Source organism: Macrobrachium nipponense, chromosome 49, assembly GCF_015104395.2.
Source record: "Macrobrachium nipponense isolate FS-2020 chromosome 49, ASM1510439v2, whole genome shotgun sequence".
NCBI classification, from domain to species: domain Eukaryota; kingdom Metazoa; phylum Arthropoda; class Malacostraca; order Decapoda; family Palaemonidae; genus Macrobrachium; species Macrobrachium nipponense.
In genome coordinates this window covers 12,563,658-12,635,746 of record NC_087224.1, presented here as the reverse complement: position 1 = coordinate 12,635,746, position 72,089 = coordinate 12,563,658, and the positions used below count along the sequence as shown (strand labels likewise).

Sequence of the window (72,089 nt, the reverse complement as noted above, 5' to 3'; positions counted from 1 at the left end):
GAGAGAGAGAGAGAGAGAGAGAGAGATTGTATGTAAATGTGGCTTAGAAAATTAATGAAACGTCACAATTAGTCCTACAGCCTAGGGATCAGAATAACATCAATTGTGAAGTGATTTCAATCCATGAGGTCACTCCTTCCTGCTGTGATGTGATGTATTATATATATATATATATATATATATATATATATATATATATATATATATAAACTACATCATACACAAGCAGGCCCCCATCTCTGTAGCTACACTCGGTTCTAAGAACATCGACTGCAGGAAGACGCTAAAACAACTAACGCTATTACCAAACTCACTATATATATATATATATATATATATATATATATATATATATATATATATATATATATATACAAGCTATATGTATACCACACACAAAAGCACCCGCAAATGTAGTAAAAGAGAGGCCCATCACCACTGCAAAAGCAAAATCCATGAGAGCTAGGCAGCCGCTTGCCTTTCAGTCTTTTAAAGCCATGTTTACCGTTACTCCGGGACTGTGCAGCGCTCGCTCGCCCTAGCTCTCTCTCTCTCTCTCTCTCTCTCTCTGGGCGGGGAAAGAGGCAGGAGGAGGAGGAGGAGGTTGTGGCGATAAAGGAAGAAGGTGGGAAGGGGGAGAGGGAAGCTAAAACTCTCTCTCTCTCTATCTTGTCTGTTCAACCAAGGTAACAATAACAGCCGAACAGCACACCACTCCTCTGAATAAGAACACGTACTCCAGCTCTCTCTCTCTCACTCTCTCTCTCCGGTACCAACGCACAAGCTTAGGAAATACAGGTCTCCCAGCGATTGACGTACGTGCATATACTATAAAGCTCCTCCTCCTCCCGTGCACGAAATATGCACGCATTATAGCACGACTTCATAGCCCCAACTATTGGCACATACATTCTCTCTCTCTCTCTCTCTCTTCTCTCTCTCTCTCTCTCTCTCTTCATTTCTGTCTCGACGCAATAACCATGTCTACTGTTGCCATGGAGAGAACACAGAGCCAACACACACACACACCAGGATTAGCTAAAGCTTTGCCTTCGACCAAAACAACGTCATGTAAAAATGTGTAAATATACACCTTTGGGCATCACCACTCTTTAGCTAATTCTCGGCAGTTTCTGCTACGAAAACCAGAGCATCGATAAACACTGCCGTCACCTCCATGCCACCTATAATATATAAGCTTGGCATTCGATCATCTTCCATACAATGCTGAGATTGGGACTATAAGAGTGCACAGTTCACAGCGACTCTGTGCGTGAGAGATGGGTCTTAAATAAGCTTTAATGAGACGTGAATGCCAGTGTATTTATAAACACTGAGTGAGGAGGCTGAATGAAAAACGTAAGGTTGTATATGGGGAGTCGAATGCAGATATACTAGTGTTCTATCGCACTACACGGGTAATAAAATGCGACTGATAAACTGGCAAATGCAATTCAACAATTATTCTATAATCGTTGGATGGATTTCTTTAATCAGTACAATAAGTTCGAGCTATAGACAAACAGTACAAGGTACCACAATGTAGAAATGATATTCTATAGGAAAAAATTAACAAACTTGCCAGCATGGGCTCTATAACAACATGGACAACATTCTTCAAAAAAAAATAAAATATATGCACAATTTGATAATACTTTCTGAAATTATTAAAAAGGGTCCAAATCTCTTCTTGTTTTTTCCCAGTGCATCCTTGAAAGGAATCCGATAAATGTCCTTAGGTCACAGGAAGTACAACAACATACGGTGGGTATTTTGTTTATCAGCAATAATCCCTACACAAACAACCCTTGGAACATAGTAGTACAATCAACTCTATTGTAGATATACAGAAGAAAACAAACCAAATTTCCGTGTGTGTGTTTTAAAATACAAGTTACTAAGAAACGCTAATACACAAAGAACTGACGGCAGATTGAAGCCCTTAATCCATCTGAGATATCCCAAACAATTTCTTGACAGGGAGAAAGACCCGGCTAAGCCCAAAATGACCTGTCCACTATGACCTCAGGGTCAATTCTGGGGGGATTAACCTCTTCGTCCTTTCTGGAGGTCACCTTACGGTATTTAAAATGAAGGCAGGTCGCGACAAAACAAGTAGGGTTATTCCAAATGCCAGTACATTATATGCAGCAGTATACATGCACAACGCTAATGTACATATATACATATGGTGCATATATGAATAACTTGATCACGAAATATAATAAAGGTGATGCCATGTATAAAGGTTATTTTAATTTTCCTCTGCGGCATTACCTTCATTTAAGCCTAACGAGTTATTTCGTAAATGGAGGAAAGCCTATGACCACACGGCAAGCACTGACATACGTAAAAGTACGTGTACACACACACACACTCACCCACACCCCAACATTCCTATAATAATATATTATATAATCATATATACTATAATATCAAAATATAATAATCTATATATCTAGTATATGTACGAATGCGTATGTATGTATGTATGTATATATATATATATATATATATATAGTATATGTGTGAATGAGTATATATATATCATATATATATATATATATATATATATCTTATATATATACCATTACACAACACAAAACGTTCCTACAATGGTCACAGAAATAAGGGACAAACTACCTTGTACCTAAACCAAACCTAACACGTCACAATGGGACTATGGATCTTGGAGACTTGAGGAAAACAATACAATGAGAAAACTGAAGGCCACATCAATGTAAGAATGTAACTGGAAACAAAGTAGGGAATACAGAGGGCTACGAATCAAAACAAATATACAAACATGGTTATAATGTCGAGAGCCCCTATAAAAAGGTACTCCTAGGGGAAAAAAACTAATCCCACACTCTATGGCATAATGAAAGACGAACCATAACGCTACATTACGAGAGAGAGAGAGAGAGAGAGAGAGAGAGAGAGAGAGAGAGAGAGAGAGAGAGACGCACGAAAAGAAGTCATGGAAAGGAAGGAAGAGGAGGGACACAAAATAGGGAGCCCAGCAAAAAGCTCACGGCAGGAAAGACCCCAGAACCCAACTCCACTTCAAAGACCACAATCTATATAACACACCCCCTCCTCCCCCAACCCCCAACCCCATCCTACCGTCCCCAAAACACCAGGGACACCACCACTTCTCTCTGGGAAGTGGGAGATAAACAGCGGAAGGAACAGGATGTTTGTCTGTCCGGTTACGTTCCGAAGACATGCCACGCAACATTGGATTGCTATATAATCCTTCAAAGGTTCATCTAGTGTGTGTGTCGCCTGACGTCATGCCACGAGAACTTCCTGAAGATCTGACAGAACCTCAGCAAACGAGTACAAACCCCAAATATGGTTATATGCCTGTACGTCAACTCTTAGCTTGGGTATAACACGTTTTAGTGCTGATTTCAGAACGATGGGGCTACTGAAAATAAACATTCATCTGAGCCCGAGTTATATAAGCCTTCGTTTCAGTAGCTTTTCCACAGAGTCGGCGACCAAAACAATGCTTTGTATTTACAGAATGGAAGAAGCAAATGTCACCTACGGTGTTTTCCCAGGCAAGGGAACAGTTCAAATATCCAGGGTGGATGGGACGTCGTATATGACTCACGACCACTTCAGTAACAAAAGGGAATGGTGGAATGACGGGGGATGTTAGGGGAAGGGGGGGGGGGGGTTAGAGGAAGAAGGAAGGAAAAGGGGGGGAGGGGGTTTTTTGACCAAGCTCCAAAATGGTACTAAGCCTTGGGATTAAGTCCTTCCGTCCTCTTAGTTATGACTCTCTTAAACGTACCATGTTCCACAAATTTTTTTTTTTCTGAGTCTACCCACGGATAATTAAAAAACATGATAGATCCTTCGCCCAATGATTTCGTCTTTTCCCTAAAATTCAAGTTTTTTTTATCAATTAGAAAATAAAAAAAATACATAGTTTATTTCCTCACATTTGTCAACACAAATTTGTGGCTAACAACAAGTTCGCCTCAACAAAAACCAAACCAAAAAAAAAAAAAAAAGCCAGTTTTTATCAATACAAAAACGTGGAACACCTATCTATCTATCTCTCTCTCTCTCTCTCTATATATATATATATATATATATATATATTACGTAAAACTCAACAGAAAAATACAATACAACTGATTTATTTAACGGAATACTGACCACATGAGATGTTATTTTGGAAAAATATTTGTCTCCAGTCTAAATACAGTCTGCAGTTCAACTTTAGTTTCAATATAAAGATGTAATTTATGCATATTATAAATACATACATACATACATCCATAATATATATATATATGTACATATATATATATATATATATATATATATATATATATATATATATATAGTATATTATATATATAGGCAAAACCACAAATTAAAGTCAAACTATCGAGTACCGCTGCAAGACCTTTCGACTTTCGTCCATCACTATGCAGACAGATGTAAAGATGAACAAAGTAAGTTTACAAAGAAATCTCATCGCTTCATATAGCTTTCTTCGTAATCTTACTCTCGTATTCATATCAATCCGCTTAGTCAAGGACGAGAGTCGAAAGGCCTTTCCTTCGTGGCCTTTTAAACCTTTCAAGTACCAAAATACACTTCGAAAATTGAGCACACCTTAAGCCCTCGTGGATGGTCACTCCATTACCCTTCCAATGCAAACCAGTAGAAACAAAACATTTCAATCACTAAGTCCATAGTTACCAAGCACTAGTCCGGTAAACAATCGCACCGATACAGTAAACATATACACAATCAATTCACAGATGCAAGTTCTGTTTAACACTTCGAGGAATGGCGAACGCTTGGATAAGCGACTTTGTCTATCCCTTTAAAATACTTTAAGAAGTATTTTCTCTGTAATTGTCAATTGTTAAACTACAGTATACTGAATTGAACATAGAGTTTTGGCCAAGATGAAAGCACTGGGACCTGTGGGGTCATTAAGAGCTAAAAGAGTAATTGACAGTGAAAGGTTTGAAAGGTGTAGTAACAGGAGGAAAACCTCGCAGTTGCACTATGAGTCGATTGTTAGAAGAGGGTGGAAAGAAAGGGAATATGAAAGGAGGTACAGTAAATGGAACGAAAGGAGTTGCAGCCAGGGAACGAAGACACTGCAAAGAACCTTAAATAATGCCTACAGTGCACTGCATGAGGTTCACTGACGACACTACCCATCTACGGGAATCTACAGTACAAGGCTGCTTAATATATGTGTAAAAATGTGTCTAAAAACAGTTACTTGAAAAACCCAACATACATGTCCAAAATAAAAGTAACCACTCCCCACACATGCTCTTCAATAAACAAGGATGACTGTGACAATCAACTATCTGGCATCTTCAAGCACAATAATTTACCGTCAATGAAAGGTGCCATTTATGTTCAAGTCCCTGTTAAATTTTCGTTTTAAGTTTGAGCCAACTTCGCAGGAAGGTTCCTGTAGAAAACCTAAGGCATGCTGGCAGTATGCAGCTAGGAATGTGAGTGTTTGATTCTGAAAAGGTATATGGCAAGAATTTCTTTACAGTCCAATACACTATGTAAAGAATTCTGGGAAATAAACTATACTATGAGACGTAGATAACAACATATATGATATTTACACAAAACCTAACATACTTAAATAGCCCCACTGAAAAATGGCTGTTCTTGGGAGGCATCCATATAAAATCTGAGTACTGAAAGCCTATGAATGAAGGTAGCATTGTCAAGGTTACAAATAAACAAATAATGGCAGTTCTGAATATACTACTGAACACAATCGAGTACCGTCTCAAGATAGTCTTAATCATACACATCTTCTGAAGATGACGGCAGAGGAACCCCGGACTCCTTATGGAAATAAGTGCATTTTTAACTTGCTAAGTAACCTCAATGTTATGCGCTTTGGGAAAACCGACGCATACTTATTTCCAAGTGCAAGTAGTACATTACCCTGTACATGATAAAATGAGGAAAAAAACATCAAATGTTTCAGGTTCCTAGTTCCTTGCACCTTGTTACCATAAGTGCAAGTCTCTGGCCACATTATGTATAATGAAACTTAGTATTTGTCTATTAGCACCCAAATCTATCATTCTTACTTTGTCTGCTCTACTGTACAGTATTTCCTATTTGTATGTTCATGTACAAAAGTCTGCCACAAGGCAGGCAATCCATCTTTACACCTGGTCCAATAATTGCCAATCATTACCGTCATTGAAACTGCTCCTCATATTAGCATAAAGTGAGTCAGTGCTACCAATACAAGACCAAATTCTCACCTGCACAGATTACTTTTTAAAATAAATCATATATTTCCACGATGTCAACAAATTCTAAATTCTGAAATGGTCTAAAATTTGAAATGATCCTGGTCCCCTAACTGCCAAGAGAAATTAATTTTTTTTTTTTAAATGCAATGCATTAAAAATAAAAAAAATATAAAAAACTTTGCCTTATGGTATAATGGACCAAATAATTAAAGAAATACCTTTTGTAACAGATAATCCAAAATACAGTGCAACCTTTTCAAAAACAGGCATTTATGTACTCTTAAGTAATGAGAGGCCGTTTAAGGATGAACCGCGGGTTATTGTCGAAAATGATCTTCAAGACAATAAACTAAGGGTGTTTGATACCGAACGTGAAGCACGTATTATAGAACCCTCCATTGTACAGCAGAGTAATTCTGCATCTTTATGACGTCAAAGATACAACGCTATAAGTACATCATTTTTGTTAGTGCGTGAACAATGTACTACCTTAATGATTATGACTCATACCTAATGTGAAAATATCTTTGCCAAGTACCCATGCACTTCTGCTGCATACGTGTTCAATACAGTACATACATTTCCAATTCCATCCGTGCATCATACACTATAAACATACTTTCAATCTTTGCATATATGCACCACACACTACAGATGTACTCTCCATTCTAAATGTACAACACATTCCAAAGACGAACACAAAACAAAACAGTGCATTTCCCACCACAATAACAACCTTGTGTACTTGAGACCTAAGTATACGTACCTCATACCAAAGAATTAACTTTTGTATGAACTGATAAATACATATCTGAAAGAGTAATTGTGCTGAAAATATCGTGACTATAACAACAGGTAAAAATCTTTACATGAAAAACCCAGTGTGCGTGAATACAACCAGATTAAAATCTGTATATATATGAGGTTACGTAAAATGGAAATCTGGGAAAACAAAAGGTTTCATCTCTCGGATAAAGGCTACCTCCATCTGGTCTCCTTTGTACTTTAGTGCGGAGACGACCAATAGGCAGTTTCCCTTTATCGGGTGGCTCAGTCATGAACTGCATCAGGAAGTTACGGCGATATTCAACATATATATAACTTATTAATCTCCCACCCCCCCTTACCTGTTTCAGAAATATATAAAATTTACACACACTATATATATATATATATATATATATATATATATATATATATATATATATATATATATATATATGCATGTGTATATTCAAATAAAATGCTTTATCAGGTACACGAATACAGATAGATAGATAGATCGATATATATATATATATTATATATATATATATATATATATATATATATATATATTATATTATTATATATACACATACATACAAGTCTGCTAGTGTGAATGATTATGTGTATATATATATATATATATATATATATATATATATATATACACACGTCTGCTAGTGTGAATGATTATGTGTATATATATATATATATATATATATATATATATATATATATATATATATATATATAGAGTGTGTGTGTTCGAATCTACTGGTCATTTTGGGTCTCGAGGCTTTGTAGTGACAATCATATAAAAGAGCAATATATATATATATTATAATATATATATATATATATATATATAATATATATTATCCATACCTGTCGTATAAATTTCAAAGTAATTAGCTATACACCAACTGTGTAACATCAGTACTTTTACATCCAACATTTAGTTTGCGCCGTTATGACCTTTGTGTGCATACGTAGACGTTAACCTATAAATAGAATTAACCTGGGTGCAATTCCTCATCGCAACTAATCCACGTAACATAACAAGGTTAAGAAATATTACGAAAAAACAAATACAGTTCGAGACTTCCAGGTATATGGGTGGTGGGGGAGTGAGAGGGGGAGGGGGTGGGAGTATGAGGGGGGGGGCAGTAGTGCATTTCGGTAAAAGAACCTTGAACTGCTGAAATGGTGGGCGTATTCCACCACCGTATGTATCGAAGGGTGGCCCCCCCTGAGGGCCCCCGACGAAGGGGCATTTTCACTGAAACTGGAAAGAGGGCGGCCATAGACCAGCATGAACTGAAAACACAGTCCTTACACCACAAGGGACACTACAGATCAACTGCGCCGTTGATGATCTCAACTCCTCCTCCTCCTCCTCCGGGAGTACAACTACCTCCTGCCCCTGCCCCTCCTCGGCCACCACTACCACCACCACCCCTCTCCGACACTCTCCTTCCCGCCACCACCACCACCACGCACGTCCCCCTCCCTCCCCCCAACACTCCACCAATCTCCAGCTGCTGGTCTCTCTCTCGTCGACACCACCAGCACACACACACACATACCGTTTGAAATGTTCCTTGATCCTTTCTTCAGTGATGTTCTCGGGTAAATTTCCTACCCAGAGATGCCGAGTCTCTCTCACCATCTTGCTCTAACGTGCACATGGGGACATATCCAGTTATCTCACTCCATATTGCAGTACTCATGTAAATCCGCTTAGAGAGAATATGTATAGACCACACGTCACAGCGTTCAGAGCCAAACTGATGAAGAGTCTCCTCTGATGACGTCGATCTCGGCCCCGCATAAGCTCCAACGCTAGCTCGCCCAAAGCTATTTCGCTGTTTGGGTGAAACACGGTCTCGGGAGCGAGTCTGCCTAGTGGGTAGGCTCGGTAACGAGCAAATCATTACAGCTTACCTGATTTAACCTTAGAAATAGATGACTGGTTTATCTATATATATCAAATCACTGCCATCTCTAAATAATCTGCATACATGTTCCAAATATGAACTCGTATGAAAAAATAAAGAGAATCATAACGATAAAAATAATCTAGCAAGTTTAAAATTTCGCCACTGGACATACCGTTTAGAAAACGAGTCTACCAACCACCACCTAAAAGAGACCAACTTTCACCGACCAATTCGGTGGGGCTCTCTCATCAGAAGAGGAACTCTCCGTGGGAGAGAGGGACTCTTGCTTGGCTTCGACATATTATCTTCAGGGTGCTGAGCTGTTAACTGGTTCGCGTCAGGAGCAATAGAAATCAATGGTGGCCAAGGAGAGACAGCCGCGGATTCTGTCAAAATGGGATTTTTAATTTTTAATTTATGAATAGATAAATTGTATACTACACAATGTTGGGTATGACTGTGGGAAAGTAAAATCGTAATCTTAATTATTTTACTACGCTCGTTAAAACTCAGTATATTTGTATCAATCCTCTCTGCAGTAAGGATAATCATACATTATATATATCTATTATATATATATATATATATATTATATATTAATATTAGTATATATATATATAATATATATATAATATATATATTTACGATTTAGTCCTAGTTACATCATATTTGCGTTCATTGATATGCAATTTAATCTCGAATATTTCATATTATGTTACATTCTTACACGGTCCAAATATATATTAAGTATTTTTTTGTCTGCACACAATGGTAGGTTAATACTTCTGACAGACAGCAGGTAACGGGTTACCAATGTAACCCTTATCATTCAAAGGACGACCTTAATGAAGAATAACTCTTACAGAGGGTGACACATGCGACGGATTACCCATTTGACGGGTAATCCTCGTGAAGGACAACCCTTTTAGCGGGTATAGGCGGTATAACTTCCTGTCCTTTCGAGGTACGAAGAAAAGAGATAAGGTTTCTAGTACCACTTCCCAAGGTAGTAGGGAAGAAATAATAATATTATCATAATAATGGTGCTATTATCATCACTGATACGGGATTGGGTAAAATGGCCGGTTTTTTTTTTTCTTAACCGACAAATGTTTGCAAGGTATTGAATAAAATGCTTCGTTTTACATTCTCTTAGGCCTATATAGTACAGCTTCTTTGCAAGTGTTCTCTCTCTCTCTCTCTCTCTCTCGTCCTCTCTCTCTCTCTCTCATCTATATATATTAATCTATATATAATATATATATACTAACATATATTAAAGATATATAATTATATTATATATTTTCGTGGTTGGGTTGGGGAGGAGGCATCCACACCAGGATTTATTATCGTTTAAAAGATAACAGCGCATAAGTAAAAATCTATTTCGTAACTTAAAGAATTGCTTGCAACTTACACCATGACTATGTCTTCTTTAGAACAGTATGAGAGAGAGAGAGACAGACAGTGAGAGAGAGAGGGAGAGAATAATATAGCACAACCTTCAAACGAGACATTGCCAGTTCATGCGTTATCCGGGCAACTAGCAACAGAGTTAGGTCCATTAAAAGGAAATGATTAGTCTAATAACAATTATCTTTAACAGTCGATTCATGAACCCAAATTTTTTTACAGCGGGGTTGAATGAGGGACGCATCGAACTTGATTTCCAATGCCATCGGCCTCTTCCACGGCAAGAGTGTAGGATTTATTTAACGGTTTCAGTAAAGCCAAATGCGAGGCGGAGGACGTCCGACTCCGGAAGTCTAACAAGTGTCGGTCGTAGATGTGGCAGAAGATGAAGAAGAACGATTCCATCTTCTTGAATTCTTACTCGAGAATAATGGGAAAGATTGGGAACGTTATAAAGACATTCCTTTTGTTTCTGACTTAATTGCTTAATTAGTCAATTACTGAAGGAAGTGGTCTTTTTATTTATTTATAACGGGCTGAAAAATACTCTGATTGTATGACTTATTATTAGCATTTTAACCCACAATGAAGACGTGCTTTTCCCTTACCCCCAACATTATTCAGTCTTTTGGAATATCTGAGATCTTTCCTTCCATGCTAAAACAAACCATTTCCATTTCATTCGTGTGGGAATGTTTCGTCATTTATTATCGAAAACGTTAATTGTTTTTCACCTTGAATGACAAGTTTGGTGGAAGATGATATTTTGTAATGCAATTCGAAGACGTTGTACGTCATTGCCATATTTTTTTTCAGGTGGTTGATGATGTTTACGTGAATACTCGTTCGTTTTATTATAAACTTTCGTGAATTATTATTGCTATATATCTTTCTTTTTCTCACCAACTCTGATATTTTCATTATAACACATAGAAGGTGCTATTACATATCCCTTGCAAGCATTAAACAACTGACCTAAACTGAAGTTTGCCAACTGCAAAGGTGAGACTACCTGGAGTGGAGAGTAGTAACTACTATAGACTCTAACCTGGTTGATCAAGAAATGCATATAAACCGCGAATGTAGAGAGACGAGGCGAAGTGAGAGTATGACTTATGGAAGACCTTTGCAAAAGAAATGAAAGAAATTAAATATCTGAAAATAAAGGAGGAATCCACCAAGGCTTACCTCCAGTACATAGAACCTAAAGTAAGCCTACAGGACAGAAAATGGGATCTAACCCAACTGGAGGAATTAATTAGTAGAGCGTAAGCGAACACCCTAGAGAAGACAATAAAAAGAAGGCTGATGCAATGAAAGCAAGATGAGATAGACCCAGTACGAGTCACCAGAGAAATAAAGAAAGAAATAAGCCAAAGTTGAAGAGTGAGACCTCAAAAGCTGAAGAAAAGAGATACTACGATGAAGCATATTATAGACAGAAGAAACCCGAAGTACAGACACTGTTAAAGAAAGCACACGAAGAATGTTAAGAAAGGGTTAGGAAAGACGTAATGAATGACTGAGAAAAAGATGTAGGAAAACCAGGGAATACATAAACATGCTGAGAGGCAAGACAACCTCAGAAAAAGAATGCATGAGGATATGCGATGAGAATAAGTAAGAGATTAAAGTAAAAAAAAATCTACAGCAAAAGATACTGTAAAATTCTGGGAGACAAATCATCAAAAGGAAGAAAACAAAATGACAGAAATATGGAGTGAGTGATGTGGAGAGGGGATAATGCCAACGAAAACAAATGAAGTACCAGGACCAGATGGAACGAAACCTGTTCTATTCAAACTCTTCTTAAAGAGCCCCGCCCTTAAAAGTGAACTAGCAGAATGTTTAGATAACACACTGAAAGACAGAACCACGCACAACAACTGGTTTAAGTAAAAAAAAACAACACACACCCGTTAAATAACACCTCTGTCAAAGAGCTTAGGCCTATGGCAACAACTAATGTGTCGTGTAAAATTTACAAATGGCTCTTGAAAACCAAAAGAGAAAACCGTAATAGATACATTGGGAAAACGAATGAGCTGAAATCAGGCCTTACTTTACAAAGAAGAAGAATTGATAACGCTTGCATTCTGGGATATTAAATACAAGAAACACGATTTCCAAAAAGCAAATGTCATGAAGATATGTAGACTACATGCAGGTGTAGCTCGTGCAGTAGTGAAGATATGTTACGACTTACAAATGACGCAAGCAAGTCTGTTCCTCATTGATCATCGAGAAGCAGGAAAGTACCACGAAAGGATTCAGGAATGAAATGATGAGGATCTTAGTACTATTACCTGCAGACGATGAAGTAATCCTAGGCATATCACTGGAAGAAATGACAAAAGCCATATGAAGTCTTATGGAAACAGCAAGTAAATGCTGCCTGAATGAAAATAAAGACAGAAACCATATATAAACATTCAACGATTGGTATAGTATTGATGACAGAAAATATGCATAATACAGATGGAATAAAAATGGCTAAACACGTAAGATATCTAGGTGTGACAATCAAGAGCAGGTGACGAATGAAAAAAAGGACACACATGAAAACAAAGTAGACGAAAAACCTGGCTAATACAATCGTCAGTAAAAGCTCTAGCAGAGAAGGTGAAGTGGAAGGGATTATACCGATGCCAGCATTCACGTATGCAAGCAAGATATAAATGAAAGTAAAAAAAAAAAAAAAATAGATAGCTAAGTGTACAGGACGATTCTGAAGGCAGCAAGGTGTACAGAAATTTGTACTTTAAGATCTGAACTACTCAAGGGATAAGAACAAACTATTCTATCTGAAACATACACTTGAGAGTGGTGGAAATAGGCTCCTGTACGAGATAGCCGTAGACCAATATGAAAATAAGAAAACCACTTGGATTCTACAAATCAAAGAGTATATATATTTGCAAGAGTTAAACATGAATATAAGTAAAATTGAATAGATTAAGGACAAGAAATTAAAACATTGATAAATGACTGGGACAAAAAAAAAGCATGGCTGAAAGATATGAATGCCAAGACAACCTTAAGAATGTACAGATAATATAGAGAAAACATAAGAGAAGAAAAATTGGTATGACACCACTGCAAAAAACAATGCTGATCAGTAGGGCTATGTTAGGCAACAGAATTAAACAATAGCAGCGGGTTAAAATGGGAAGATAGGACATTTTTGTTATGAAGAAATAACTGAAAACTTAGAACATTTCTTACTCTACTGCCCAGCCTAAAGTGACATTAGAAGTAGATATAGATATCTGGAACCGCCATTTCATCAAGAAAATAAAGATGAATCGATGACCAATATCCTTCTACATGCAGATCTGTCGAAAGAAGAAACTATGAACAGAAAATTGATAAGATTCATGGCACTACAGAGACAATAAACTTAAAATAAGCACAAACAAAGGAAGAATAGAGCGAGGAAGGGAGCCGTTGTAAAGGTAAACCCCGTCAATTAATACTACTTTTATTAATGCATGATTGAGTGAATTCAGGTGCTGCGGATATATTTAACGTTAATTCTGTGGATTAGAGGATATAAAAAGTACCTAAATACGTGATAAATTCGTTTATCTGGCGAAAATTCTACCCTGAGGACAAAGGACTGTCATTAGGATACCCAGGATAAGGATAAAATAAGGCATAGACGTCCTCCGCAGGGGAAGGACTCCACAGGACGATGCCTAAGTTGCCCCAGAAGAAGTATTACCGCCAAAGGGCCCATTCCAATCCCATTGCCGACCATAATTTTGATTAGTGAGTTCAAGCAAATTCAGATAGGCTTACTAGGGTGTAGGCTAATTGAATTTACAGTTTAAGAATAGGCTAGGTAGTAGGTAGGGTAAACAACCGACTGGACTAGCCGAGCCACTGACTGCCGCGTTTCTGGCCACCCTCCGAAAAAGTACTTTAACACGTCCTGACACCGGAGATGGTCATCAGTCATGAGTTGTTGGTGGTGAGAGGAGGAGCTCAAGACCTCTACTCTCCTTTTGAAGTAAAGTATTTTCGCCAAAGTTAGAAATTGAGGGCATAGGGTAAAAAACCGCAGGGTACAGGAGTGGATCATGTACAATCAACGTGAACAATCCCAAAAAAAGTACATTATAACGCGTCCTGACATCGGAGATGATCATCAGTCATGAGTTGTTGGTGGTGAGAGGAGGAGCTCAAGACCTCTACTCTCCTTTCGAAGCAAAGTATTTTCGCCAAAGTTAGAAATTGAGGGCATAGGCTATTTTAAGATTAAATAGAGGGTAATGAAAAGTCTGGCCCTACACAGTGTACACTACCTCCATGACACTGTCGAAATTTTTACTTACAACTTGGAATATTTAGAAGATGGACACCATCTAGACGTTTGCGGAGTTGCTTGTGTCAACAAACTTCCCATTTCCTGTTCTAAATCCGCATACCACTTGCACCCATAGATGCTGGGGCACTTTCATCTCAACAATCATAAACACCGACTTCCAACCACTACTTTTTTAAGGAAATAACGATTTTTGGTAGAAGAAGAAGAAGAAGCCGTGCACTCGATAATTATTTAGATAAATAGTTAAATGGCAGGATAAGGTCATGAATTGCATAAATCCAGACTCAACTATCAACAGTTTTTGCTTGTGAACGGTACCTATGGCGTTCTTTGTGCTCCTTAATTGTTTATCACTGTTGCCAATTGGTATGTGTTTACCCTCCAAACAGGGTATAAGACTTACACAAAACTGGGGAAATAGGCTAAGTGAAATTAGCATATCTATTTGTAGTATGTATACATATTACAGCAATTTTTATCATTACTGCATTACTATGACAACTAGAACTCATGGAAACAATTTGTAAATGCATCGGCGTATGTGTGAAGCTCCACTAGATTGGCAACGATGAGTCATTTTACCATTGTCTGCTCATATGTACTTCAGAAATCTGTAATTTTTGGGTGTTAATTTGGTTGCAAAAAAGGGATAATAGCTATGAATTAAATAAACCTTTTGAAGTAACAAAGTTAAGTTAAACTAAATAACGAATAAAGTAAACAATTAAGGGAATATAAAGCTTTGCACCTCATAAGCCGTGTACTTGTGTGCTGCCCGTAGCTGTGTTTGTAAAGTGAGCACTTAGGAACCAGGAACCACAACATAGTTCAAGTGCAATTTGGAGTGAATTAAGACCAAAATGTGTATAATCAAACAAGCTCTGTGGAGTTTCAGTTGTGATGGCAGTGAGGATAAAACCACCGATTACATGGTAAAAATGAATTTCAGTTCAAACCATGATGCCGGGAATAAGAAGTTTCATACTTTCACTAATATAGGCAACAAAATGTAGTTTTATTGTGCTGATTACCACTGCAATCTTGAGTAAGATCAATAAACGTTACATACATAAGCTAACATTGTTCAAATAAGTGCTGGGAAGGCTGGGAAAGATGGTGGCTTGGCTGTGGTTACAAACGGCATGTCACGCGGGTGCCGCCATATTGGATTTCAAAATGCTTGAAAACATACTTTACGAAGACCTCACATGCTTATTTCAGTTCGTATGGTGCTTTCATATATCACATTATGTTGACGAAACCTCAATCTTTTGAGTGGTATGCTTAAAGATGTAGTTGTAACTTGTTTCACCAATTAAATATTGAGTGAATAAGGCTGAGCCACGCGATGATGATGGCTCCACTGCTGTGTTTCCCGCTATAGCTAGCCTACTGTAGTAGGCATGTCGCTCACTCGTTTATCTCTTTAGTTTATGTTTATGATATTTACTCTCTCTAAAGTTTTGGGAGCAGTATTCAGCATCACTTGGGGCATGTCCAGAATGGCCTACAATCCCCCCCTCCCCACATGGGCCAGGTCATGGCACAACACCCTTAGTCAGGTTTGGAAGGTAACAGCTGGTTAGGTCAGGGCACGACTCTCTAGGAAATGGTTAGGTTAATGTAATTTCAGTTATATACTTGCCAGTGCCAGACCTCGTCCCACAGACCTGTTTTGTTTCCTATATTCAGCCCCCCCCCCACAACCCAGTCAGGATAAAGCATATATTTTTGTATATTATATAAAAATTATTCAGTAGGAAATTAACATTTTCACAAAGATATTTTATATTAAAGCTGCTCTCGTATTTCAGCCCTGTAAGCCCAAATGCAGTCGACTGGAGTCTTCACTATCCCAAGCACTTTCCTGGTGATAAGAAAGTAGAGTTTGCAGATATTGGATGTGGCTATGGTGGTTTATTAGGTAAGTGCACTGGAAGCCTGGTATATAATTGTATTGTTAAATCTGCTACGGTAGTCACATGCCCATACAACATACAGAACTCATACTTTACATGTATTCATAGTGAAGTTCTGTAATTGCTGTAAGCACTTGGTTTTTGTACATGAACTTTCCTGTCAGATATATACTTAGCTATAGTCTCTGACGTTCCCGACAGAATTTCAAATCTCGCGGCACACACGACAGGTAGGTCAGGTGGTCTACCTTACCCGCCGCTGGGTGGCGGGTGTATGAACCAATCCCCCTTGCTTGTCAGATTTTCTCTGTCGCTTGGAACGATAACAACTGTTGTCGGTTCCTTTGGATAGATTTTTCGATTCTCGCTTGCCTGGAGTTGATTTGGACTTATTTTTGGTGACGTATTCGCTCTGTTTGGCTTGGCATACGCTATTTGTGGACCGTTTTGACTTTGAACTTGAATTTTTCTTTAACATTTCTGACCTGGATTCAGTAGCTAAAACTTCTGTTTTGTTTAGGGTTTGTGTGATTGAAGGGTGTAAGGTGAGGTTGCCGAAAGCTTCGGTTGACCCTCACACTGTATGCATGAAATGCAGGGGGAATGAATGTTCTTTTAGTAACCCTTGTAAGGAATGCGAGGTATTGAATGAAGACGAATACAAGGCTCTCTCTTCTTATGTTAGGAAGTTGGAACGTGATAGAGTACGAAAGGCTTCCTCTAGAAGTTCTAGTAGGTCTAGAATGAGTGAGTTGGATGTAGATCCTAATACTAATGTAGAAGTAGAACCTTCTTCCCAAGTTGCAGCCCCTGCTCCCTGCACCGAAGCCGAAGATTCGTCTTCGGAGGCGGCGGCTTTAAGAGCCACGATTCTTTCTATGGATCAGAAGATTCGTCAGTTAGAAGGTAAGGAGAGTGTTAGTGATCAGTGCAGTGTCCCCAGTGTTGTGGAGGGTGCGTCTGACTGGCTCCTTAGTGCCTCTAGGCCTAGACCTCTTCCAGACTCCCAGTTCCAGGGGAGTAGGAAAGTCGAAAGCTGCAAGAGGGCTAGGGAGAGCCCCCACCGGTCAGGCGTCCCCTCGGCAGATCCTGAAGTACGCTCCCAGGCTGCCTCGGATCGCTACAAGAAGGAGATCCTACGTCAATGCTTCTCCTCTTCGTCGTCTCCCTCTCCGAAGAGAGGTTGGAACTCCCCGGATGCGTCGCGCCCGTTGAAGAAAGGCTTGGAAGGCTTCCTGCAGTCCTTTGGCTTCCAGCCCGGAAGTTTTCCCAGAAGAAACGTCTTTGGAAGCAAAGAAGCCCAAGAGATCTTGTGATCGCTCATCTTCTCGCGCCCCTCAATCTGCGCCTGGTTCGGAGGAAGACCAGTCGGATTCTCCTACTAGAATCCTTGCGGGACTTCAGGCTCAGATCTCGGCTTTGGCGGACTCTCTGGCCTTAAGATCGCGTAGGAAGAAGGACGTTTCTCTTCCGATCAAGAGATCTAGGCGCCGTTCTTCAGAGGATCGTTCTCCTCTTCGTAGGCGTTCTCCTTCGTATGGGGAGTTTTCGTATGAAGGTAGGAGCTCACGCGAGCGGCCCCGCTCTCCTGGCTCTCTTTCAGCTTCAAGGCGCCAGACATCGGTCAGACGCTCTGTGGAGAAAGAAGTTTTTTCTCCAGATTGGATCCCCGCTTCTGGTAAGCGTTCTTCGCCTGCTCATCACGCTGTTTCGAGGGTACGGCCGAAAGGAGATAGATACTTGGAGCAGAACAGACCTCTTTTTTTGACTCCCTCTCGTGGAACTTCTCCTCAGCAACTTCGAGAAACTAGAAGGCGCCCTTCTACAAGTAGGCGCTCGTCTTCCGGATGTCACTCTCCTCGAGTTTCGGATCTGGCGTCGAGTAGACGTTTTTCTCCTGTTCGTAACTCCTCCCCCTTCAGACGTCAAGAGTCTGGTAGGAGCCATGCGCCTGATAAGCGTCCTTCTGGTAGCCGCTCCCCGCAAGATAGGCGCCAAGAGCCTACTGTACGTCGATCTCCTGGTAGGCGCTCGTCGTTTTCGAGGCGTCCTACTCCTGACTGTTCTCCTCGTGGCAGACACCAAGAGCCTTTCAAGCGCCCTTCTCCGTGTAGGCGCTCTCCTTCTTCTAGATGCCCTACTCCTGACCGTTCGTCTCTTGGTAGGCACCAAGAGCCACGCAAGCGCCCTTCTCCCGATAGGCGCTTGTTAGCTTTGAGGCGCCCTTCTCCTGAATGTTATCCGCAAGAGTCTCGCAAGCAGCCTTCTCCTGGTAGGTGCTTTTCTCCTTCCAGTCGACCTTCTGTTGATTGTGCACAACTGGACAAGAATCAAGAGCCGCGCAAGCGCCCTGCTCCTGATAGGCGCTCGGCGCCTAGCAGCCGCTCTCCTCAGGATAGGCGCACAGATTCTAGTAGGCGCTCTCCTCCTCGTAAGCGCCCTGTTGATGTATCTAGACCTTCTCAGGGTAGGAGCCCTGCCTCTCCTTCAGCCGAGATTTCGTCTATCTCGAAGAGGGAGTCTCATTGCAGACGATCCAGATCGGACGGGCACTCTTCCTTTTCGTCTCATCGTTCTCCTGCTTATTTGAGCTCTACTACGAGAAGGCGCTCTCCAACCTCTCACTCGGCTCCTGCTAGGACCTCTTCGTCGCCTAAGGATCCTCCGCACTCTCCTCGACAAGAAATCCTAGAGGGTTCGGATGAGGAACCGAACACTTCTGCAGCGGTGTCTTCTTACAAGAAGCTCACAGAGCTTCTCCTGCAAGAATTTGGGGATTCCCTTACTCCTACGGCTCCTCCTTCTCCTCACTCGTTATTTTCTATGGCGAAGACAGCGAAGGGTTCTTCTTGTGTGAGGATGAAGCCGACCCTTTCGATGAAAAAGGCACTGAGGAGTTTTGGTTCGTGGATGACTTCCAAAGAGGAAGCGGGGAAAACGATGTTCGCTTTCCCTCCTTCGAAGTTATCAGGACGCGCTGGTTTCTGGTATGAAACAGGAGAGTCCTTGGGATTGGGTCTACCGTCCTCGGCCGATTCTGACTTTTCGGCTTTGGTAGATACTACAAGGAGAGCTGCTCTTAACTCTGCAAAGACAACTTGGGCAATGAACGAAGTAGACCACATTCTGAAAGGCATGTTCAGAGTGCTGGAGGTCTTTAACTTCCTTGATTGGTCGCTGGGAGTCCTGGCTAAGAAGATAGAGGTGCCAGAGTCTTTTTCTCCAGAGGATCTCATGTGCGTTTTATCATGCATGGACAAGTCCGTAAGAGACGGAGCGAGTGAAATCGCCTCCCTGTATGGGGCGGGGATCGTGAAGAAGAGATCTGTATATTGCTCCTTCTTGACAAAGTCCGTCTCCCACGCTCAGAGGTCTTCTTTGCTGTTTGCTCCTCTTTCCGCTCAGTTATTTCCTAAGCATTTAGTCCAGGACATCTCAAGATCGCTTTTGGTTAAGGCCACCCAGGACCTTTTGGCCCAGTCGGCAAGGAAACCTCGTCCTTCCTTCCCTACCAAGACTAAGAAGGAGAAGTCTAGTACTCGGGAACCCTTTCGAGGGGCTTCTTCCTCCAGAACCTCTGCGTTTAGGGGTCGTAGACCCAACAGAAGAGGTAGGACTTTCGCCAAGTCAGTCAAGGCCCCCAAATAACTTGCAAGTCCTTCAGACAATGGTGGGCGCCAGACTCTTAGGATTTGTGGAAGTCTGGGCCCAGAAAGGGGCGGATCCTTGGACCCTTTCAATTTTGAGGAGGGGTTACCTCATCCCTTTCACCTCAAGACCTCCCTTGACGACCACCCCAAGGGAGTTGACGGCCAGGTACAGAGACCCCATCATGAATCAAGCTCTCCATCTAGCAGTAGAACAGATGCTGGAGAAGGAGGCTATCGAACTAGTGACAGACCATCGTTCATCAGGCTTCTACAACCGCCTTTTCCTAGTTCCGAAATCCTCAGGGGGATGGAGACCGGTGTTGGATGTAAGCGCCCTGAACTTCTTCGTAGAAAAGAAGAAGTTCACGATGGAAACACCTTCATCGGTGCTGGCAGCGCTTCGTCCAGGGGACTGGATGGTATCATTGGATTTACAGGACGCTTACTTCCACGTACCGATCCATCCTTCCTCGAGGAAGTTTCTCAGATTCATGATGGGGGGAAAAATTTTCCAGTTCAGGGCTCTGTGTTTCGGCCTCTCGACGGCCCCTCAAGTGTTCACGGGGATCTTGAGGAACGTAGCTCAATGGCTTCATTTGAAGGGGGTGAGGATATCCATGTACCTCGACGATTGGCTGATAAGGGCCAATTCAGAAGATCGTTGTTTGAAGGACTTGCAAGTAACACTAGAATTGACGAAGGCGTTGGGACTTCTGGTCAATTTCAAGAAGTCTTCGCTAATTCCCGAGCAAGAGTGTGTGTATCTCGGGATACGGATGAACTCTCAGAGTTTTCGGGCTTTTCCCTCTCAGGAAAGGATAGCCCGAGGATTCGAGAGAGTAACAGCCTTCTTAGGAAAAGAAGTATGCACAGCGAGGGAGTGGATGAGTCTGCTGGGGACGCTCTCCTCGCTGGAGCAATTCGTTTCCCTAGGAAGTTTGCACCTGAGACCGCTCCAATTCTTTCTTCATCGGAATTGGAGTTGTTGTTCTCAGGATTTGACGTTCTCCCTGTCAATATCTCAGGAAGTCAAGGAGCAACTCACATGGTGGACAGATCCCAACCTCTTTGCGAAGAGATTGTCTCTTCAATCCCAGAGCCCCAACCTAGTGTTGTTCTCCAACACGGGTTGGGAGGCGACTCTGGGAACCAGCGAGGTGTCAGGTACCTGGGTGGGGGACCAGGTATCCTGGCACATCAACAGAAAAGAGTTGATGGCTGTGTGGTTGGCTCTGAAAGCCTTCGAGCCCAACGTCAGAAGATCAGTAGTGCAGATCAACGCGGACAACACTACAGCTCTGGCATATATCAGAAAACAGGGGGGGACGCATTCCTTCTCTCTGTACGAGACGGCAAGAGACCTTCTTCTGTGGGCCGAAGAAAGGGGAATCAAGCTTCTCACCAGGTTCGTGCAGGGAGAAAGGAGTGTGAGAGCAGATCTCCTCAGCAGGAAAGATCAGGTCCTTCCCACAGAGTGGACACTTCATTTGGATGTATGCCAGAGCCTGTGGAAGTTGTGGGGCAGGCCACACATAGACCTCTTTGCCACGTCGAAAAACAAGAGACTGGATCCTTACTGCTCTGCGATCTCGGATCCAGAGGCATTAGCAATCGATGCTCTTCTGCTAGACTGGAGCGGACTCGATGTCTACGCGTTTCCCCCCTTCAAGATTCTGGGGCTAACAATAAAAAAATTCGTAGAGTCATATTCAACGAGAATGATCCTAATCGCTCCCTTTTGGCCAGCCCAAGAATGGTTCATAGAGGTACTGGAATGTTAGTGGACCTTCCAAGATCGCTCCCGCTAAGTAGCGATCTACTCAGACAGCCCCACTTCGAACGGTCCCTGGCGTACCAATAAAAAGTCGTCCTCGCTCTCAGTCTGACTGGCTTCAGACTGTCCAAAGTCTGGTCAGAGCGAAAGGTTTTTCAACAACAGCTGCTAAAGCAATCGCAAGAGCGAGGAGGCCTTCCACCTTGCGTGTATACCAGTCAAAGTGGGATGTCTTCAGACGATGGTGCAAGAGAAAGAACATTTCCTCTTCCAGTACCTCTGTGACCCAGATTGCGGATTTCCTGCTTTTTCTCAAAGAAGAGTGTCATCTTGTTGTGTCTACTATTAAAAGATACCGCAGTATGTTGGCGGCGGTATTTCGGCATAGAGGCTTGAATATCTCCGAGAATAAGGACCTGCATGACCTTATTAGGTCATTTGAAACTATTAAAAAACGATCTCATATTGCACCGAACTGGAATCTAGACGTAGTTCTACAATTCCTTGGATCGTCTAGATTTGAACCACCTAGTTCAGCCTCGTTCAAGGATCTGACGAAGAAGGCTCTCTTCCTTATGGCCCTAGCAACAGCTAAGAGGGTGAGTGAGCTCCAAGCTATTGAGGGCATGTTGGGTTTAAGGAAGAATCTATGGTTTGTTAGTTTCTTCCGGGATTTCTTGCTAAGAACGAAAACCCATCACGTCCATGGCCCAGGAGCTTTGAAATTCGTGGTTTATCTTTTCTTGTAGGGGAAGAGCCTGAAAGAACTCTTTGCCCTATGAGAATTGTAAAGTATTACCTTAAGAGGAAGGAGCAACTTAAGGCCAATCAAGATGTACTTTGGTGCTCCGTGAAGGACCCCACTCGGCCCATGTCGAAAAATGCTCTGTCCTTCTTCTTGAGAAGCCTTATTACAGAGGCACATGTTGCCTGCAAGGAAGAGCATTTTAAGCTTCTGAAGGTGAAAGCTCACGAGGTGAGAGCCATTGCAACTTCGCTTGCATTTAAGAAGAATATGTCTGTGCGGAACCTGATGGAGGCGACCTTCTGGAGATGCCAATCGGTTTTCGCAAACCACTACCTACGTGATGTAAAAATCACTTATGATAAATGCTTCGCCTTGGGCCCTTTCGTATCGGCGGATTCGGTGCTGGGGCAGGGAGCTGAAAAACTTATCCTTTTTAGACTTGATATTTACCCTATATTTTTTGTATTTGTGTTTTTGGTTGTCTGAAAGAGGTTGCAGGAAGGCACCTCTTTTTGTCGTAGTATACCCTTTGTAGTTTGGTTAGGTGGTCTGATGGTTTTGGCTCCTTGCAGAGGTAGTGGTAAGGATCTGTTATGTAAGCGGACAAGTTCCCTTTAACGGATCCGACTTGATTCTACCACACAAGGGGATCACATATCCCAGTGTGGTAGATCCGAGGGTCTTTCAGCAACAGGTCACGTCCTAGCTGTAGCTCTCCAGGCAATGCAGACTCAAAGATAGTATCTATGAAGTCTTCAGCCTGAAAAGGTGAGAACCAAGGTTTTTATATCCTACAACATTAGTTGTTTCCCTTCTTTCCTGTATTATTTAGCTGTCTCTTACCCTCCACCAAGGGTGCCAATCAGCTAAGTATGTACGTATCTGACAGGAAAGTTCATGTACAAAAATGATATTGTTAAACTACAATAAAGTTTTGTACATACTTACCTGGCAGATATATACTTAGCTATAGTCTCCGACGTTCCCGACAGAATTTCAAATCTCGCGGCACACGCGACAGGTAGGTCAGGTGGTCTACCTTACCCGCCGCTGGGTGGCGGGTGTATGAACCAATCCCCCTTGCTTGTCAGATTTTCTCTTCCACCTGTCTCCTGAGGGGAGGCTGGGTGGGCCATTAATCGTATATATCTGCCAGGTAAGTATGTACAAAACTTTATTGTAGTTTAACAATATCATAGTTGTTCTCATAGATAAGTATATATTCCCTTGGAACTAGAAATTAGAAGTTATGAGAGTTGGGTATCCCAGGGTAGCTAAATAGAAGAAGTCCTGAGTCCTCAAAGACTGAGACAGTTATTGCTTACAGTGTGCCCTCTCCTTGAACTTCTGATTATCAACACCACAGCCCTCTGTTTCTAGAGGAATGGCAGGTAAGAAAGTGTCAAGATGTTGAGAAAGGCGAGAGAGCCCAGCATATCGTGGATAAAGTACATAAATGAAACCTGAATATGCTGGGAATCCTGGCAGAAGTGCAAGAGATAGGAGAGGAGGGAGATGACGCATCAGATGTTATAACTTCGCAACGAGAAAACCAGACATGATAATGTGAATTGTGATAATAGTTATTTTCCTTAGCACCCGGAAGCTCCTGTATCCACTCTATTGCCATGTCTCTGGCTAGACTTGAAAAAATAGGAAGCTAGCAGAATAATTGTAGTTTATCATTAGGAGCAGTAGCACAACATTTTGCGCATACAATATTGGAATAAATGCTGTAGTAATTTGTATCTGTTTTGCCTTTGCAGCACATGTTACATAATATGTGAGATAACTTTTTCCTAGGGTGCTTCTATTTTATGCAGTAATAATGGTTCTAATTTACTATTGACTATAGCCTACTGACCTTAGTCACCAGGTCCAAGTTTTCTTTTAGTTGCAAATAGCAATTCAGCGTACTCATTCACCAAACAAGAAGTTCTGTTGGTATTTTGGATGCATTACTGATGTGTGGGCAAGAGTGTACCTTCATCTTGCTTTTCTTGGTCAGAAAGCCCATTTAGGAGGCTGTGCAGAAGCACGTTCCATCATTAGAACAGTTCTGTTATCTTATAATGCAACATTCTTTAGGTAGAAGCTCTTCACAGCTGGCAATGTAATTGTTGAACTGTGCATTTAGGTTAGTGTAGTGTGTAGGCAGGTTCTTCATATTGGTTTGTAATGTTCTTAGTTGTTTTTGTATTAGCCAGTAACCACTGGTTTACCCTTGCCAGTACAGGCAATCAAATACACTTATACACTTGTACACATATACCAACAAGTTCTGTCCTGAGAGCTTGTTTGTAAGTTTAATTTGTTTGTAAATCCAACAAAGTTATCGTAGGCATCCAGCATTGTACTTAGTTAATGGAATAATAACAAAGTTTATGATCAACAAAATTTCTCAACATTTCCTTTAAAAAGTGGCAATGAAATACACAAAATAAAGTTCATATATCCACCTGTCCCACATATCATGCAGACAGAAGTTTGTGTCTCTGAAAGTGAGTGGAAAGTTTCTGTGCAGAGGACTACTTACATTGTCACTTTGACAGTAATTGTCACAAAAGAGAAGTAGTGTTGTGACTTGATCAAGGGGATATGATTCTGCCTTTTCTGTCCAGTGTTGGTCAGTTAGTTGACACCTGTAAACAATCAGCTAATGAACTAAGCTGCCTTTGCAAGGTCATAGCCTATGTTTTAATGAATAACATTATGTAATAAATAATAATAATCATCATCATCATCATCATCATCATCATCATCATCATCATCATCATCAGCGAAAGGCTATACAACTACCTAGAGGATACAAACACCATCCCCCACTAACAGAAAGGCTGCAGAAGGAAGTGTAAGGGCACAAAAGACCAGCTCCTGATAGACAAAATGGTAATGAAGAACAGTAAGAGAAGGAAAACCAACCTAAGCATGGCATGGATAGACTATAAGAAAGCCTTTGACATGATACCACACACATGGCTAATAGAATGCCTGAAAATATGTGGGGCAGAGGAAAACACCATCAGCTCCCTCAAAAATACAATGCACAACTGGAATACAATACTTACAAGCTCTGGAATAAGACAAGAGGTGAATATCAGGAGAGGGATCTTCCAGGACGACTCACTGTCCCCACTACTGTTCGTAGTAGCCATGATTCCCATGACAAAAGTACTGCAGAAGATGGATGCTGGGTACTAACTCAAGAAAAGAGGCAACAGAATTAACCATCTGATGTTCATGGACGACATCAAGATACAATCCAGACTTGTAAGGATTGTATCTGGGGATATCAGGATGGAGTTTGGAATAGAAAAATGCGCCTTAGGCAACATACAGAAGGGCAAAGTAACAAGGACTGAAGGGATAAAGCTACCAGATGGGAGAAACATCAAACACATAGATGAGACGGGATACAAATACCTGGGAATAATAAGAGGGGATATAAAACTCCAAGAGATGAAGGACACGATCAGGAAAGAATATATGCAGAGACTCAAGGCGATCTCAAGTCAAAACTCAACGCTGGAAATATGATAAAAGCTATAAACACATGGGCAGTACCAGTAATCAGATACAGCGCAGGAATAGTGGAATGGACGAAGGCAGAACTCTGCAACATAGACCAGAAAACTAGGAAACATATGACAATACACAAAGCACTACACCCAAGAGCAAATACGGACAGACTGTACTTAACACGAAAGGAAGGAGGGAGAGGACTACTAAGCATAGAGGACTGCGTCAACATCGAGAACAGAGCACTGGGGCAATATCTGAAAACCAGTGAAGACAAGTGGCTCAAGAATGCATGGGAAGGACTGATAAAAGTAAACAAAGACCAGAAATATACAGAGACAGGAGAATGACAAACTGAACAGAGGACTGGCACAACAAACCAATGCACGGACAATACATGAGACAGACAAAAGAACTGGCCAGTGATGACACATGGCAATGGTTACAGAGGGGAGAGCTCAAGAAGGAAACTGAAGGAATGATAACAGCGGCACAAGATCAGGCCCTAAGAACCAAATATGTTCAAAGAACGATGGATGGAAATAACATCTCTCCCATATGTCCACTCCTGAAGACGACTTGACCAGAATTCGACCAATTCTCGGGTGCCTTTTTCTCTCTGATCCTTCGTTGGTTCCTTCTTCTCTTATCTCTCTCTGATGATCTCTGCTGCTGATCTCTCACTGATAATCTGATCTGTGGCTCTTACTGATGATCTCTTACTCTGTGACTAACTGATGATCTGCCTTCTCCTACTTCGTCCGTCATATTTATACGGCATTCTGGGGGTGGGGCCTACGGTGAGCGTCACAGACTCCCGAGATTACCGGAACGATTTAGAAGTTTCTCGATGAAGTATTGCATCAGAAGTCACGGCGTTTCTCACGACACTTCGGCGCCTGTTGTGTTCCACAACACTCCTGCCGATTCTAGAACCATCATGAGAACAGGCACCTCCAACTCATGCGCAAATGCCTTCTTGCTGCAGAACTTCTCGAAGATGCGTTTTCCTTTCCTTTATCTTTCTTTGCTATAAAGCAATTACCATGACACGTCCCCCCAAAAAAGAGAAAAAAATGAAATGAACTGATTTTATTTTTTTCTAAAGAGAAACAAGAATTAAACAGCAGGGGAACAATTCTGCATAAAGCTTTAATCCAATCAAACACGCACGCTTCTCCACTCACACACTCATCCGTGCGAAAACAGAAAACGGTCATTAGGGCACTAATTCTGAAAAATCTCTAGAGAGGCTATCAGCTAATACATTATGCCTTCCTCTTACTTTTTCCGTTTTCTGAACTCTGATTAAAACTTTGACATGCTAAAACACCTCTTGTGTTTTCTCAAAACTAATTTCTCTCAGTAACACTGCCACATCGAACACTGGCGGTGGCCATGGTTCAGGGTGTTCTTTATAATTCTGAAGCAAATTTACATTCATTGACTTTGCTCTACTCTTACCCATATTAATTCTATAATGTATATTTCCCTTCTCCTCTAACACTGAAAAAGGACCTTCGAACTTATAAGGTAAAGCAGAACCTTCTTTCTGGACTAGTACTAAAACTTTATCTCTTACACGGAAATTTGTCTCTTTCGCTCTAAGATTATGTTTCCGTTTAGTCCCCCTTGGCTCCCGTTCTCCTTCGCTAGTTGCCAACCATCTCTTAAATTGTTTTTATAATACTCAAGATTAGTGATATAATCTCCTCTACCCTTACTTCTAGACAAAGGTCCGACCATATTGATAAATACATTCTCAAAAGAAGGAATATTACACAACGGAACTCTGGGAATTACTTGGTTTGGTTTCCCGGCAATTTGGCATTCGTGACAGCTTAAAACATACCTCATTACGTCATTTTTCATTTTAGGCCAAAAGTACGCCCTACTAATAGACCTGAAAGTTTTATTTACTCCTAAATGTCCTTGCTCATCATGTGCTAACTTCAAAACTAGCTCACGAAGCTTCCTAGGAACCACTAATTGTTTGGTGATTTCCCCTTTACTACCTGACTTATGACTAACATAACGACACAAAACTTCACCCTTTAAACAAAAAGTTTCCTTACACACATCATCGAGATCATCATTCAGCTCACACTCAAAAATTTGGGTTAGTGTCTCATCCTCTCTCTGCAACTTGACTAGCTCATCCTTATCCAAAATGTTAGAGCCTAATTCTTCACTGTAACTAGTACTAGATAATGGTACATTTACTATGTTACCCTCGACAGCTACACCTTCTGTTTGGCTATCACTGTCAACAATAGAGTCAGGTTTCTCAGCCACACTCATGCCAAGATCAACCTCGCTACCTATGTTACACTCGTTCGAATCCACGAACTCACTCTCGTTTGAATCCATGAACTCACTCTTGTTTGAATCCACAAACAAATTATGACCGTAGTGCATGTCTGTATCTAAACCCGACCTAGTTACTACCTTTTCAGGCACTGGAATATCCCTCACAACAGGATTCACATTCTTGGATAAAGCTAAGTCATTACCGACAATAATGTCAACGCCATCCACGGGCAAACTGTCAACAACTGCAAATTTCACTTCTCCTGACACTACCTGACTTTCTAAGTTCAACTTCAACAAAGGACAAAGAACACAAGTGTTAGGAAATCCACCTAACATGACTTTCTCTTCCATATTGATTTCTGCCCTGTTCGGCACACTCTCTCTCCTAATCAGTGAGACAGCAGTTCCTGTGTCTCGAAGCCAGACCACTTCTCTTGAATCTACTCCTCCAAGAGGGGAAACTACGCCTTCTGACAGAAATTCACCAAAAATTTTCCTAGTTCCTCTCATCACATCATTCCTACTTGACGAAAGGTTAACTAGAGACACTGGTTTCTTACCGTCCTTCCTTTCTACTGCACAATTTCTTGCTAAATGCCCTTTCCCATTACATCAGAAACAAGTTAATTCTGAGCCACTAGATGCCATTTTACTCTTACAAACCTTAGACGTATGACCAGGTTTTCCGCATGTATAAAAGGAATACAGTGGACCCCCCGTATTCGCGTTCTCCAGATTCGCGGACTCACACATTCACGGATTTCTCTTGGGAACGTTTCCCTGCATTATTCGCGGAAAATTCGCGCATTCGCGGTATTTTTCTATGATAAATATCCACAAGTTCCTGGTTTTTTTGATGAATTTCATCATAAAATGCACTTTTTGTGATAAAACTATTAAAAAAACCAAGCATGAAAATTTGTAGTGGGTTTTTCTCGAGTTTTAACTAACAAAATAGGCTGTTTTTAGCATTTTTATAGGGGTTCCAAACATTCGCGGGTTCTAACTATTCACGGGGGGGTCTGGTATGCATCCCCGCGAATACCAGGGGACCACTGTAGTCACTTTTACTCGCATTGCTATTACTAGGACTGAAACCTTTACTGTTTTGTACTCTACCAGATGAAGGATCATTTCGTCTCTTACTAACACTCAAATTATGAGTTAGACTATATTCGTCAGCTAATCTAGTTGCTGCTGTAAAAGATACTTCTCGCCTATCTTCTATATAAAGCTTAATCTCAGGGGATACGTTATCTTTGAAGTTTTGTAACAACACTAAGTTCTTCAAACCATCAAATTCCTCAACTTAGCAGAAGTTAACCAATCAAAAAACAGCCTTTCTAACTTCTTACCGTATTCTACATACATCCTTTCTCAAATTTCTAAATTTCTTGCGGTACGCCTCCGGTACTAACCTGTGTGCGCTAAGAACAGTTTCTTTCACAATATTATAATCATCACATTCCTCCTTAGACATGCAACTATGCACAGTAAGTGCCCTACCACTCAAAACTGACTGTAAATGTAAAGTCCACATTTCTTTAGGAGAACCTACTCTTTCCATTAACTTCTCAAAACACATGAAATATTTCGTTACATCTTCCTCATCAAACTTTGGTACTAATTTCAGCACTGCACTCATACCTAACGTATAAGCTTTGTTTTCGTTCTCGCCTGTCTGACTGTTACGAGTATTTTCCCTTAACCGAGCAATTTCCAACTCATGCATACGTTCTTTCTCTCTTTCTTCCTGCTCATGCATACGCTCTTTCTCTCTTTCTTCCTGCTGCATTACCAACATTTCTTTCTCTTGCTGCTTATTCATTACTTCTTTCTTGCTGCATTTTCATGGCTTCTCTCTTTCTCTTGCTGCATTTTCATTGCTTCTCTCTTTCTCTTGCTGCATTTTCATTGCTTCTCTCTCTTTCTCTTGCCGCATTTTCATTGCTTCTCTCACTTGTTGCACTTCCCTCTCAGCTGCTCTTTCATCTCTCTCATACTTCTCTCTTTCTTTCTTTTCAACATACTCACAGAGATCATTCCCCTATAGACCTAGGAGCTTACCTGACTCAATAAACTCTTTCACCATCTCACTCATTCTGGCTCTTTCTATATTCTCCCTGTTTCAAACTGTTAAAGCTGAATATTACTGGTCAAGGTCGCCACAATGTTACGAACCGAGAGAGGTCCGCTTCAGGTTCGATCGATATTATTATAAACAAAAAGAATTCAACACCAACAGTTGAAACTGGGGATACTTATATAGAAAGAAACACTAACACAACAAAGGTTTATTTACAAGCTTACTAACAAAGATAAATGCAGAATGGTGTCTCCTATTTACATAAAAAAGGTAAAATCTTACGCTGCATGAACTGGAGGAACAGTGAGGTAATGAAAGTACTTGCCGACCAGTTTTGCAACTCGAAGTGATGTCTTCACAAAAGGAGAACTCTAATTGTAGACGCCTTCTTGCCTCCGTATTGCAGAAAACAATGTCTGCTCTTGATACTTGAAGGGCAGGAACTCCCCAAAACCTCTAGCAGAACGTTTCTTCTCTGAAGTCTTGCTCAACATCGAAATAACTCAGTTGTCCACTCCTGAAGACGACTTGACCAGAATTCGACCAATTCTCGGGCGCCTTTTTCTCTCTGATCCTTCTTCTCTTATCTCTCTCTGACGATCTCTGCTGCTGATCTCTCACTGATAATCTGATCTGTGGCTCTTACTGATGATCTCTTACTCTGTGACTAACTGATGATCTGCCTTCTCCTACTTCATCCGTCGTATTTATATGGCATTCTGGGGGTGGGGCCTACGGCGAGCGTCACAGACTCCCGAGATTACTGGAACGATTTAGAAGTTTCTCGACGAAGTATTGCATCAGAAGTCGCGGCGTTTCTCACGACACTTCGGCGCCTGTTGTGTTCCACAACACTCCTGCCGATTCTAGAACCATCATGAGAACAGGCACCTCCAACTCATGCGCAAATGCCTTCTTGCTGCAGAACTTCTCAAAGATGCGTTTCCTTTATTTTTCTTTGCTATAAAGCAATTACCATGACACTGCCCTTCAAGTATCAAGAGTAGACATTGTTTTCTGCAATATGGAGTCAAGTAGACACCAGAAGTTACAGTTCTCCTTTTGTGAAGCCACCGCTTCGAGCATAGATCTCCGACCGCGCAAAACTTGTTTACCTTTTTTATGTAAATAGGAGATACCATTCTGCTTTTATGTTTGTTAGTAAGCTTGTAAATAAACCTTTGTTCTGTTAGTGTTTTTTTCTATATTCGTATCCCCAGTTTCAACTGTTGGTGTTGAATTCTTTTTGTTTATAATAATATCGAAACTTGGAGTGGACCTCTCTCAGGTTCGTAACAAAATGAAACCATAAACCACACAGCAAGCAAATGTCCGGCACTTGCACAGGACCAGTACAAAAAGAGGCATGATTCAGTGGGAAAAGCCCTCCACTGGAGCCTGTGCAAGAAACACCAGCCACCTTGCAGTAATAAGTGGTACGAGCACCAACCTGAAGGAGTGATAGAAAACGATCAGGCAAAGATCCTTTGGGACTATGGTATCAGAACAGATGGGGTGATACGTGCAAATAGATCAGACGTGACGTTGATTGACAAAATCAAGAAGAAAGTATCACTCATTGATGTCGCAATACCATGGGACACCAGAGTTGAAGAGAAAGAAAGGGAAAAAATGGATAAGTGTCAAGACCTGAAAATAGAAATACTGTAAGAAGGCTATGGGATATGCCATTGGAAATTGTACCCATAATCATAGGAACACTAGGCACGATCCCAAGATCCCTGAAAAGGAATCTGGAAAAACTAGAGGCTGAAGTAGCTCCAGGACACATGCAGAAGAGTGTGATCCTAGAAACGGCACACATATTAAGAAGAGTGATGGACTCCTAAGGAGGCAGGATGCAACCCGGAACCCCACACTATAAATACCACCCAGTCGAATTGGAGGACTGTGGTAAACCAAAAAAACAAAAAACAAAATAATAATAATAATAGACCAGAAAAAGAGGAAACATTACAATACATAAAGCACTACACCCAAGAGCAAATATGGACAGACTACACAACACGAAAGGAAGGAGGGAGGGGACTACTAAGCATAGAGGACTGCGTCAACATTGAGAACAGAGCACTGGGGCAATATCTGAAAACCAGTGAAGATGAGTGGCTCAAGAGTGCATGGGAAGAAGGACTGATAAAAGTAGACGAAGACCCAGAAATATACAGACAGGAGAATGACAAACAGAACAGAGGACTGGCACAACAAACCAATGCATGGACAATACATGAGACAGACAAAAGAACTAGCCAGCGATGACACATGGCAATGGCTACTAAGGGGAGAGCTCAAGAAGGAAACTGAAGGAATGATAACAGCGGCAAAAGATCAGGCCCTAAGAACCAGATATGTTCAAAGAACGATGGATGGAAATAACATCTCTCCCATATGTAGGAAGTGTAATACAAAAAATGAAACCATGAACCACAGCAAGAGAATGTCTGGCAATTCACAGAACCAGTACAAAAAGAGGCATAATTCAGTGGATGGATGGATGTATGATATTTAGGGCTAAAGCCCAGGCACTGGGGCCAACAAGGCCATTCAGCGCCGTAATGAAGGTTAAATAAGTTGATTTATGGTAAATGAATTAATGAATTAGTGAAAGAAATGATTCATAAAATAAGATGTGACTAATAAATAAAATAAAAATATGAAGTTTAATGAATAGCGTAATATATATAAAAAATAATTTGTCTTTAAAAATCTGTATGATATATAAATAATTATCTAAATGTTATTCAAAGAATTTATACACTTTAAAAAGGAGATGAGAGCAGAAATATCTGCTTCATCTCCCAAGATGTTTGAGAGGGATTTACCCTGGAAATATCTTTCCCTTTGGTTAAAATATCTGGGGCAAACCATCAGAATGTGCTCCACGGTTAGGATCTCATCGCAGTAAGCACACACTGGTGGGCTGCTTCCTTCAGTGGCAAAAGCCCTCCACTGGAGCCTGTGCAAGAAACACCAGCCACCTTGCAGTAATAAGTGGTACGAGCACCAACCTGAAGGAGTGAAAGAAAACGATCAGTCAAAGATCCTCTGGGACTATGGTATCAGAACAGATAGGGTGATACATGCAAATAGACCAGACGTGACGTTGATTGACAAAATTAAGAAGAAAGTATCACTCATTGATGTCGCAATATCATGGGACACCAGAGTTGAAGAGAAAGAAAGGGAAAAAATGGATAAGTATCAAGACCTGAAAATAGAAATAAGGATATGGGATATGCCAGTGGAAATTGTACCCATAATCATAGGAACACTAGGCATGATCCCAAGATCCCTGAAAAGGAATCTGGAAAAACTTGAGGCTGAAGTAGCTCCAGGACTCATGCAGAAGAGTGTAATCCTAGAAACGGCGCACATGGTAAGAAGAGTGATGGACTCCTAAGGAGGCAGGATGCAACCCGGAACCCCACACTATAAATACCACCCAGTCGAATTGGAGGACTGTGATAGACCAAAAAATAAAAATAATAATAATAATAATAATAATAACAGTTCAGTAATGTACATAGGTCACTGCAAACAATTAAATATATCAGATTTTAGCGTAGTGAGACACATTTTGTCGCATTCCTTTTTCTAATGATGTCATTTTTTCTTGAAGTTCATGATTATCTTTTGGAAATATTATTGTTTAATTTGTTCTCTGTTTATTTTATTTTAAAAAAGATTTGTGTAACTAGATTCATGTTCAAAGGCTAACACTAGACCTACTATTTTAGGTAAGGAGTTCAGGTACTTATGTAATGTAAAATCTAAACGTTATGTAAACAGAAACTCGGTTACCATTGATATCTATTTTCCTTTTTCAGTGTCATTAGCTCAAGTCTTTCCCGATACCTTAATGTTAGGAATGGAAATTCGTGTTAAGGTGTCGGATTTTGTAGCCGACCGCATTCTTGGCTTGCGAGAAACAAAGAAGGAAGTTCCTGGTGGATATCAAAACATTGCATGCATTCGAACTAATGCCATGAAATACATGCCAAACTTCTTTGAAAAAGGACAGGTAAGACTTGATTTAGTATTTGTGTGTTTAGCACTTGTCCAGGGCAAAGTCCTCTCTGGAATATGAATGCAAATAAGTGAAGCATGATCCTATATATTATAAATTCATATCTTTGCTTTTATGAGTAGATGAAACTGATTTTGAAGTTTAATTTGCCATGTTTACTGGTTAGTGGGACTGGATTATTTGGGAGAGCCCCTGCTCTCCCTTGCAGTCAAAAGGCATTCTCCTTTTGATTGTGACAGAAGCAGCTTCCCGTGACCTAATGTTACTGATTACTTTTTATGGTTTGGGGCATTCCAGAGCATGATGGAAACTTGAGGTAGACCCAGGAAATGAGTGAAATATAAAGACTCAGAATAGTGGAGAAATGACTTCACATGAAATCCTACAATGGAAATATCCGATAAAAATGATCTAGTACAGTATAGCTTTATGCAACTTCTTGTGCAGATTTGCAGCCAGATTGTTTATGGAGAAATTTTGAGACTACATGCATTTATACATGCTTCTTCCAGATATCACCATATCCAATGGAATTCCAAAAGGAAAGGCCTTGTAGTAGAGTTTTTGAGCCCTGTCAAATGTCAGATTGCCTCATGCACTATGGCCCAAGCAAGAATGGTTTTCTCCAGGTCCTCTGGAACTTGTGGAGGTGTGCAATATTTTCAGGTTAAAGGTACTCTAGCCTGAGTCTTGTTTCTACAAGTTTCATCCCCATCCTCTTGCCTCTTTACGTGTGAAGTTAGCTATCACATTTCAGTGAGTAAAGTTTTTGGGAGTTGCTACAGCTGCTTTCACCACTCTGTGCATTCCTTTTGCCAAGACTTCTGGATTTGTGTCTTTGAATGACAGTAGGTTTCTTATCTCATCCCTAGAGGTCTTTTTCAGGTTATAAATTATTCGACACATTTGGTTGTTAAGATTCTAACACTGCCTGTCTTCACCTCCTTTGTCATCATAACCTCTTTGGGTTTGTCCTTGGGTCTGCATTGGTACCCTCTAGGCTGTGTTTTGGATTGCTACTGTGCTTTTCAGGAGATATCCCACTCGAGTTGCTTGTCCTCAATTGGCCTTCTGTCTTGGTATAACTGGTTCACTTAGGTAGATTCTTGGATGAACCTTATGCCTATGAGACATTTGTTTGGTGGCCTCTGATTGGCTGGTACAGGGAGGTGGGCAGCTTGCTAAGTGTCTCATATTATTATCTGTAGCTTAGAAAACTAGCAATATGTGTATATTTCTTAATTTATCTCATGTTTTGTACAAGATAGGAAAGTTTTGGTCATACCATAGGATTTGGTATTAATTGTACAACTAAATCATGATTTCCTGAAATCAGCAAGATAAAGCACAAAGGAATTACGATTAAAAGTGGAGAGAAGCATTTAGTTCTTTATATCTGTTTTTACCTATCAGATTTTGCATCATTCATGCGATCAAGATAAAATAAAACTCATGTTTTCATACAATAAATTCACCTGAATATGCCGGTGATGAGAAATTTTTTTTTTATAACTTCCTAAATGGAGAATGATAAAACTATACCGGTTAGGAGGCTTTTTAAAATGTGATGATTTGGCTTAAATTAATTTGAGCCAATTTCAATAATTTGCTTGATGAAGAAGGCATTGGATCAGTGTTATAAAGCTAGATGACACTTTATTGTGCTGTACTTGCCATTTCAAATGAGTCTATTAATATATATATGTATTTTTTTATTGCAGCTAAGCAAGATGTTCTTTCTCTTTCCTGATCCTCACTTCAAGAAGGCAAAGCACAAGTGGCGTATTATTAACTCCTCCCTCTTGGCAGAGTATGCATACGTATTACGAGAAGGGGTAAGTAGGGTGAACATAGAGTTCCTTAATCAATTAACATTTTGGATGCAGTGTGAATTAGCTAGTAAATCATAGTTTTCCACTTACTTACAGAGGTTTTCTCTATATTGTTACATATGAAATTTACATTGTCATTGACCTTCCCTAAATGTCAAATTTTCTATGGCTTCAAATGGCATTTTTCTTCTTCTGCAGGCCTTAGTGTATACAGTAACAGATGTAAAAGACCTTCATGAATGGATGGTATACCACTTCACACAGCATCCCTTATTCGAGAGAGAGTCAGAAGAGCACTTGGTATGTTATATTGTTTTGCCAGTTCTTGTTTTTTCCTGAACGGAGTGAAGATCCTAGTTTTTTACATGTTTCTCCAGAGGAGATTACTGTTACAGTATGCCTTTTGTGACATATTAAGAATCTTTAGTTCCCAGTGGCACAGATTCTACTTTTTAATATTTTATTATATCCTTATCCCTATAGTTTTGTCTTATTCCAGTTCAACGCCTTTATATTTAAGAGAATCAAACTCTCTGGGAAGCTCTGCAAGGGCCTAAGATGTCATTCATTAAATGACACAAACAGCATTTTAATTTAACTCTACCGGAGTTGATAAGATTGGGCCCGTACTGTCTTTCATTGTGTTGGGATCCGTATTTTAATTTCATCCAGTTCATAAAAACATTTAGCATAATGGATCTCATTACAGTTTACACCAGATTCCTGCAGTTCAGGTCTTTACCATGAGAGCCACTTAATCACACTTATTCAGTTTTATAGCAGATGAGTTATCCATCCTTCATAGGCATTGATATGTACGCCTCTACCCTTGTGAAGGGTCATAGGAGCATATGCCCTCAACAGGCACTCTTTCTGGTTGTGTGTTCAAGTATTGTACTTGCTAGACATAGTGTTGCTCAATTTAAGAACCATGTGTTAGCCTTGTAATGTATTATGCTACTAATAGTATCTTGAATCATATGGCACATTCTTTCAACTCTTGGTCAGCAGCATAATCCACTCATCATACATTGATATTTCCCCCACATTTAAGTGTTCTTGAAAGACTTAATATTTTTCTTTTTGGAGCAAATGCTTTTAACCAGCTCTGTGAAGGCCTAGATATTTAATTCACTAGTCTGGTAGAGCTTTATGATTTTAATATATGCTACAGCTGTTAGATTTAGTTGGAATGCTTTGGGATTTTTTCCTAACTAAAGGCCTCTTGTTTACTTGTGCTTATGTACAAATGCACTGTCTTTCTATGCTTAAAGCAGTAACTTTCAAAGGAATGACTGGTGTCTATTTTTACAGGCTGACGACGAAGTTGTTAAGCATTTATTTGACAGTTCGGAGGAGGGCCAGAAAGTTTCGCGAAACAATGGAGATAAGTTCTTGGCGGTGTTCAGAAGAATAGGTGATCCAGTGTATTCACAGAGCAAATAAAGAGAAGCATTCATTCATTTTATATTTTAAGTACTTCACTTTTTGAGTTGAACTAAAACCATACTTTTTAGTACCGCACGTTGAAATAAATATGGAAAGAGAATCCTTTTACACTAAAATTTACCAACAGAAATTTCAGGATTGTAAAAACTGTTACAGGTAAGAACCAGTGCTTTTAATTATTGTTTTTAAGGATTTTAATTTAGTTCAATACTTTGCCAGATCACAACCATGACTTTGTCTCAAGTTTCTAGGATCCTTTCACCTGGCTAATGAGTTCGTAGTATTGTGTTGTGAACATCACTTCAGAGCTATTGCTACAATAAACCACTCACGTGTTGAATTTTGAAAAAGGATATTAATTTAGAAATTGTTCACCCCAGGTCAGATTCAAAAGCACATTGCAGCAATAACTCAAGCTTGTGGTAAAGGAAAGGGAGGTTTTGTAGATACCACAGAAAAGAGGATAAAAACAAATCTAAAACAAGCAGTTTATTACAAAGCTTCATTACAAGATTATAAATTTTTTCACCCATACATTTCTTCTTGCTGGACAACCTGACCTTTCAGAGTAACCAATGCACTTTCAGTGCGGCCATCAATTGCAAGAGTAGAACCTTCCTTTAAAATGCGTTCTAAGCACGCGAGTTTTGTGCGAAGGTTCTTACGACTGTAATCCATGTGAGGAACCTGTGAAAGGAAGATTACTGTTCAATGACCATCAAAAATACCATCCCTACAACTGGTGTCAAATCAAAGTACGTATTAAGAATTCAAACAAAAACTCACGTATTAAGAATTCAAACAAAAGCTCAAGTACCTACCACACACACATGGTATCCGAGACGGCTAAGCTGGCGCTTTTTCATTTGAACGTTGCCCTGCAAGTGATTTGTGTTTCGTATGAAGGCGTTGCGCCCGCCAATAATAACCGCATTCCACTGCAAGCCTCCATAGGATGGACATGGATATTTAAGGGCTGCAGGTTTAAGGTCCAGGTACTCACTGGGGAGTTCGACTGGGTCTCCTTCGTTTGAGGTGCAAAACACCAAATCTGTGGAGATACATAAAATACATAAAATGAGCAGGACTGCACTCCCATTCTTATTTAATGTAAAATACTGTGCACCAAACTGTTTACTTACTTTCCAAGGATAAAACAGGGTAATGTCCCATTAATATTAGCTGATGAGGACTCCTTTATGGTTGGAGGGGGATAACACTTGCAGTGATCTGCCTTCCTCTTGCTGCTTAGCTTCTAAAGCTTTCCCTTGTTCCAATCAAAAACAAACCCTTTAGGTAAGCCCTATGAGCCTATTTAAAAGGGTACCTCAGTAGTCTCAATAACATGCTGGGCACATTCTTCATACCACACCAGGAGAATTGCATGTGAAGTGTCAACCAGGAGCTCATGGTGACCAGAAGTGGGAAAACCCCTGGCTTACTTGGATGAGAACTCAGAGGCAGGCGGCTGGAGATAAGTGGAATATAAGACCAAGAAACACCCGTGTGGTGGAGTTTCACTAAGGTGACGACAAACAACTGGTGATGACATGGAAAATTACTTTTTCTCAATGGACTGATTTACAAAGTAGTTTAGTTACATCACTAAGTTACAATCCTTATCAAAATACAAACTTATACGGGGTTGGGCCAGTAGCTTTATCTTTTAATACTAAAATCAATTTTATAAAATAATTTTCACTGTCAGTTTTTTTATTGGTCAAGGCAAAATTATTGAATATTCCGACAAAAATTCCTGTATCTGATTTGTCCAAAACATTCTTCACTGCTAGGTGAGGTTTGGATGCTACCAATGATGTATTAACTGATAGTATTGACTTCCTCCTCTGCATACAAGGACTGGGTCAAATGGGGTTACTCAAAAAATATATGTAGACAGAAAACCATTAAGGATTCAAAAGAATTTCTTTATGGAATTTTGCAACCAAGACTTGACAACTGTGATTGCTGAAGTGGAGTCACAAGGATTTTTTTTGACAATTAGTGCTGAACTAGATAATGGAAAATTCCCCAAATTAAACTACAAATACCCCATTAATTTGAATTCACCTTATGTTGTGAATAACTTATATCCAAAGGGGATTATATATATGATATACGTATGTCCTCTACCCGGACCTGCCATGATTTGAACCCAGTATGCCTACTTGGGTTGGGCCTACCCCATGTGTTATGTAAATCTGACCAACAATTAGATATGTTTCATATGCTAAACATTTGTAGGTACATCTATAATATATTGTGCTAATATAGCAAAGAGCAATAGTCAAACATGGAGGTAAAAGGGAGAAGACCAATAGGAAACCCATAAACTATTTGACAAATGACAGACAAATGTCTTAGACCACATGGAAATTCATAGAAAATGCAAAAGAAAGATATGGGAGATATATAATTTACATCTGATTTAAAGTCACTGATGTAATCACAAAAGATCCAGCTATATATCTGGTCTGTCAATCCTAATCACCTTTAATATCTTAGTATAATGGGCATTACGTCTGTCCGTCCAACTGTCATTCAATCACAGCCAAACGGCTGGTCCTTTAGCGCCTCAGTGGCGTGGTTGGTATGGTGTTGGCGTCCCACCTCGGTGGTTGCGAGTTTGATTCTCGGCCATTCCATTGAGGAGTGAGAGATGTGTATTTCTGGTGATAGAAGTTCACTCTCGACGTGGTTCGGGAGTTACGTAAAGCCGTTGGTCCCGTTGCTGAATAACCACTGGTTCCATGCAACGTAAAAGCACCATACAAACAAACAAATGGCTGGTCCGATGGGCATGGTTATAGTGGGGACCCCTTAGATGGTTTATAATGGGGTTTCATCCCAACTGCCCCCCACTAATTTGCTAGTCTATGTAAGCAGACAAAAGACATTTAACCATTAGTGCCACTGAAAAGGATAATATGACAAACTTTAAGGTAAAAAAGGATTTTATGACAAATTTTAAAAGAGAAAATATACCAAATACTAATTGGTAAAGTGTACAGTTCCTGTGTAAATATTTTAATTACACAGAAAATACTTTTCTGAATCATTTTAGTACATATATATAGTGTCATATGTTACAAACCTAAGAAAAAGAAAATTATGGCAAAGGTACAAGTAAGAATAAAGTCTAATGAGAAATCTATCAAGTGTAAACAAACTGAAGGCTGCTTAAATTTTGATCCCATAATCAGTCAAAAACTAAAATAAAAATTCATCTGAACCACAGTAAGACTTCACCTACCAGGAGTCTGTACGTGAGGCAACACATTTGTGATGGTGACGAAGTTCGTTCCGCCCAACATGGCTGCTAACTTATCCTGGACTTCTAAAATGAGCTTCTCCTGATGAGTTGGGTCTCTTGTGGATCTGCTAGGCACTCTAGCTATGTATTTCTGGAATTGAAAAATCTGTGTGCAATTATGGAAACAAAGTATGGTTGTGGGTGTGAACTGCAATGATAGGGCTATTTCTCTTTATTTGACTCACTTTGGACAATAAGCAGTATAAACAGTACATACTTTATAGCAAAATAAAAAGTACACCTGTTGTAACCATTCAAAACTGCATGTACATCAGTATTTAAAAACATCTGGCAGACATTCATACTCTCTTTAATTAGACACTTGATTCGCTTGCACTTTCATTAAGGTGACATTGTGCCAGAAAAATAATTCCCACCCTAATTAATGATGAGAAAGACATCCAGTGAATAAACTGCACATCCTTTCTCTGATATAAACAAACGTTAACAGTAACCAAACCTTCCACAAAAATACCTTAAAAAAAAAAAAGCTACCCTGCCAGTTGCCATCAACAAAAAGGTACATGACAAATCCCCCAGCCTTAATATAAATTTGCAAGGAGAATCTCTACCCTAGTAAATTTAAGCTCCTAATTATTGGTGAATTTGTATAAACAAAATTTTTGTTTTTCCATTCTTATATGGCTTCAAGTGGATGTAATTGTCTCTACAGACTCTGATGACATAATTGCATCTGTAATCTAGAGGGAACAAGACTTTAATGATCAGGACATGTCATTCAAGATCCTTGCTATCCCTTACTTTGGTTAACTCGAATCTGCTTTCAGGGTCTAGTCTGTATCCAGGGTAACCTGCTGGACCCTCTAACTCCAGAGCCCAGTCTAGTTCATTCACCTCCCGTCCCATATCCGAGTAATTGCTGTTTTCTGGAAAAGAAGGTAAAACACAGTTCGCTTAGAAAAACAATGAAGTTTTAAAATGAGGAACAATTATTTTTTAGTCTAAATGTCTTTGAATAACAGGAAAATATAATCTTGTATTATAAACTCCCTCTTAAATGAAAGAGAAAGAAAAAAAAAAAAAAGATTCCCTTTTACCTACTTGAATCGTACGAATTAAAACTCAGCGTTTGCATCACGACAATGTACCATTTATTTTCACCTCAAAAATGTTATCCTTGATAAAATTAGACAAGGGATACTGGTAATAATTTCTTTCCAATACTTTTCACAAGTTTTTCCTAAATTAACAGCATTTCTGAGTATGCTCTAAAAACAGTACATTACAAGGATTATCGCTGAAAATATAAAAACTCTAAATATTAATGATGTATCATAAAAAAAGGCCTCTCCTTGCTAATGATTGCTTACCAGGCTCTCAAACCACCAACGTAATTCATTAGTGTATTACCTAGATGAAGACTGGTCCAAAATAGTACTTACTTTAATTGTTAACTGATTCAAATAGAATTCAGGAGGTAGGACCTTTTAATATACGTACACTGAGTTTGAATGTAAAAATACTAATACAAGAAAAGTACCAAAATAGTAATCACACAGATTATGATGATTTGGCCTTGATCAGAATAGTAGGGGATGTGAAAATAGCAGGACGAAGGCTAGTGTAAGGCCACAGAAACTCAACAAGACAGACAAAGACCTCAACCAGATGGGAATTCAGGAAGAACTCATCTTGTGTGTCAACTCAATATAAAAATCTTAGAATGAAAACTGATAACAATGATATATTTATCACATGCAAACACAAATGAGAATTAAATTTTTGTTACCATATCTGCATGGCTGAATGAAATTTGCTGAATGCCTCTACATACAATATCACCTGCATCCTCTGATTCCCCAGTCTGATTCATTACAGCTAATGAGGTACATTACTCCCAAAACAAGCACCAATACAGGATTCAATACAACTACTAAAAATTCCAGTTGATTTGTGGAAAAAGACATAAACCATTTCAATCAAATACTTACTACTCAAAAGACTCAACATTGAGGGTTGGAGGGCAGCAGAGATCAAATCGAGGGCAAATATTCCCATGTTGACCAGGTACACAACGCACGACACAAAGCTCTTTGGATACATGTTGATTTCACTGATCCGCTCCTTTTGTCTCAATTCCTCCGCAATTTTCACGAAAATATCGGGACAGTCTGGCGGTATGTAGTTGTAAAGCATCAACGCAAAAGTAATTCTTTCGATGTCCTTCAGTCTCAGAGATTTAACTTCACTAGCAAACCTCGTTGCAATTGCATTGATCACATCACCATGAAAAACAAGTAAGTTGTTTCCTACTAACGCTACCTGAAGAAGGCACATGTGGTTCAACCTGGGAAGCTGCGGCTTCAGTGATTCCAGCAAGTTATGCAGCGACTTCCATCTCGTGCCGGGAACGCTTTTTCGAAGAATCTTCAGGATAGCGCAGAGTGAGGCATCGGACACAAACTCAAGATTTTCTTGGGTTTTGTCAATGATTGCGTCAATCAGTTTTTCACTTTTTAAAAAGGTCTGTGTTTTGAAGAAACCCATAGCAATGACCCCTAGTTCCTCTATAGATACGTGTTCTAACACTTCTGTTAGTCGTTTTTCTAACTCTCGCATCACAATAAATGGCTCTAATTTTCTACTTAAATTAGCATAAAAAAGATACTGAACGAGCTGAGTGGGTTCCATGGACCCCACTCTCCTACCTAAAATTTTCGTCATCTGTACATTGTATGTTGACAGTTTGGAAAGCTTCAGAGCATACCAGTGATCTGCAACTAAAAACATTTGTGACATATCCCACTTTTTCATTCTCTGAGTGCAAACTTGGTCCAGACGATTCCACAGACTCAAAAAGTTGGGCGTTGTGGATGTGGAGGTTTGCGGCCAAAGCGCCAGGGATGAGAGGATCATCAATAACTGCTGATCGCTCAACTGAGTCAACTTTTTCGTCAACTCGCCACACAAACTAGAATGCTGCGCATCTTCCAGGTCCATTGGTTGGTGACGACACAGCTGGGACATGGCGATAAAACCATCTGCCACCTCTTGTGCACTACATTTTTCCCAATCAACACCAGAACAATACATAGCATGCTGATAGTAAGAAGAGTCTGGACAATCTTTACCAACAGTAGTTGTACTATAAGCAGGCAATGACCTTAAAATGGCATGGGCATGTTCGTTTTCCAAGTCCTGAAACTCTTTCACGAAAAATACATTTCCACAGTGTAAAGAACGAGACACAACTTTGCTGAAGCCTCCGCGGGAGTTATGCGTAACACGCTGAGACCAGGTGAGGCTGTCGCTGCCGGGCACCACATTTTGCTGCTGGTATCCCTGACCACCCAAGTATCCACTGTTGAAGTTCTGGACATTATACGCTCGGACACCTTGCTGGATAATTTCATTGCGGTTTGTTATGAGACCACGGCCAAGGGCCTGGACGGTGGGCCACAACCTGTGAGCACACATTGTGCTCCCTTACAGTAGCGTAGTCTCTTCCAGCAGTGTCCTTTCGTCCTTTTTTCGCCCTGTCGGGAAGAGAAAAATCAATCAGATGTGAGCAAGTCTTCCTATAGTAAAATGATTAAATCTAATGTAATTAGAAATTGTGATCTACTTTACAGAACAGCATGAATTTTACAAACAATTTTGATAGATTTGATAAATTATCAGGACAAACATTCTTAATGTGTGAAGGCTGGCAGCAAGGGAAATCAAATATTGTTTTCCAGTCTGAGGCTTTAAAAAAATTGAAGAAAAAGGAGTTAAGGGCACATGACCACAATAGAGATACATAGACCTTTATGCCTTTTAAAGAGTAACATATCAATTGAGAAAGAGAGGCATGAGAAAAATACCATATTTTGTCTATAAAAAAATAATTGCATATTTCATAAATATAAACATTTAATTAAGCTAAGTTCCTGGAGAGGCATGGTTGGTCATAAACCAAGTTTTTTTTAATATATTAGTACGTATATTGAAAAGTATGAATCATTCATGCTAGCACAGTAATTTGCAAATAAAACTACTAATGTACAACACACCTAGAACTGACCATTGCGAAAGAAATTAACACAATGCATGTCAATAGTAACAAAATGTTGATACCAAAAAGTAGGCTGTTGTTTAGCAACACATTCTGCAATCTGAAAAATTTATCAGTGTTCATAACTAAAACAGCCGTAATTTATTGTCTAACACAATCTACATACCTGTATACTATAGACAGTTGCAAAAAACCATCGTTAGGTGGTGTTACTAGGTTGCCAGGTTACAGATATTCAACACATTATCTGAAGTGCAATTAGTAAAGTAATGGGCACTGTACGTTATGCCCGAAAACAACATAGGCCACTGTGCTTCACAACATCCAAGTCACTGTGCAGATTTTGGAAAACACTGATCTTTATAAAAACTGGTAAATTATGGGTTCCCTGTTAAGTAGGTTGTTAGGCGATTAAGACAAACTTGACATTCGTGAAGTTAGCCAACCACAAAACCCCTTGTTCAACAAATGGGAATTCTCACAGGCCTCAGCACTGGAAGCCGAGTTGGGTTACCATTTTTACTACAAACCCAAATTCCCTAAAGCTTGGGGAACCACTGCAGCTGGGGTTGGGGTAGATACAAGTGTAATTTCTGCTATAAATTGCCCAAAAACTTAAGTCATTCCAAACATATGCTAACCTACGGCATTCTGCCCTGACATGGCTGGGGGAAGGGGGGGGGGGGGGGGGGGGGGGGAGAAGCTACGGCAGCTTTTCCACAACAGAGATGTTCAACATTTTCCAAAATTTCTGGAAGTTTTATACCCATTGATCTGCAATCACCCAAACCTAGCTATTAGAAGTAGTTCTACAAAAATGCTTCAAGGGGTACTGTGTTAACTATGTACTATAAACCTCTAAAGGTGAACATAAAAACAAAGAGGCCGTAAATTTAAATCTCTGATACCAATTAGCCTGTACTACATTATATACTTACACCCTTTTCTATTTTGTTCCGTCAAAAAGTTCTATTAATTAACGATATCCCCATTTGGAGTTTTTCCAAATAGATTTTATTATAAAAATCACTACTCTCACAGTTTTGGTTACCCTGGCCTAGTGTAGCCTACAAAGCCAAGTGTTCGATAATCAACAGAAGAAGGACGGCGCACTTTGGTGGATAAGAGGGGTAGTTTTGAGAACAACGGGAGGAGGCTCTAACGCTAGGCTACCTCTGAGCAGAAGCTTGGTCCATGTTTCTCAGGTTCAGTGTTACTTGTGGGGAGGGAGGGGGGGGGGTAGCATAAGAGGTCAGCGGTAATACTACTTTACAATAGTTGCATAGCCTGATTCGTGCCAGTCGAGTGGAATAGGTGCCCCATAGGGTAAAATACCGAATGGCCGGTCTCTACCGAAGCGCGGCCACCTTCCCGGAAATCGGAAATGACGGGTTTAATTTGTGACTTGGGAGGAAAAACTGACTACAAAAGGAAAGTAGAGGTTTCGAGGTACTGCTTCGACAGACGCTGACTCTCGACTAACGTCTATCCTGGGTTACGAGACGTGTTAAAGTACTTTTATCTGGAAGGTGGTCGTGCTACGGCAGAGGCCGTCCATTCGGTGTTTTACCCTAGAGCAATGAAACTGGCCTTTTCCATAATGCCAAGCCCTGACCTAACCAGATCTTACCCAACATAGCCTAACTGAGGGCGACGTGCCCTGATCTGGCCAGGGGGAGATGCCCCCTAAAACGGCGATAACCCGTCTCAGCAGTCGGTGAAGGAGAAGGAGAGAGAGAGGAGAGAGAGAGAGAGAGAGAGAGAGATGGACGAGAGAGAGAGAGAGAGAGAGAGAGGGGCGGTGGTCCAGCACCCTGTAAAGAGAGGGTAACCTGTACAAGATGGTGACTGGTGGTAATCAGATGCGGGGTGGGGGGGGGGGGGGCCCGGGGTGGGGGGGGGGGGGGGGGGGGGGGGGGGGGGGGGGGGGGGGGGCGTTCTAGGAAAGTTAGTCAAGTCAGGGCACAGCGCCCTAAATCAGGTTAGGGGGGAGGGTTAATGGTATTAAGGGGTAAGCTACTTCGTAGGCGGAACCTCTGTCCGAGGGGTGGGGTGTTGGGCTGCGGGGGAAGGCAGGGGGGGGGGGGAGTAAGAAGGCTGTCAACCTTGGGGTTTAAACTGAGCGAAACTTGACAGGTATAAAGGTGGGGGGGGGGGGGGGGGGGGGGGGGGACTACTTAGCTAGAATTACCAGAGGGCAAACTCTCAATTTCGACGCATTTAATCCCCTCCAGAGGCTACGCTGATCAATTCCTCAATAATGTTTTTCCAAATGATTAATCACATTCACGCCATGAACATCTACTTGTCATAAAACCGCCAAAAATGGGGCGAAAATCGAAAAATTACCTCACCTACACCAGAAGTAAGGTTCCGTAAGCCACTATTTACTAGTCACGACTGGTTCTTCTTCTTCTGAATCTTCGTGGGATTTGGGTGGACGCAGTTTGACCAAAATTAGTTAACTTTTTTCTTTAAATATTAATCCATTCTCAGACATCTAGACGTGGATAATGCAACAACAAAAATCATATTAAACGACAGTGTACTGGATGTTATCCGATAACAGTTTATCAAGGACTTGAATTAAACCACTAAAAGACATTTTACGAGCAACTGTTGCATTCTTTTTTCCGTGTGCCTGGCAGGCTTTCAGCGGTCAGTCCAAGGAGGTTAGATTCAGTCCAAGAGACTACATTGTGTGGGTATCAAATCATGTATATTTAGTCGTCCGTACCTTCATGTGCTAAAAAAAAAACACATTATTCAGTAAAGTGAAAAAACTACCGAAACTTGATTACGCTATCTAGGTTCCATTTTAACATCAGTGCCTTCATTCACCTTTCACATTTCGCAAGGGCAATCGGTCATAGCACAGAGGGTGAATGAATCCCATGGGTAAAATATGCCTTTTATATAATTTACATCAGCCATGATGGCGAACCTTGAACGCTTTTAGCATCTGCTACCGTTTTAATTTCCTGACGCATAGTTGCGCAATGGTTACGTCAGACAACAGAGGGCAGAAATGTTCATATGTTGGATGACTTACCGTCCGCCATCTTACTCCTCGCAAATTCTCCCCCAATTTCAGTATTAGGAAAACTATTTGAATCTTCTTTCCTTGAGGGAACTGCTTACTTTTCATAGTTAATTATTGAATTAATATGCGTCTTTGTATGTCATATATGAGGTTTAAAACATTGAACGAACACTCCCAAATGTTTATCACATGAAGCTAAATGTAGAATTCAAGCCAAAGGCCAAGCGCTGGGACATGTGGCTATGAGGTCATTCAGTGCTAAGTTTATCGCGAGAGCTTAGTTACAAAATGCTTTAAATAACACCTTAAATAATACCCAAGGACTTTTCCAACAAAACCTTTTGCTTTTGCTTCCTCTATGTTAATAAGAGTAATATATTACTAGAATTTTATGAAGCTCTTTGGGAATAAGGAAAATAGTTGTTTTATCAAAGTCCTCCCAGCATTACTTATTATTTCTTTGTCTTAGCAGTTATAGGCCTAGCGTTATTGGTTGAAATGTTGTCCTATGGAAATATGAACCATCGCCTTTTGCACAGAAGGCTTGCTCCTTAGGTGGGAGGTTGTTTCGGCAACTGATAGAGTTGGGTTCTACTTAAAAATACCATGCTCCTGGTTGTGTATGCAAGCAAGGGATGCCATGACTCCTGGAACCTCGTTCCAGGTCTGGTAAATGGGTTATCAGAGCAATAGGACCCTGGGCTAGAGTAACCCTGCACAATGGACAACAGATCTATAAGAACTTATATCGAAGGGCAGCTAATTCTGAATCTTATCAAGCAATGGATTTAGAATAAGATCTACTCTGTCTCACCCCCTCCTTTACAGGAGCAAGGACTGAGGCAGACACATCTCAGAGCTAAACTAAGACTCAATTCTTTTTCCTAGTTGCCTTTATATTGTCTAACTCCAGCAGATACTCTGGCCTGGATGCTACTCTTGAGGAGCGTCCAGTCATTCTATATACACACCTCCAGACTTGCGCTAGGCCCCAGTACACGAGACACTTTTTTTTGTCTAACCGTTGCTTGGGTGTACGGTTTATGGCACATATATATTACTACTACAATTTACCAGTTACATTTCATGCTAAGAACCGTTCTACCGGTAGTGTTAAACCTTCTCATTCTAATGTTTAATGTTATATTACATATTATTATCATTATATACTACGAGTTCAAGTCTGTGTTTGGGGGAGGGTGAGGGGGATTCCTTATCTTCCTTCCCTCCCTGTGCAGCAGGCATTTGTTGACTAACCTTCCCCCCTAACCCCCTCACTCACCCCCGCCCCACCCTAACTCTGTGCTATATCTTACCCCAACCCCCCCTTCCCCACCCGGCCCATAGAGGGTTTCTGATAATGCGATGTTCCCCCTCGCCCCCCCTCTCCTTAGTGTCCCGCACTTTTGCCCTGTGTCTGTGTGCATGTATGTATGTATATGTATTTATGTATGCTTGTACGTATGTATGTATGTATGAGTGATCATATTCTCAGTCGGCTTGGAGAGAGAGAGAGAGAGAGAGAGAGAGAGAGGGTGAGGAGTTTAATAAACGAGGCTGTATTATCTAGTCTCAAATAATAATAATAATGTAGTAGTATTGAATCATAAACATGAAGCTTCATTTGCAATATAAACAACTTCTTTGTCGTAGGTAATATTTGGTCTTCATCTCTCTCTCACTCGAGATATATAGTACATTTTCAAGAATGTGTTGGGTGTGAGGTGGTGGTTGTTGGTAGGGGACTTCGCTTGGTGTTCCATACCCCCACAATCACCCTCCCCATCCCCCTCCCCCCACAGCAAATATCTCCCTTTTGCCCAAACAATAATCAGGTTGTTTCCCCATTTCCAGTTGCTGGTTATGTAGACTTATACTTATATATATAATTATATATATCTATATATATATATATATATATATTAGATATCTACTATATATATAGTATATATATATACAGGCCAGGGAGAGCCATCACTGGGCCCTGGTACTGTGAGTGTCATTGGGCCCCTACCATTTGGCGAGCGAAGTGAGCCCATCCAGCTGGGGGGATCAGGATTTTAGAATTTGACCAATTTTAAGAGCCAATTTAAAGCCATAAATGTTCACTGGTAGGATGTAAATTCTGTTCATCTTGCTGTATTGGAGCTTTATTTATGACTTGCAATTAACAACTTATTTTGTTATTACATTACGTATAATTTGAGATAAACAAAACTTACTCATGAAACTCATTAAAGTGGCATTGTGCAGTAAGTCACTGTTGGCCTGTTGCATGTTGTGTATAATTATCATGCATAATAAAGTTTTGATGAATTTGAAATTCAAATTTCCCTATATTAAATAAATCATAAATGTGACTGTTTCATACAAGTATACATGTATAATTATTAAAGAAATACTCCTTTCTGCTTTTCTAGCAGCAAAACACTCAATTAAATCATCAAAATCAATCTTTCGGGTGCCAAATCAACTTTCAATGCTTAAAAAGACTTAGTGATGATAATCTCTCTTGTCCCATTGTGCTTCTTAAGTGATTCTTAATCAACTTTAATTTGCTAAAGGATCTTTCTGCAGAGGCAACTGTGACTGGCAACGTCAAGAAAAATTCTCAAGGCTATGCATATATTTGGAAACAAATCTTGTAGTTTTAATTTTGTGATCTTATTAAGAAGCAGAAGTGGAGAGAGAGAGTTGTCATCTAAATTGGCTTTATGTATATTCTTAAGTTACAGAATTTCCTCAGTTAGCTTGTCACTAGAGATGTCTTTGCTATACTCAGTGCTAAAGATTTTAGAATCATTTACTATCACTTCATCAGTCATATCAAGATATGACCACAGAAACCCAAATAGTTTGTTAATCCGGGAAGATGGCCTGGTAACGCTTGTTTAGTCTCTCACATACTGTGTCAATAACCTTAAAAAACACTTCTTTCTTAAACCTATGTTCGTCTGTCTGTATAAGTGAATCTTCACCTGATACCTTATCATCATCAGCGTCGGAGTCATCAAAAAAGGATTTTCTTTTTCCTTTCCGAGTGACTCGAAATACTGGGTCAATGTTCATGGCAACTGCAACAACTTTGGCTTCATCATAAATTAAATGCCACTTCTTTTTGAGAGACTCCAATTCAGTTTCCAAGTCCTCTATGTTTTTTACTTCAATATCTACAGTAGAAGACTGAGCTTGAATCACCTGATTTCTCTGATCTATTGAATTCAATAACTTGAACCAAAAAGCAGCCATCAAAATACCATTCAAAAGAAGACACATACTTAATAGCGGCTGCCACATCTACTTTAGTTCTAGCTGTTAAAACTCTTTAGTTGGGATATTTCTTTAGTGAAGCGAGAATACCAGGTAAACCTGGTGTGCAAAGGGCCTGACACTAGCTACTCTATCTGTCCACCGAGTTCCAGATAAACCGTGAAGAGATGCCGCAATGTGACTTAAGTATCTCCCAGCGTTTGGGACTGCTCGAGCAAATATTATATACTGTCTGTACCATCCCAAGAAATGTTACTACCTCTTTGCAACAAGCAGCAGCATCAGAACCACACAAGTTTAAGGAATGACAGCCACAAGGTGAGAACAAGCAGAGAGGATTCTTTCTTTTAAGATGGCTCTGGACTCCATTGTACTCACCTGACATATTACTACCATTGTCGTATCCCTGACCTCTGCAATCTTCAAAAGGAATATGAGAATCACTAAGAAATTTTAATATCATCTCTGAAATGTCTGCCCCTGTCTTCTTACTGTCATCAATAAATGAAAGAAATCTCTCTTGTATCAGGTATTTACCACATTCATCACAAGTTAGGTATCTCAGTATGAATGTACTTTGTTCAGTATGTGACATATCCGGGGTAGCATCAACCATTATTGAATAATATTTGGCCTGATCACGCTCATTAAGAATACAGTCTTTAACCTTTTCGGCACATCATTGAATGAATTCATTTTGTGACGAATAGGAAAGATAATGAGCCTGAAGTCGCTTCCCATCCTTCTGAGCTTCTCTCACTTTAGATACATGATCTTGAAGAATGGCATCATAACAAGAAAGCAGCTCAATTATACCAAGAAAATTTCCATTATTTGTATCACCTATCATGCTAGACTCTCCTTGAAATGAAAGGCCTCGCTCTCCTAAAGTCAGTACAACATCCAAGATTCGTTTTAGAATTAGCTTCCATTTACTTTTCTCAGACTGAATTGATCTCTGTAACTGATCATCAATTCCAGATTCCTCTTTCAAACGTGCTTCTAACTGACGCCAGTCTAGATAACACTGTTTGTGTAGTTTGTATGCTCATGTTCTGGAATGCGGTTATAAAGTTTTTTCCATGACGATTGTTTTCCAATGCCACATGAAGCCAAATTTGAAGGTTGTTTTTGGCTGTTGTGTACATCCTGCAATAAACAGTCGACAAGGAAAACAAAAAAAGTGCTCTTTTACGCTGACTATACACTAGCCAATCTCGTTTTCCACAGTTTTCCACCATTTGGTCTCTGAACTTTCAAAACTGTATAAGGGAAACTGTTACCCTTATCATCTGAAGCAATTTGACTTGGTATTGGCTGAGGGCCCTGTCTAACAAATCTTCAATCTGCACTCGAGATGGCCTATCAGGGATCAAACCTATATCTCTTGTTGTTCAGTGTCTTGGGTTCTGCATTTTATTACATCGGATTCGGCTTTCCTGTTGGGCATCGTGGACTAATGACTGTAAGGGTTGAGGGGTCTGACTCTGAGGATGAGGGCAAGATATTCTGTTCTTCTACATTAGTGTCTATTGTGTCTATTTTCTTAGCACCCCACTTCAAATAATGTTCTTGCACACTTTGAAACAGCCTCTTCCCTAGCCTGTTTTTCTTTCCGCTTCTGTGCACCTGATTTGTGAGAATACATTATGCAGTCTGAAAGAAGAGAAAAAAAACTTTTACCCTAAACCCAAAGGCTAAAGCACAATGGTGATAATGACATTATGACACTTACACCATTACATGGTACATACTCAACCAGTTTTTGGTCAATTTGTTTAAAAAATGTACATGTTATTGAACAATTTCATTTAATTATACAGGGATGGACTTGGACTCAAAAATCGACTTTTGGAATTTTTTTCTTTGAAGCAGCCTATTTGTGAGCAAAGCAAGCGGCAAGCCTATAAGCTATAGACCTGTAGGTATAACCGCCTATTTAGGCATTATCCAGCTAAAGGGTAAGAACCATGCGATGTAAGCCTCCCCCTCCCCTCCCCCAAGAAAATTATGAAAAACAACCAGGTGTGACTGTCTGCATATATTTTAAAGGAAAATATGGATAAACTATCATAAACAAAACTGGTGTGAAATAAACAATGCACATAACACATACGGCGTCCATACCATTTCCCCCAGGTTGGGAACCACTGCTGTAAGTTCTGTAACTTACTGAAATATTTGCCAAGGAATGAGAAAGACGATGTACATCCTGCCAATCAGAATGATGGTGACTGAGCGAGACGGAGAGTTGACATCGCTTATATTCCAACACAGCTGAGCTGCATTCATTTACGTAATTACGTGGTGTCACTCCAGGCTTAGAATTATTTGTTTAGAAAAAGTTTTTCAACAACTATTATTTTACTGATTAAACTGTAGAAACTTCTATTATATATATACATATGTTTAGTGGTGTGTTTTGCATATTAGTATTCTCTCTATCTCTCTCTCTCTCCATTTGCTCTCCATTTTTTTCCCTCCTGGTCGGGTGACTGGCCCCCTTTGAGACCGTGGCCCTGGTGTAAAGAAACCAGCTTCACCCCCCTCTCTCCACGGGCCCCTGTATATTATACATATTATATAGATATATATATATATTATATATCTATACATACATCTATAATATATATATATATATATATACATATATATATATGTATATCAGTATATATATATTATATAACAATATATATATATAGATATATATAAATAATATATTATATACATACATATGGATATACTATATATATACATATATCTATATATTTATATATCTGTATATATATATATATATACACATATATATATATATATATATATATATATATATATATATATACAATATATGATATATATATATAGGTATATATATATTCTGTAATGATATATATATGTAAAACGTATATATATATATCTATATATATATTATATATATAGTATATATATATGTATGTATGTATCTATATATCGTTGTTTTATATAATATATATATATATATATATATACATATATATATATATATATATTACATACATATCATATATCTATATAGTATATATATATATGTATGTAATATATTATATATGTATACAACAAGGAGCTGAAGGAGACGTCATGTACAGTAATTGTCCATTTATTAAACAAGCTGACGTTTCGAGGACACAGCCTCATTTTCAAAGCTGAAAAACGTAATTATAATATATAAAAGACTTAAGAAATAAGAAATTTACAATTTAAAAAATATTTACACTTTAAACAAAAATTTAAAAATTAAAAAATTTAAAAAAAAACTAAAATGCAACAGACAGAATGAAAGAAATAGACCGCTACCTTTCAGGACGGGAACCAAGGACCTAATGACATAAAAAACAGAGACAGGGGCACACTCAAGACAGGTACAGTGTTGTGGAGGTAGTTTGATTGTTTTTAAAGGAGGAACAAGCTTCTTAATATAAACGATTCGGCTATTGCTAATTGATGAGGTGAGGTGGCTCTGGAGAGAATTTTAAAATGTTTATATTCAATATCTTTTTTACATTTTTTGGCATGATCGCGTATATTAGAAAATTCAGGATTAGTTAATTTATTGCCTGTTCTGTAACTAACTCCCCGATGACAATCAATTCTAACTTTTAGCAGGCGACGAGAAGCCCCCACATATTTCCCCACCTTACATTTGGGGCAAGTATATAAATAAACGACATTGGAAGTCATCAAGGAGCTTAGTCTGTCTTTATGTTTAAAAAGCGAAGCAATGGTTAACGGGTTCTTTGGTATTATTCTACTGTTAACTGCCGGAAGGTGTCGGTGAATAAGGTCATTTAACTGAACATAAAAGGACTTATCATGAATAAAAGGAATACTGAAGTAAAATGCCAACATAAAAAAAAAAAATCTCTTAAATTTTCGCCTATATTTTGGTAACTAGGTGTAAACTGATCATTTACACTGTATCCTGCTTGTCCAGCACTAACACTGGGACCAGAATTATATCGACTTGCCCCTCTACCACCTCTATTAAAGGATTTATTATAGACTCCACGAGATGATACCTGTGAACTCGTAGTCTTACCTTGTGCCTTGTAATTTTGCTGCTCTTCCCAAACTCTGCTCCTTCCAATTTTAGGAGTGACGTCAGTATTATATAGCTTATGGGTCAATGCATAATTATCAGACAATCTAGTGGCTTCATCGACATTATCTACATCACGTTTCATCCAAATATGTTTTAATAAGTGGATTAATACCATCCTTGAACTGCTCAAGCAAGATAAGTTCCATGAAGTTTGTTACCGAAATTACCATTAACTTCTCGGGCATTCATCCACCTATCATACCAGCAGGCGTTGTTCCCGTGCATACTCCATATGAGTACGACTGTCTCTTTTTATCCAGCTTCTGAACTTCTCTCTATACCTCTCTGGCACCCATTCATTAAGCTTTCAAAACTTCGGATTTAACTCTCTCATAATCCTTAGAATCATCTAAAGATAAGGCAGCAAATACTTCCCTAGCCTTTCCTCGAAAGGAGGTTGAACCAACGTGCTCCATGACGTTCTCGGCCATTCACGCTGTTCTGCTACTTTCTCAAATTGTAAAAAAAAATAAAAGCATCCACTTCATTTTCAACAAAAATTGGTACACTTTTTACTGCATTGTCTATTCTAAAAGATTTTGGTATTTCTCTGGCGACTTTTCTTACTACTTCAAGTTTCTTCTTCATTCTCTAGCTCCTATCCTTCTTTTGCGTCAACTTCAAAAATCATTTTTTGACCTCAACTTCAGCTTCTACCTTCCTAACCTTTTCAGCTCTTCTTGTACTACTTTGAGATTCTCATGTGCTACTTTCCATATTTTCTTTATTTTTTCCTTCATTTCTTGTAACGTGATAGAACCCTTCTCATCTGAAATCAACTGATTCTTATCACCTCCATGGGTGCCACCTTACCTGATGGACATATACTAACTGAAAAGGAGAATAACCCAACGATGAATGTACGCTATCACGAACGGCAAATAGCAACATTGGTATGTAGACATCCCATTCCTTTTCATTTTCACAACAGTACGTGCGAAGCATGGTTTGAAGGTTCGATGAAATCGTTCGACCCAACTCCTTGGCTCTGTGGGATGTAAGGAGACGATAAACAATGCTTAATATTCTGACAGGCTAAAAAATGAGGTAAAATCAACTTGCTAGGACGTAAAAGTTGGTTCCTTGGTCGGTTTGAAAACTTCTTTTGGCAAACCTACCAGTGAGAAGAACTTGTTAAGCGCTTCAATTATCTTATCAGCACTCACAGTTCTTAAAGGAATAGCCTCTGGAAATCTGGTAGCACTACACTAATTGTCAGCAAATACTGGTTACCTTTGCTAGACCTAGGCAGAGGTCCTACACAATCAAAACCGTTTCTCAAAGGGTTCTCCTGGAACTTCAATGGGTTGCAATGGCATCACTTAGGGTCATGTTGAGCTTTACCTACTTTTTGACATAAATCACAATTTTTACAATATTCACTACAACCTTTCTGCATCTTAGGCCAAAAAAAAAAAAAAAATACTTAATAATTTCTCATAAGTTTTGTTTATACCTAAATGACCAGAATAACTACAGTCATGAGACAATACCTAGAACAAAATTCCTATAACTACTAGAATGACCACTTGTTCTACAAACATCATTAACATTTCTACTCTTGAACTTCCTCATTAGGATTCCATCCTTTAAAAAGTAACACTTGCCTTCCTTCTCGATATCATTTATATCAACAAGGGCATTATCTTCTAATTACCATCAAATTATCATCTTCAATTTGAGATTTAACAAATTCTTCCTTATTAACTTTCAGCATTCGCAAAGGAGTACTGACTTTACTTACTTGTAGTGTTTCCGGACCATCTTTAAACAAGTTTTGTAAATCCAAACCGTCGTCATCATTTACCTTTCCTTCGGCACTCTTACTTCTTGTAGTAACTGCACAAGCAGGAAATAAGTTTGGAAATGTACATTCAACTTCTGTAATAAATGAAGAATTAAAGGGTGTTTTTTCTGTCAAAATTGGATTACTGCTACCAAAAACCTTTGTCTCCACATACATCATTTCCAGAGAATTTCAACTCTACTTCCTGACCACTGGGATTTCTCTCACCAAAGCAATTTTTAACATATCCCGAAATTAACGGAGTTTCTAACCTTACTTTCTACTAATGGAGCTGAAAACTCGGAGGTCCAAAACCCAGGCAGAAGTACATTAAGGAAGGGCTACAATTACCTCTCCAGTATCCTTCCACTGGTCATACATATTTTTTATCATTACAGACTGTACCGCTCCGGTATCTCTTAACCACCTTACTTTTCTTTTTTCAACACAAGGGAGGTGTAACCAACCATCTCCCATAAAAGGGTCATACAATTCAGTGCCTTTGGATGTGGACTTCTCTTCAGGTAGTCTCACTCCATTTCCTTTTACAATATCCTCAATACAACCAACATTACTACATTTTGAACATCATTGTTACCTATTTTGTAACCTATATTCCTCATAACATCACATTATACATTACTGCGATGCTATCGTACAATACCTCTTACCTGGCCTAAGGGGAGAAGCATGATAAGTCCTTTTATGTTCAGTTAAATGACCTTATTCACCGACACCTTCCGGCAGTTAACAGTAGAATTATACCAAAGAACCCGTTAACCATTGCTTCGCTTTTAAACATAAAGACAGACTAAGCTCCTTGATGACTTCCAATGTCGTTTATTTATATACTTGCCCCAAATGTAAGGTGGGGAAATATGTGGGGCTTCTCGTCGCCTGCTAAAAAGTTAGAATTGATTGTCATCGGGGAGTTAGTTACAGAACAGGCAATAAATTAACTAATCCTGAATTTTCTAATACGCGATCATGCCAAAAAATGTAAAAAAGATATTGAATATAAACATTTTAAAATTCTCTCCAGAGCCACCTCACCTCATCAATTAGCAATAGCCGAATCGTTATATATTAAGAAGCTTGTTCCTCCTTTAAACAATCAAACTACCTCCACAACACTGTACCTGTCTTGAGTGTGCCCCTGTCTCTGTTTTTTATGTCATTAGGTCCCTTGGTTCCCGTCCTGAAAGGTAGCTGGTCTATTTTTTCTTTTTCATTCTGTCTGTTGCATTTTAGTTTTTTTTTTTGTTTTTTAAATTTTTTTAATTTTTGGTTAAATTTTTGTTTAAAGTGTAAATATTTTTTAATTGTAAATTTCTTATTTCGTTAAGTCTTTTATATATTATAATTACGTTTTGCAGCTTTGAAAATGAGGCTGTGTCCTCGAAACGTCAGCTTGTTTAATAAATGGACAATTACTGGTACATGACGTCTCCTTCAGCTCCTTGTTGTATGTTGGTTGATAGCAACGCTTCCCATATCCATTTATATATGTATATATATATATATAAATATATATATATATATATATATATAATATATATATATATATATATTATATATATATATATATATACAGGGCCCGTGAGAGGGGGGTGAAGCTGGTTTCTTTACACCAGGGCCCGCCCGTCTCAAAGGGGGCCAGTCACCCGACCAGGAGGGAAAAAAATGGGAGAGCAAATGGAGAGAGAGAGAGATAGAGAGAATACTAATATGCAAAACACACCATAAACATATGTATATATATAATAGAAGTTTCTACAGTTTATCAGTAAAATAATAGTTGTTGAAAAACTTTTTCTAAATAATCTTAAGCCTGGAGTGACACCACAAATAATTACGTAAATGAATATATATATATGAATATATATGAATATAAGTTATATATATTATATATATATATATATATATATATATATATATATAACTTGTGGTTCTTTCTTTTTGGTACTGTCATAAATAAAGACTGATAATATGTTCGTTGTGACATTTCTGGGAATTTACAGATTCATCATATTTAACTTCCCATAGAGACAGAGTCCGAAGCGACGACCTGAGAATGCTGACATCTCTCTCTGGGATGGTGTGATACGAAGATGCTTACCTAAGCAGGTCAATGTTCGTTCTGTGGATACGTGAGTTCTTGAGGGCTTGTTCAAGGTGCCTTTGAAAACTGGCTATGACCAGTTACCGAAGAGTGTGAATTCGTGTGTACGTGTACGAACTATGTCTATTCTTAATGGTTTGGTTTAGCCGAGAACTGGGGGAGACAGCTACGGGAGAAAAGGCAGAATGCTGGGATAGCTCTGCAAAAGTCTATTTGTTTCAGTGTTAAAGTTCCAGGCTGCAATGGGCGGTTCTAGTGAGGAGACAGAGTGTCCTAGGGACCAAGTGTCCTATTGAGGGGACTGTATTTTGGAGAAGAGATAATTGGTGTGACTAATTACTGATTAAGACATTTAAATACCGGGGGGTTATCTGAGTTGGTTTGTCTGTGAGACTTGAGCTGTTTTCATTACGTTGTTGATCCTGTGAGAACTTGAGTTATTCAGCTAGTACTTTACTTTGAATAAAACGTTATATTTTTTGTAACTCCGACTCTAATTTATTGATCTGATGGGAATGGAGAGAGAGAGAGAGAGAGAGAGAGAGAGAGAGAGAGAGAGGAGAGAAGGCTATGCCAGTGATCACTTGAGAGAGACGAGAGAGAGAGAGAGAGAAGAGAGAGAGAAGGCTTGCCAGTGATCACGTTGAGAGAGAGAGAGAGGGGGGGGAGAGATTGAGTGTAACCAGTTCGCCTTTACGCAATGGCTATACGGATACCAAATATTAAATACCAGGGGGGCGACGCCCTTCGCAGGTAATATATATATATATATATATATATATATATATATATATATATATATATATATATATATTGCTACTTTCAAAAAGCATATATCCCCTCTTAGACTGTATAAAATGTTATGTAGAATTGTGGCAACATTTTTTCAGATTCCTAGATAGCTTAGAGATAGGATGCTTTAAATGTGTGTTCAGATTTCGCATAACATAGTATAAAAAGAATATATAACATAGAATGTAGAAAGAGAGAGAATATCTTTGTCCATTCAAAGCTAGAGTTGTTTTTCAAAATCTGTCAACACGTTTGATAAGTGAGCTCGAGCATTTATTGTGTTTTGGGATTCTTTCATCATGTGTGATAAGGGACTTCTGCTTCGGTCGATCGAGTCGGGTACGTGTCTGTTGAGCAGAATTGTCTCATACATGTATGCCTTTGTCAAAGCCACGTGCAGATTACACATTTTGTATGTAAAGTTGTGTAAGATTTCGAAGTTTCTGCAAGAATTATTGCCCAAAACGTTTTGTCATCTCTCCTGTCCAGCTTCCGTAAGGGAGAAGTTTTTCATTCGGGCTTAAAGACTCAAACCGTTTACATCTCGCTCTCTCTCTCTCTCCATCGCATAGCACTCTTGATTTTGAAGTAACGTAACGATTTTGTACTTATTAAATGGTCACTCGTAATTTGTAAATTTCAGATTTGATATTTCTTAGAGTTTATTTAGTATTATTTAGTGTTTTTTGTGGAATCTGAACAAACATTGTTGTTATAACGGCGCCTGGTTTTGTGAAAGTGTGAAACAAGCTGATGCAAGAAAGAAAGAAATTGGTATACCAAAAAGGTAAAGTGTGTTATATTTTTATTAGTTGCAACTAATATCTGATAGGAACAGTGGTTAACTAATAACTAATAACAGATGGTTACGAAGGTTTGGTAAAAATTGATAGTTACAATGTTTTGAGTGAAAAGATTTACACCTTTACACATTGCAAATTTTTGTGTTTATTCGCTTGAAGTGATTTTTATGTTTTGTGCATTTGTCCATTTTCTTATTGAAGTGTGCCTTTTTATTTTGTGTCATTAATACTTTTTGCAAATTTCGGGTATTTCCCACATTTGTCTGTGTTTTCATTTGCATTCACAATTTAATTAACTTAGCTATTTTCATTAATTAATCGTTGCACAATTAATTAGATTTAACACTTGTGAATTAATTTGCATTTACTTAGAATTCTTTTCAAGTTTTATTGTTGTTAGCACTTGTGAATTAATTTCTAATTTTCAATTATTGCCTAACACTTTTGAATTTCAATTGAATAAATTTTCTTGAATTTTTTGATAAATCAATTTTGATTTAATTTTACTGAATTGATTCAAGAATTAATTAAACTTTACTTTGTTTTCAAATAACAGTAGTTTTCCCTGATATTGTGAATTTTACTTATAAAATTTGAGTTTAACAATAAATTTTTGTATTTAAAAACTTTATAAGTGTTTTCATTTCTAACCAGTATATTTGCATTTGATTATATTGATGTTAGGTAGAAACATATAGTGGTAATTGATCTGCTTTCCTTCAATTTACTTGAAGTGACTTAGAACTAGGGAGGTACTTAGACTTTTGAAATCAGGGAAATACTTAAACTTTTAAAGTTGTTGATGGAGTGATGCCCTTTGATTAATTTAATTACTTACAAGATTACCTCACACCTGTTTGATGAACTAGTCTGATTTCTGCAATACTGGTAAGTTGTTAAGGGATCACTGTTGCCTTTAGAGTATTCAGTCGTTTAGTACCTGTGATGAGGGTTCAGGTGTCTGGCTTTTGTGAGGTAACAATTGATGAATGGTAAGTGTAGTAATCAGATACTTGGCACTTCGTCACAATATATATAATATATTATATATATATATATATATATACATACGTACATATATATACCTACATGGGGATACAATCCACAATGAAGTAAAATCCTTCTGTAGTTAGAAATATATATTTCTTGTACAGGATTAAAGCTTTCGACCATCAGCTGTGGTCTTGTTCACTAAAATGTGATATGTCACTTCAAGGAACTGACAAGTAGGAGCACAAACATTTGAAAAACAATAAAGGTTAGGTAACAACCTACTTTATTATTATGAATGATCAGGCGGTTGAGCCCTCGTCCTTTCCAGAATTCGTCTTGATCTTCGTGGGGGAATGTTTCTATTGTCAACTGCTTGTTTTATGCTGGTTGGGTGGTTTGTTGGAGTAAACAGGAGAGGAAGCAGCATCATCATTGGCACATTCTAAAGTTTGAAATTTTCCCTTTTCTACATATCTTTTCACAAATAGCTGTAATTTCTATAATTCCAGTATTTCCTGTAAGGTCTCGTTTAAGGAAATTAACGCCCCTTCTACTACCCGTCTCAAAGTCCTGTCGTTACAAGCAAAAACAACCTTTGTACCTCTAAAATTTATTGCGTGGTTTCTCTCCCATGTATGTTGCGCAATTGCACTGTATAAACTTCCCCTTCTGGAAGCAGCAACGTGTTCTTCCCTTCTCATATTAATGGTGTAATGGGAAAAATATTCCTTTAATTATTAGTGATTTATTTAGGAATTGATTCATCATCCTCATCTAATATCTTTACACTGCTATTGTAAGTGATTGGAACTGTGAAATGTTTACGTTTCTGTTGTAAACAAGTGCGTGGCAGTGTAGCCAGTCCCTTGTTTTTTTTTCTTTCGCTCTGAGTATGGTAACGCTGCCCTGAATCTTTCGTCTGCATTTTGGTAACACTAATAGACATGTGTAATAAATACATTATTTGAAACAGATAATTACATATCTGTAAATAGAATCCATGACCTGAGGGGTCATTGGTGGATTAGGAGCGTCCTACGTGACTATCACAAATCTAGATCACGCTGTGCAATGCTTGCAATAGCCTGGTTTACGTTTGTTTGAAAACATCATCGATTCATGAATTTGTTAACTTTTCATAACACCTTCCATGGGAAGCGGTTGACCTGTTAACCTGCGCCGGAAACTTGTAACTTCCGAGCCGGCGGACTACTTATTTTCTTTTGATATGAATCGCTGAGATAGCTAGTGTTTCGCTATCGACACGATGCTTTGAGAAGCCAGTTCTATTCTAGTGATCAAACGGAACGGTCTCCTGACCGAACCATCCCTCTTGTGATGGAGTTGAGAAATAAAGTTGTTTTAAAGTTATCAACTTCTTCGTTTGAATCATCTCCCTTATTCTAAGAAGAATCCACTATACTAAGATACAACGTAGGAGAGAAGAAAAGAAGAACCAGTAATGCTTACGAACAACAGTCGTAAGAAAAGACAAACAGTCTTTCGCCAAAGCGGAAGAACATAACAATGGTGGTAGCTATAAAGAAGACCAAACTTAAACAAGAACCATATTAGCCTACCGAAGAACTTCAATCATCAAATTCCAGATATAAGTCAATAATAAACTGAGGAAACGGGATCTTCAATCAACGCAACTGTAAACATTCTATGAAGACGAAGATATGTCCTTCATCGAGAAGAATACAAGCATCAACATCGACGTCTGAGTGACTGTTATCACATATCTCCAAGAATCAAAACCGGACGCAGAGCAGCATCGAACATAAACAGAAAGTAATCTATGTACCTTCGTACAGACTTCCTATGAAATTCCAGAATGAGATAACTGAGGAAGTAGGTAAAATGCTAAAAGAAGGAGTCATTAGGAAATCAAACAGCCCTTATAATTTTCCGTTAATAGTAGTACCGAAAAAAGATCGAACCTGGCGGATATGTGTCGATTTTCGTCGCTTAAATGAGGAAACAATCCCTGACCGATTCCCAGTGCCATGTACTGACGATATTCTATCTTTACTAGGTCAGAACAAATATTTTACCAGTTTGGACTTACTAAAAGGCTTCCATCAGATTCCGTTGGAAGAAGAGAGTATCCCATACACTGCCTTCAGCACAGTCAGGGGACATTATGAATTTTTGCGTATGCCTTTTGGTTTACGTTGTGCTCCCATAACTTTTACTAGAATGATAAACATTGTGTTTGGAGACTTGTTAGGAGATATCCTACATGCTTATATGGACGACCTAGTAATCTTTTCTAATACCTTAGAAGAACATCTACGTAAATTAGAGTTAGTGCTACAAAGACTAAGGCAGCATAACCTAAGGGTAAAGATAAGTAAGTGTGAATTTTTTAAAACAGAACTAGTCTAGGTTTCACGGTGTCTAGTCAAGGCCTTAAAGTCGTCCATGATAAGGTATCGGCTATCCGTAACTTTCCGATACCTACTAACGTCAAGGGAATACAGCAATTTTTAGGATGTAGTGGCTATTATCGCCGCTTTATACGCAACTACTCAATCATAGCCGCTCCCCTAACCGATCTTATATGGTCTGAAAAACATCAACAGGCGTTCGATAAATTGAAAGATGAACTGTGTAGTTCTCCTATCTTGAAATTTCCTGACTTCGGTAAGGAATTCTTTATTGCAACAGACGCCTCAGACCTAGGAGTAGGTGGTGTATTGCTTCAACAATATGATAAACAGTTTTTCCCTATAGCTTTTTATTCACGTAAACTGAGACCTTCCGAAAGTATATATGCAGTAATAGACAAGGAAGGCTCGCTATTGATATTTCACTAGTGCATTTTAAGTTCATAATATACGGTTATCCCGTCAAGGTTCTCACTGATTATAAGCCCCTAACCGACTTCTTTAAAGGCTTTAGTCACAGCCCTAAGCGAACTCGTGGCATATGATCATCCAGGACTTTGGCGCGAGGATCGGGTATTTACCTGGGAAAGCAAATATCATTGCTGACGCATTATCACGCAACCCTTCGTCATCTTGTACGGAGCCATTAGCTGAATTAATAGATATATCAACCTCCACGCCCATTGTTAAAACTATATCTGAACAGGAAGATCTGGGCTGGAGTGCTGAACTATTACAGATGGAACAAAGAAAAGATCAGCAAATAGAAAAAATCATAAATGCGTTAAACGGAAATCCGAAGGAAAAGGAATATATAAAGTATAAGCAGCAGAATTATATAATCAAAGATAATATCCTGTGTAGATCCGTGACGAGGAAAACCCGCAACACACCACAGTTGAATAACAACCAGGTGGTGGTACCTATTTCACTCATACCCAACTGTCCTTAAAATGGTTGCATTGAAAATCCAACTGCCCATGGACACCCGGGTTTTTTCCATCATGTCACAGAAAGCCAAATCCTCCTTATTTTATTGGCATACGATGCTTACAGATATAAAAGCACATAGCTAATTGTCGCACTTTGAATGTCAATAATACAAAGGGCACACGAAGACACCTGTCCGCCTAGGGGCTTATCCCGTGCCAAATCAACCCTTTGAAAGAGTACACTTAGATTTATTAACAGGGTTTTTACGAGTCAGACAGAGGAAATAAGCACCTCCTAGTAATCATAGATGCCTTGACTCGATATACAGAACTGATAGCGCTTAAAACGAAAACCGCAGTCGAGTGCGCTAGGAAGTTTTACGAGTGCTACATTTGTAAACATAGAATTCCACACACAATCATATCAGACTCGGGCGGGGAGTTCAATAATCATTTCCTTAACTCCTTGTGTGAATTCCTTTGCATAAAGAAAATCAATACCATGATCTATCACCCAAAGTCTAATGGGCTAAGTGGAAAGGGCAAATCGGTAAGGTTTTGTAAACATGTTTTAAGGGTCACCTTAGGGGAACAGGACCCCAACTGGGACATTGCCATACCTGCGGTACTAAGCACTTAATCACTCATATCATGTGTCTATTAAAATGACACCGCACGAGGCACTGTACGGTATCCCAGCTAGAACACCTTTCCATGTATTAACGCCTACAACCAATTTATCAAATCCTCTAAAGGATGTTATGGATGCAAGCATAAGTCGATATAATATACTTTGTAAGAATCTAGAAGAAGCACAAATTATAATGAAAAGAAATCATGATAAAATAGCTAAGCCAACTAGAACATATGCCGTGGGCGATAAGGTATACATACAAGTATACAATACGTAAGGGTTTAAATTATAAACTGACACCTAAGTTCGAAGGCCGTAACATTTTAGAAACATTAACGGCCAATAGATTTAGGGTTCAAACGTATCCCAACCCACTGATATGAGAATCGTTCCATTGGCACATATCAGAAACTAAAGAAGGGTAGATGGAGTGAGGGGAAAAATGGTTGTATTTATGAAACTTGTATAATAATTTATATATATATATATATAAATCTATCATATTTGTATGTAAACATATTCTTTAACATGAGTTATTACATATATTTTACTCATTACAGGTTTCCAAAATGAATCTGTTATTGTTAGGAGTGATATTGTTCGTTCAGACATCTTTGTCGTGTGGGAAGAGCGCTAAAACGAAAGAAATAGAATTTAATCATGGCACTATTATCGAAAGAACAGAAGACATTTTCATTACATCAAGTAATATAGTCATAGAAGTCAAGGAAGTGGACATTGCCAGGCGATATTTTTTGCCTGAGGATGACGTCCTTACCTAAAGAATGACCTGTTGAGGTTTTCTGTTTCGTTAAGGGAAATGCACCAACGTTATTTTCATGCTAACTTAGAGATTTCGCTAGCTCAAACCCTAAGCGTCGCGGAAATGTTATCTTACGACTTGCAAAATAAAACCGCTGAGGCAGAGGAACTTGCTCGGGACTTGCTGATGTGGTCTGTGCGGCACAATACTTTCGAACGTCTCAACCCGCTTATTTTTGCTGGACTAAACATCTTGGGATCTGTTGCAAGTTTAGGCTTAGGAATTTCAAATCGCCTTATGATAAATAATCAAAATAAAAGAATTGAGTTTTTGCAATACAAAACCGAATTAGCTTTGTCCGAACTGCGCAGCCAGTTATCCTCAATCAATCAAATAATGAGTATGGTGAACGAACATTCTAGTAATATCGATCAGATTATGGAAGTTCAACACTTGCTGGCTACGTTAGCTTATTATAGTTCGAAAATAGATCATATCCGTATCAAAATATCACATTTTATTGAGAAATCAAAGGACTATGTAAAGCTATTACGTTAGCAACAAGGGTGTGTTATCACACCTTATGCCTATTAAAGATCTGACTTTAACTTTGGAGAACGGACGGGAGAAACTAGGTTATATTCCTTTATTAGACGCCCATAAAATAGAGTTTTATTATAGCCTAATATCAGTCAGCGTTGAAAAATATAGGATTATGATCACTATCCCTTTTGATTCTTCCGATGCTTGGCAATCATACAAAATAGCACCGTTTCCAACTTTCATGACGAATAACTCAAGTCCAGTAATATCCAATTTGACAGGACATGTTCTGATTTCCCCTGATAGGAAATCATTTACAGTCATTAAAGACTTAGATAAACTCACTCACTGTTCAGAAGCCATGAATAATAAAGTTTGTACAGCTGACTCTTTTGAATTCTATCCTATATCAATGGATTCATGTGAGTTTAGCACTATGCTAAACGGTTCTCTCTCCCATACACGCGAAGGTTGTCTGAAGAAACTTTATCCCTTTTACAGTAATAAGTTCAATTACAGAATGAACAACGGCTCCTGGATCCGATACGACAAAGACGGTTTTCAAGTGTCATGCCCGGACGGGACCACCGCCCATTCCCAAGTCTTTGTAGCAGCGAATGGCTGTACAGGGACATCTACAAAATACACGGTCAGAGGGATCAACACGATAATACGTGAGAGGTCTTTCTTCGCGAACTACACCTGGGCGACTACAATTATCCCATCACTACCTCTCCCATACAACGCGCGGGTGGCTCACCGTTTGACGCAACTGGCTGAGATGGACCACGCGTTACCGACTTATGCAGGAGGAGAAAATCTTCGTTACTATGTGCTGCTAGCCGTGTTTGGCGTTACGGCAATATTGATTATCGCCGTTAACATCTTTGCTTGGCGTAGGTTGAGGCGGACACAGAAGGATCTTCAAGGGAACATTTTGCCGCGTCAGACGAAAACCCTCCGTTGCGTTAAAAGCGTATACATTCAGGGCCGTCTGAAACTGGCCATTTCACCTGGTGCCTAGGAAAACTGTCTGGAATTGTGTTGTGTGTGAAAAGCGGTCTGTACGCTGGCAATATGTAGGACAAGAAAGACTCCAAGCCTTTGCATTTTGAACAGTTAAAAGTATCTTTCGGGCACCTAATAAAATATTGTAGCCCAATATATATATATTAATATACTCATAAAAGTATTTTTCGGGCACCTAATAAAATATTGAAGCCCTATGTATTAAACTATTGGTGCGTGTACGTACCTGGAATCTATATCTGTGCACACTTATACTATTATACAATTGTACAATTATATATTACAAAGAGTGACAAGTACTCTTTAACAATTAGCCATGATCATGTTTTGTATATTCTAAGTAACCGCTATTCTTAATCAGGTTACTTATTACCATAATCTTCATGTATACATGTTAACCTTTTGATTTTTTTTGGTACCTAATAATCATTATTATCAAACATGGATCTATATTTTCCATGCATTTCTCTTTATTTATGAATATGTCCAAAAAGGGTATGTAACAGAACCTTTTTATGGATTTAATCACTTGTTATGATTATATCTAAATATATGTTACGAGCACACTCCTAAGAAACCATGTTTAAAGTAACTTTTGTTATTCAAGGCTTGAATGGTAGCTGTCCGAACCTAATGTAATAAATACATTATTTGAAACAGATAATTACATATCTGTAAATAGAATCCATGACCTGAGGGGTCATTGGTGGATTAGGAGCATCCTACGTGACTATCACAAATCTAGATCACGCTGTGCAATGCTTGTAATAGCCTGGTTTACGTTTGTTTGAAAACATCATCGATTCATGAATTTGTTAACTTTTCATAACACCTTCCATGGGAAGCGGTTGACCTGTTAACCTGCGCCGGAAACTTGTAACTTCCGAGTCGGCGGACTACTTATTTTCTTTTGATTTTTGATATGAATCGCTGAGATAGCTAGTGTTTCGCTATCGACACGATGCTTTGAGAAGCCAGTTGTATTCTAGTGATCAAACGGAACGGTCTCCTGACCGAACCATCCCTCTTGTGATGGAGTTGAGAAATAAAGTTGTTTTAAAGTTATCAACTTCTCCGTTTGAATCATCTCCCTTATTCTAAGAAGAATCCACTATACTAAGATACAACGTAGGAGAGAAGAAAAGAAGAACCAGTAATGCTTACGAACAACAGTCGTAAGAAAAGACAAACAGTCTTTCGCCAAAGCGGAAGAACATAACAATTGTCCTTTAGCCTTATTTGATGCTCGATGACATCCGTTTTTCCTAAGGTTCCATCCGTAGTGGAAAAAACATCATGATATTCAGTTAAAAGATTCAAAAATTTCTGCTGAATTTCTTCTTCTTGAATGTCTTTGTTGATTTTATTTTTTATAGATTGCAAAAGGGATTCATCCGCAACTGATTGAGCGTGATTGATCTCAGCTACGGTAAGAATGCGATGTTTATAAACTTCCACATCCAAGATATGTTGATTTTTGTGGATGACTAAAGTGGTATTCAAATGATTACAGACTTCGATGTTACATTGTTGTTGTGAGCCGACTGTATAAATGGCTTGTGTGACGGATAATCCGTGTGTTTTCAGAGTGTCGGAAAGGATTAACATTTCAGATCCCGGCAAGGTTTTCTTTACACGCACTAATATGTTCGAAGTTACGTTCAGCTCGAGAGTTTGCGTGCAAGCTGATATTACGGGTGAGCGAGAATTCTGTTGGGTCACGTGGATTATTTCTTGGTTCATGAGACAAGTGATTGGTTCTTTGATATATGTTACTACGCTTTCTGTCTCCTTATTATCTAAAACTGATTTTAGGGTATTAGAAGACTTATAGAATTTTCCTTTGATATACACGCCGTGTTTTGCAGGGGCTAATGTAATGTTTTGATTGCCCATAGACAGGTATCCTATGATTACTGCGAGATACATATTAATGTTTTGTACAACGATAAAGGTATCGGAAAACGTGCGCTTACCGACCTTGTACTGAACATGAGTTACTCCTACCACATTTAATTCATTATTTCCTATACCCGAGAGTCTTACTCCGGACTTCTCTATAGGGAAGTTTGAAAAGAGTAAATGATGAGTCCTCAAATCCATGATATTACGTGGACTCCCAGAATCATAGAACAAAGTAAATGACTTATGGTCCAAATTTACTGCATGTAAGGTTGGTCGTAACTCATCTTGACTTATAATTGCATGAATTTGTTGCAAATCTACGGGAACCTGCACAGATTTTTTGGATTCGGCCGTGTGTTTCATAGGAAAATCGATTGCCTCACAATGATCTGGTTTGAATCATCTCCCTTATTCTAAGAAGAATCCACTATACTAAGATACAACGTAGGAGAGAAGAAAAGAAGAACCAGTAATGCTTACGAACAACAGTCGTAAGAAAAGACAAACAGTCTTTCGCCAAAGCGGAAGAACATAACAATGGTGGCAGCGGTGGGATCAAGGTCAGTACATTTAGACATGTGTTTTTTGATTTGTTTATACACATCTAATTTCGTACTGTTGGGCTGCAGCTTTTTGTCAAAACACCGCACTAAAGCTTCAGGCAACATGGCTGTAATGCTTGTGAGGTAAATGAGACGGATAAAATCTTTCACGGCGATTCTGGAACTTGTAACCCACCCGGAGTTACTTAAACTTACTTGATATTCATTTAGCCGGTCGGCAATTAGCACCGCCCGCTCGACAACATTAAGCTGAGTCATAGAGGCCTGGTTAAGGATATTTCTTAAAGCTAGTACTACGTCTAAAGCCTCTTCACCGCCATACATGGCACGTAACGTAATTTTGAACTCGTCCCATGTAGCCGCCTCTTGGAAAGAAACACCTCTTAGATATGCACTTGCGTCTCCTTTAGCAAAGTTTATGAAGCTTTTGGCTTCCTGTAATTGTACAGCTGGGTCTGTGATGCTTTTTGCATTTAAATGAGCGTCTCCTGATGAAATCCATGCCTCAACGTTTTGAGGCAGGAACCCATTGACCCGACCTTGAAAAGGGACAATTGCTGACCTCGCGCTGACGAGCGTCACAACATTCGGGTTGCCAGCCGCAGTAGTTGCCATGTTCACTTTTACTTTTTTCTTATCACTCCTATTCCTTGCGGTCCTATCAAAATATCTATAAGAATACACTGGACCACTATGTAAACGCATATGCAATATACTGTATAAATGTGTTGCAAGTAATAGGAAAATCCCCCAAAAAGATACTATTAATACAGGTAATTTGATAAAGATATTATACGGAGAACTCCTGGAAGAAAAAGCGATTAGCAACAACGAGAAAAAAAAAAGTCTGTGGGCGAGAACTCGTAGTTGAAGATTGATTCCTGTAATGAATGAAGGTTAAGACTAAATAACTCACCCCCAGAATACTGGACGATCAACTCTTGATGAACAACACTTCACTGAGAAAAAACCTGAATAGATAAAA

At 39.2% G+C, this 72,089-nt stretch overlaps 2 protein-coding genes across 3 annotated transcripts; one reads left to right on the top strand and one right to left on the bottom strand.

Annotated features, from left to right (window-relative positions):
• Window positions 1–13,861: 13,861 nt before the first annotated feature.
• LOC135205337 (tRNA (guanine-N(7)-)-methyltransferase-like) lies at window positions 13,862–38,078 on the top strand. Its single transcript, XM_064235788.1, has 6 exons — window positions 13,862–14,170; window positions 16,544–16,653; window positions 34,584–34,777; window positions 36,505–36,618; window positions 36,814–36,915; window positions 37,930–38,078. Exons 1-6 carry the CDS (start codon window positions 14,094–14,096, stop codon window positions 38,059–38,061), a joined length of 729 nt encoding a protein of 242 aa, XP_064091858.1. The 5' UTR covers window positions 13,862–14,093; the 3' UTR covers window positions 38,062–38,078.
• Window positions 38,079–38,540: 462 nt separating this feature from the next.
• On the bottom strand, window positions 38,541–47,907 carry LOC135205336 (FAST kinase domain-containing protein 5, mitochondrial-like). 2 transcript variants are annotated; one of them, XM_064235786.1, is made up of 6 exons: window positions 47,750–47,907; window positions 43,330–44,874; window positions 42,140–42,264; window positions 41,318–41,468; window positions 38,886–39,115; window positions 38,541–38,751 (listed from the first exon to the last, which is right to left on the bottom strand). In XM_064235786.1, exons 2-6 carry the CDS (start codon window positions 44,813–44,815, stop codon window positions 38,590–38,592), a joined length of 2,154 nt encoding a protein of 717 aa, XP_064091856.1. In that variant the 5' UTR covers window positions 44,816–44,874; window positions 47,750–47,907; the 3' UTR covers window positions 38,541–38,589. The 2 variants fall into 2 exon arrangements, with proteins under 2 accessions (XP_064091856.1, XP_064091857.1); XM_064235787.1 differs by having other exon boundaries at window positions 47,745–47,859.
• Window positions 47,908–72,089: the final 24,182 nt, after the last annotated feature.

What these genes read in the sequence shown, in the direction of transcription:
- LOC135205337 (XM_064235788.1), top strand. Translation starts at nt 14,094, where the DNA reads ATGCCTAAGTTGCCCCAGAAGAAGTATTACCGCCAAAGGGCCCATTCC. An exon ending in ACTTCTTTGAAAAAGGACAG is followed by an intron (nt 34,778 to 36,504) that starts GTAAGACTTGAT and finishes TTTTTATTGCAG; the next exon opens with CTAAGCAAGATGTTCTTTCT. An exon ending in CATACGTATTACGAGAAGGG is followed by an intron (nt 36,619 to 36,813) that starts GTAAGTAGGGTG and finishes CTTCTTCTGCAG; the next exon opens with GCCTTAGTGTATACAGTAAC.
- LOC135205336 (XM_064235786.1), bottom strand. Translation starts at nt 44,815, where the DNA reads ATGTGTGCTCACAGGTTGTGGCCCACCGTCCAGGCCCTTGGCCGTGGT. An exon ending in AATGTTGAGTCTTTTGAGTA is followed by an intron (nt 42,265 to 43,329) that starts GTAAGTATTTGA and finishes CTTCTTTTCCAG; the next exon opens with AAAACAGCAATTACTCGGAT. An exon ending in GCAGATTCGAGTTAACCAAA is followed by an intron (nt 41,469 to 42,139) that starts GTAAGGGATAGC and finishes TTTCAATTCCAG; the next exon opens with AAATACATAGCTAGAGTGCC.